Here is a 69,961-nt window from a genome sequence, read left to right as displayed (position 1 = left end):
AAATCCTGGTCCGTCAGAGCCCCTGAAGGTTTCCCCACGAGTGCAGTGCAGAAGCACGAGGGTGTCCACAATTGTGGAGCTAGAAGGGATTGCTGTCCTTGGATGCTATGAGTGAAAGACGACTGCAGACACATCATTGCCACCCCTTTTGAAGACAGGTAGCAGATCATAGACCCAGGGCTTTCTTGCTAAACAGACACAGACACACAAGTATACCCACACACAACACACACACTTACCACAGACAAGACGTGCCACAGAGACTGCCGTTCCTGACATTCTAAACAGTGACATGGCACTACCCAACAAACACAGGCCAGGCAGAAATCAGGAGCAGTCAGAAACACTCTCCCTAGGCAAATGCAGATAGCCTCAGATGCAGAAGACCATGGGGGACCGAGACTCATGAGCATGTCTGATGGTATGGCAGGGGCTGGGGACAGCGGTGGGGTGGCTGGGCATGAAGGAGTGCCCAGAGCCCTTGCAGATGCCTGTGTCAGCGTCCTTGTCTGCCCCAGACAAGCCCTGTTGCTCGTGGCACTCCCTTGCCCAGCATTTGACATGACTGGCTCCTTGACGTAAAGCAGATTTATGAACCACCCCCAGGTGTCCATCATTATCAGTAACCAAGATGAAGACTTGGTCAACGACATGATGGATTTGAAGGTCAGTGAGGGAGATTCCCATTCCAGTACTCTTGCGTGGAAAATCCCATGGATGGAGGAGCCTGGTAGGCTGGAGTCTATGTGGTCGCAAAGAGTTGGACACGACTGAGCGATTTCACTTTCACTTTTCACTTTCATGCGTTGGAGATGGAAATGGCAACCCCTCCAGTGTTCTTGCTGGAGAATTCCAGGGATGGTGGAGCCTGGTCAACTGCCATCTATGGCGTCACAGAGTTGGACACGACTGAATCGACTTAGCAGCAGCAGCAGCAGCAGAGCGAGACTCAGAGGACCAGTGGGTCAGGGAGCTGAATGGGGAAGGATGAGGGGGAATCATGTTATCCCTGTGCATGTGGTGTGAGCATTCGGAGAGGACTAGGAAAAGCTGTTGACGCCTGCCTGGCAGGCAAGCTGAGGACCCTAGAAGCTTGCACCTTTTCCCTCTTCCTGGTCCTGAAATGTGCAGGAGCTGAGCCATCCCCAGTCTCGCTGCAAGCTGATACTTTCCTTTTGGAACAACCCCTACTTGTGGAAGACAGTGATCATTAAGGAATACTACGTTGACATCGCTGGCACAACTTAGCTCCCAGTGCAGTGTGAGTGGGTGGGGGAGGGAGTGCATGCTCCTCCTGCATGATCCTACCCTGTCTCCCCTGTATTCCTCCAGGATCCAGGTTTCCTCCAGGGTGTGTCGTTCGCCTCTAGGCGACTGACTCTGGGATTGTGAAAGGGGAGCTCCCAGCCATGGGTTGCACAGCAGCAGCCTTAACTTCCTCAACTGGCTGTCAGATCACAACTGCCCAGGATCAAGCAGGATTGCTGGGGTGGAGTCTCTCTGGGCCTCTGCAGAATTGATGATTGCTATTAGAGTTCTTGGCTGCTCATGGGAGGGTTTGGGGCCTCGTCAGCCCAGTGCTGGCCTTGTTCGTGTTGCCAGCAGATCATCGACGAAGACTTGTTGATCGATCCCCTGTAGCACTACCCAGGTAGAAGGTTTTGAAACGAGAGGTAACTGAGAGAAACATGGGTTGTGAGGGGATCAGCAGCTGGGCCCTGAAGGCACAGCCGTGTAGAGGCCAGGACACTCCTCTCCCACATGGGGAATCTCAGGCTCATGCAGGCTGGATGTGGAGCCTGGATTCGTGTCATGCACATAGACTGGATGATTGAGGACCTCATCCTCAAGTCATGCTCAAGTCACTTCATCTCCAAGTCCTACACGAAGCAGCTGTGCTTACAGCATGAGAGTCCTATGTGATTCTGATAGAGGCAGGGTTAATCTAGCTCCTTGGTCAGAATCTTCCTTCCCTGGGTCCTGCCATCCACAGGCCTCCTGCTGCTCATTGAGTTTGAGATTCCCTTGGTCGTTTGCCCCCACCCGTTCTCCTGGGAAGCCCCACCAATTGCAACGGACTTCTCTCTGGTGTCACATTGCACTTGTGTGCTGAATTTGGAGTCTTCTCTGAATTTCCACATCCGCTGCTTGGCCTCTCACCACCAACACACAGTCACAACTGGAAATGGCCTAAGAGTGGCTGGTGATAATACTGAAGGGCTGGGGGAGGAAATGGACAGGGGTCCCACACAGGGTTTTCATATGCATGAAGCAGGGCATCCTAAGAGAGTGCTCTGGAACAACCCAGAAGAGTCAGGTAGGGAGGGATGTGGGAGGGGCTTGAAGATGGATGGGACACATTGATACCCATGACTCATTAATGTTGATATATGGCAGAAATCATCACAATATTGTATAACATTTATCCTCAGGTTAAAATGAAGAATAAATACATTTTGAAAGAAAACATAAAAGAACAAGGGACTCTACTTCAGTGATCTGTGGTGACCTACATGGGAAAGGAATCCAAAAATGAAGTGATATATGTACAGATGAAATTGATTCAGTTTGACTGACATACAGCAAACAAAATTGTAAAGTGACTATAGTTCAATAAAAAATGTTTAAAAATATGACAAATCAACTGTACTTCCAACAGTGAAGAAATGAATGGTTCCCCTGTTTGCAGTATATATGTCCTTGAGGACATTATGCTAGGCAAAATACTTCAGTTAGCAGAAGACAAAAATGTTATAATCACATGACAGTGTTAGAATACCTGAGCTATAGAAACAGAGTGGAATGTGGTTTATGAGCTAGTGGAAATGGACCGTGATGGTCCAGGTTACCAACTTTAGTCATAGGTTAAATAATCTCATCAAGGAAGACTGTAATAGAAGCAGGATGGACATGGAATGGCAGCCCTTATGACAAGAACACAAGTGAAGTTTGAAGTCCAACTCCATCAAGAGTCAGTCTCTCAGCAGAATGTAGTGAAAGTCTCTGGCCTTGGGCTGGATAGCGAGCAGCAGAATTTCAGGACAGGCTGTGTCTTGCAGAGGCTTAGAGTCCATGCATGAGCCACCCACTGAAATGACAGGTTTCAAAGCAATAGCCAATGTGTCCCATCCCCACGTTCATGGCCTAATGGTTGTGGCAATTTGCATGGGTCACTGTCTGTGGGACCCAGGGCCCCATTTGGCTAAACTGAGGAGACTGAAGGCCAGCTGCCTACTAGGCACCTGTCTCCCTCATTGAAGATGGCCGGGTATGGTATGGGGATCTCAGTAAGATGAGGGCACAGAGAACTGAGAGTTGCCTCCTCAGCTGGGACTGGGCACTGGTGGGAGGACCAAGAATGGGTGCTGTATGAATGCACCCAGACAGCATAGCCAGCCTGCACAGGGACACCATCCTCCTAACCAAGACCTTGGAAGGTGAAAGTCAAATTGGGGCCATTCCTTTCAGGATAGGGAATAATATTTGTTTCCATGGAGGTTTACAGGAACACCATTACCTGACCCTGACCTTACCACAAGAACAGAGGATCTACAGGAAGAAGTTTGCAACAGCTAATCACACACCCTTCCCTCACCTTTCCTGTAAGTGGGCTTTGCTGAAAGCTTTCTGGAAGTTAGCCTTTTTAAAGGTGTAAGCCACCCAATTCCTTGCATGTCCTGCAATAAAAATCCCTCTGTTTTAAACTCCGATGCTCTGATATTGCTTAGCTTAACTATGTTGGGCACGTGGGTATTTGGTAACAGTAGCACCTTATCTCTCAAGTCTTTGGAAGGTAGCAGACTATCTGAGAGAATGCCTCATTGCAAAACCACATTCTCTCATGAAACTATGAGAATGTGTATCCTTCTGTATAAAGCCAACTAGGAAAGGCTGATGGTTACCTCAATTACCAGGTGATTTTAGGACAAACTGAAAAATGTTGTCATCAGGTCTTATTTAAAGACTACTTATTATTTTGAAAATTCTGTAATGAACTGGTTTCCTAGGATACACATATACAGTATATTGTTTGTCTTTACAATTTTTAGTAGCTTCCATATCATGAGCATCACATTATGGTTTAATATTCATTCAAAAACAAAAAATGTTTTCCTTCCCTTATGTCTTTGTGGTGAGGATTTCTAGGTTGGTAAGAAATTTCGAATTTTTGTTTCATCTATATTACCCCTGGACAACCCATTTTTCTTAACCAGCTGCTTTCTGGGTTGGGGAGACCTGGTTACTGGGGTGAACCTGGGAAACAGATGCATATATCGCAGTAGCAAGTGGAAAGAAGAAAATCAATATAATGCAATAAATTGTGTTCTTTCAAAATTTGTATGTTGAAGCTCTCTTTGTTTTAGTCAAACTGTGAGTAAATTATAATTTCTTTCTGACCCTATTTGGAAATAGGACCTCTAGATAGGTAGTTGGGGTAATACGATTGGCACTTCATAAGAAAAGGAGATCAGTCAGAGACAACACAGAAACATTCTTATGTGAAGACAAAGCCAGAAAATGGCCACTAAAAATCCAAAACTGGTCTCAGATGAAAACAAATCAGCTGACCCTTTAGTTACTGACTTGATCCTCAGAAGTTTGGGAAACATATTTTGAAGCTCCCTGGTATGGGACACTTTGTTATGGCAGCTTTAGCAAACCAATATATGCATTTCCCTTGAAAAGAATCTGTCAATTCCAAAATAATCCACCTTTTCTTACATAGATTTACAGGGAATGGAAACGAGAAGAACTCTCTTACCCATCACCTGATAATCCTCATGAAGTCCTAGTGCTCCCTAAGAGTTTTCATTTTCTTTAGAGATTCAGCTGGGTTAGAACTTATTCCTACTTAATGGGTAAAGATGACATAGGAAATATTAGAATGAGCATAATTTACGGGAAATGGTAGAAGAAAATGAGCACAAAGGAAGGCAGCCTGACCTTGTGGAAAAGATACAGTCGTCTTGGTTTAGCCTTCCCATACATCGTTTTTAAATCCCTGGGGGAAAAAGGGTAGTGACCAAGGCATTTCTGCCTGTTGCTAAATCACAAAGTTGTGATTTTGTGGTAACTATGCCGACCTAAACCTTCCCTAACCAAGACACTAGGCTGCAGTAGCCATGGGGCAGCCTAGAGGGTAACAAAGCCTCCAAAACCACTGGAGCCACCTGGGCCTTTCTGCAAGACAGCTGGCCAGGCGTGTTTGTGTCACCATTTCCATGGCAGAATTCGTAGTCTATGGCCGCCACTCTGATCACCAGCCCTCTCGATTCCTGAGAACCCCAAGAGACCACCATTCTAGCATGCAAACTACGTATCTTAAAAATATAAGAATACAATCCAATCCAAACTGAAGGTCTCCAACCCATGGAGATGTACATGGTCCTCAACCACACCAAGGGCTGTTATGAGTGGCAAAACTACAGCTCCAGGTAAGCTCACAGTTAACACCTGCAGCCATGACAGATGCATATCCCCAGGATTGATAGGGCAGATTTTAAGTCCTCTACCAACTAGAGAAATAAAACCTCTTGACTTTCTGTCTTCTCCAAGGCTAAAAGACAGCGTCTGTCCTCCAGCACATCATACCCAAGACATGCATAACAGAGAACATTTGGAGGTAACAGTACCATGTAGAGGACACCTTGGAGAAGAGGTACAACCAAAGTGAAGTAACATAAAAAGCCTTTAGTGCCAGTTTCAGAGAGAAAATGCTCATCTCCCAGATGACACAGTCAATAGGATTCAAATCACTAATAACATTCAACTTAGCCAGAAGGCACTGCAGGTTCCCTGTATGGAACTTAAGCAAGACGTTTCCATTCAGGCCTGTCTTCAGGCTCAAGGTTCCATTCCTCAAATGTTTTCATTCAGTCAGCAGACAGTTCAAAATATGGACAATGTACATGCACTCTTGGAAGATGACGAAGACTGCAAGAACAAAGAACCTTTCCAGGGCAAGTGACAGAGAGTGCTACAGGTTGATTAGATGGAGGAAGATAGACAGGAGAATCAAATGGAGATTTCAGGGCTAGGATCTGGCTTTTTGAGCTGGTGGGAGCAGCTCCAGACCTGCCTGCCGAACTCAGGGACACTTGGAGCTGTCTTTTTCCATTTTGAAAACTCACAGTGGTCTCCTCCAGAGCCCCTGAGAACTCATATATATACCCGTTCCCAGGGGTCCACACCCTTATGCTTTATGAGCATAAAACTCCACATGGCAGGGGTCCGGTGTCTCCTCCAAACCTGCGTCACAGCCACATTATTCAGGCCTTCATTCTGTTCCTTCTCACCTTTCACCATTATCTAGTGTTGGTCCTTTAATGGACAGGAACCTGGTGGTCCAGAGTCGACGATAAGAAAGTAAGAGAGAGAAAGAGGCTGATATCCCCTGGTTTATGCGGGAAGCCAATAGAGTCCTATTCTTAGGACTTGCGCTGCTGCATGTAGGCACCAGGCGCCCTCTCGAGTGGGTGAAGGCACAGTGTGCGTTCTCGAGAGGGTCTTGGAAGCCCGGACAAGAAAGTGAGCTCAGTGGGCCTCCACGCTTCAAGGAATTAGCCAGAGAGAGAGAGAGAGAGAGAGAGAGAGAGGGAGGGAGAGGGAGGAGGGGGGAGAGAGAGAGAGAGAGACAGAAAGAATAGAAGAAGGAAAGAAAGAAGGAAAGAAAGAAAGACACAGGGACCCAAGCTCTTATGGAGCAAAGGTGTTTTAATCAACATGGTGTGGGCATATATACTGTCTTACAAGGTGGTTATTCTCAGCAAAGATAAAGATTAAAATTCCAGACTTATAAAACATAAGACGATCCCTATCAAAGTGAGAGTTGCAAACAATCACCTTTTACCATATGGCTCATAAAAAGGAAGAGGGTACTTATCACCGTAATGAGAAATGCCTGGATTCCTCAGCCCCGGGAAAGGCGTGCCTCTCCTCTTAATTCCTGAAGGGCCAGAGGGTTCCTGACAGATCCAAAACAGCACACAGGAAGCATCTTGTTAAATGCTTCCTGACAATTCCCCCTATTTTATTGTATTTGTAAAAAAAATAAGGTCTTGACCAAATGAATTTAGTTAGTATTAACCAACCTTATAGAAAGGCGACAATAAACAACAAATACAATTATCAAGACAATCACCAAAGTTACAGTTCTAGATCCGATGCTGTGGGTAATACTTTGAAACCATCCTTGTGGGTCTAGCCCAGATAATTTGTTCAGCTAAAGTTTCCAAATTAGTGGAAGAGGGCAGATGTTTAGAAAAAGTTTCAAAGATTCTCTTTTGCAGTAATTGTACATTCAGAGTCATTATCATGTAAATGAAATTTGATTTGTTCCCAGCTGTAGGTACTATGATTGAATTGAACAGGAGTAACACAAAATTGGCAATTAATACAAGTTACAGAACATAAAGTCTTATTAAATTGTAAATTTCTTATGGCTATCACAAAAGCAAGTGGGACACAGGCCTGTACGACTGATTATAGCACAAGAAATAGTTACTATGACCACGACTGGTCCCTGTGAAATGTCCGGTCCGAGTCCCAAGTTCTCTGGTGCTGGCAGCAAGTTTCCATATGTTTTATATGCCTATAGTCCAGGCGCAATTTGTTTATTGAGGATGGAGGAGGAGGGTGTCATTCCACTGTCAAGCCAGCCAAGAAGTCCTTTGTCATGGTAATGTTTCAACATAGTGTTAGTAACGTTTTACATAATCTTTCTTGTTCTTTCCCTAACTCTTTCCCTAAAGTTTTAGTAGTAAACACGGTTCACAGACAGAAAAAGGGCAGCAATGTCCGCAAGGCTTCTTTTGGAGGTTTGGAGGTAGGACGAAAGCCCAAGTTTGTCGGCTGACGTTTATGCATAATTTTGCTGGGCCCATACACAAAGGAAGGACTTAATAACCTAAAGAAATGTTAATTAGTTTTCCCTCCTCCCCAGGGTGTGTGGGTTCCAGGGAGGGGGCATATGGGTGGAATCATTGGTTGATTCGCTGGGTCTTTTCTCCGTCCACTTTATGACCTGAAATAAATGGGGGTTGGGTAAGTAAGTTAGTTAATCCGGCTTGAGGGGGGTCGCGCAGGCCAACGGAGCATAGTGATAAGGTTTTCAGGACTCTGAGGCATTTCCTGTTGAGAAATCAGATTCTTAACTTGATTAGTGAGGGTTTTTATTTGTCCCCAAGAGGGGATATCGTAGGGCTGATGTCTCCAAGGGTGGTGCTTTCTGGAGATCTTTAGAGCCGCCATGGCCCGTATTGGAGTTTCTTCCTCCCGGGTTCTTGTTGTTTCGTCTCCATTTTGAATGTCAGGGGCCCCCTTGGGTCGAATTTTCCGAGGGAAAAGTTTGTTGGATCCATCTGGGGAAATACAAGCATATCCCTATCCCTGTAAGATTAATTTCCCAGATTTCTATTGCTTATTGAACCCATCTTGGTCCCAAATGGGCAGAGGAAGAGAAGTGTCCTTCAATTCCTCGAAAGGTCTTTCTGCTCTTGTTAAAATATTTCCCTGTGGTAGGTTTAAAAAATTTTAAAACAAATAAACCTGTATTAACAATAATTATGAGTTTAGAAAATATCTTATGTTGGAATCTAGTATAAAGTCTGCTTTAGATAAGGAAGACAGTAGTGTACCTGTGTATTCCCCTTTCTTTAATTTTTTTATTTGTAACTTTAGTGTGTGATGTGTTTGTTTGACTATGTCTTGTGTCTGTGGATTATAAGGAATATCTGTAAAATGTTTAATAGAAAAAGATTGTAAAAATTGTTTAAAGTGTCTAGAAATATAGGCAGGGCCATTGTCTGTTTTAATAGAACTAGGAGTTTATGGTGGAGGTTTCTATATTTTTTAATACAAAAACTGAAAATATAGAATCAGACACTATATTAATGGGGTAAGGATATAGGCAAATAACTTGAATAAGAGAATATAATTTATTTTGTTGAGCAGAATGAAATTTAGTATAAATGACTTTATATTTTTTAAGAGACCAGAATGAAGCTTTGGCGTTTTTAGTCACATCTATATAAAAGAAATGCGAGAAACAATAAATACAGTGTTTTTGAAGAAATTCCATAACTTACCAGAAGGATAATGAAATGAAATTTCTCTAAAATATTTTAGAAAAGCTAATTGGAAATTGGTAGAAGTTTGTAATGTGTTCTCAAATTGAGATTTTATAAGTTTTATTAAAGTATAAAGGAGATAAAGACTCTGACATAGGCATCAGAAGGGGGCAGAAAGCGTGCCCCCCTGCTAGTCTTTCACCAGGTGTCATATAACTACCAGCAGTCTGCTTAATTAGAGAAATGAAATGTCTCAAAACTGAAGAGAATAGCACCAGGCCCCTCACCCACAACATGCACTTTGAGATAACCTTAGCACCAGGTGAGTTGTCCCAGGCCACAAAATGATTGACATGAATCTTGAAGAAAGGCAGGTTTTCAAGCAAATACAGTTTCATTAACATAGCTTAAGACAAACATTTCCATAAGAAAAATGTGTTGGTTAACTCAGGGTTTGAGAATAGTTAACTTCAAGTGAAACCAAGTGTCATTATAGCAACACAGTATTTTAAGAGAAACCTCCTTTTAAATTTGTATAGAGAAGAAAATATATATACATATATCGCTAGTTTGTTTTTTCTTTCTGCTTAAGAGAGATAAAAATGCCTGACACTTGCAGCCTATTTTTTCCATTTGGAGACCCCTGGCCTTTTTACCTGTTCAGTCAAACTAGATCAGCCAAGTAAAAGACTGAAGGTTTGTGGGGGCAGGGGCCCAAAAAGTCCAGTAGGTATTCTAGAGAGGACTGCTTGAGGGTAAAGGAGTTTAGGACAGGTATATCAAGGGCAGCACTGCTGGATGTTGAGGGTTTGAGGAAAAAGATGGTATTTGCCCCTGGTTTTTGTTGAAGGGGACCTGGGGGATCTCCTGCCTGGAGTTTCCCAGAATAGGCTTTTTTTTTTTTTCAATATCAAATTTAGATTTACACTCTTTGGCCCAATGCATTTCCCTATGGCAGCGAGGGCAGATTTTTGGAGGTTTTGGTTTTTTGTCTTTTTGTTTGTTTGTTTTTACATTCTTAGGGCAGTCTTTTTTAAAATGGTTCTTATCTCTGCGTGTAAAGCATCCTTCATTTCTCTTTCTTAAGGTATTTTCTTTTCTTGTTTTAGCTAGCATTTGCATCTTTTGAGTTTCTGATCTTAGATTGCGACAAGCCTTTAAATAATCAAAAACAGTCCCTGTATCACGAATTGGGGCTATAGCCCTTTGACATTCCCGATTTGCATTTTCATAAGCAAGTAATTTTTCTAGTTGTCTTTTAGCTTCTTCTCCAATTATTGTACAGGAAATAGCAGTTTCTAATCTAGCTAAGAAATCAGCATACATTTCATTAGGTCCCTGCAATATTTTAATGTATCTACCTGTAGGCTCCCCTTGAAGAGTAATTCAATCCCAAGCTTCAAGGGCCACTGTTTTTAATTGATCAGGCAACAAAGGAGGGCATCGTATTTGAGCTTCTATAGCGTCAAATTGTCCAGTGCCAGTTAGCATCTCAAAAGTAATTTGATTTTGGGGAGTGCCAGCTCTAGCATTTCTGTTAGCATGATCTCTGGCTATATCTTGAAACTACATTGTCCATTTAAGATACTCTCCTGGTTTAAGGAGAGCTTTTATTAAAATTTGCCAATCATACGGAATAAAGTTTCCAATAGAAGATGCCATAGCATTTAGAATCTCTTTAGAAAAAGGCAAATGTGGGCCATACAAAGTTATGGCCTTTTTCACTTGTTGCATGTGAAAAAGGTTACTACCTTCATATTGAGGTGTTATTTGCCCTTGAGCACCAGCATTTCTTTTTTTTTTTTTTTTTAATTTTTTTTTTTATTAGTTGGAGGCTAATTACTTCACAACATTTCAGTGGGTTTTGTCATACATTGATATGAATCAGCCATAGATTTACAAAAATTCCCCATCCCGATCCCCCCTCCCACCTCCCTCTCCACCCGGTTCCTCTGGGTCTTCCCAGTGCACCAGGCCCGAGCACTTGTCTCATGCATCCCACCTGGGCTGGTGATCTGTTTCACCATAGATAATATACATGCTGTTCTTTCGAAACATCCCACCCTCACCTTCTCCCACAGAGTTCAAAAGTCTGTTCTGTATTTCTGTGGCTCTTTTTCTGTTTTGCATATAGGGTTATCATTACCATCTTTCTAAATTCCATATATATGTGTTAGTATGCTATAATGTTCTTTATCTTTCTGGCTTACTTCACTCTGTATAATGGGCTCCAGTTTCATCCATCTCATTAGGACTGATTCAAATGAATTCTTTTTAATGGCTGAGTAATATTCCATGGTGTATATATACCACAGCTTCCTTATCCATTCATCTGCTGATGGGCATCTAGGTTGCTTCCATGTCCTGGCTATTATAAACAGTGCTGCGATGAACATTGGGGTGCACGTGTCTCTTTCAGATCTGGTTTCCTCAGTGTGTATGCCCAGAAGTGGTATTGCTGGGTCCAGCATTTCTTAAACCTGGAAAGGCAGAAAAACCATCGGCTTCAGAGACTTGTGATTTCGAAGCCAGCAATTCAGAAAGCCTCTGTCGCGAAGGGGGTAGATTATTGTTATTCAGAAAGGTGTTGTCAGTTTTAATGTTAAAAGGTGTCTTAAGGAAGTCGTTGTCAGAATCATTAGGTTTTATCGAGGGAGAGACTTTGGGATATGTACCCTCTGGCAGGGGAGGAGCGCTTGGAGCAACCGGGACAGGGTTGGTAGGAAAATCTTGAAATATCTTTTGTTGTTCTATTGGGCCTTTTGTAAGGTATCATCATCTAATTTATATTCATGTAATAAGTGTTCTGCCTGTTGCCAAATATCATGAGGGCTAGCATTACCTTGAAATGGCAGAATCACAGTTTCAATGAGAGCCCATAGGGGCCAGAAATCTATTGGAACTACCTTCATTAGGGAACCAAAGATTACATTCAACCACTGTCTGAAGGCAAGCCTCTCTATTCTCTGGTGTGAAACCAAAAATCCCTGAACTTTAAGAGCTGAAGTAAAGTAGAAAAGTGAGGGTGCTTTCCAGCCAATTGACCCGTGTCTTAATACTTACTGGCCTCAATAGACCCTGGGGGTCACTCCGTCTGAAGCCACGTGTACCAAGTCCCTGTTCAGGAGCCACTTGTTGCTCCTTTAATGGACTGGAACCTGGTGGTCCCGAGTCAACGATAAGAAAGTAAGAAAGAGAAAGAGGCTGATATCCCCTGGTTTATGTGAAAAGCCAATAGAGTCCTATTCTTAGGGCTCGCGCTGCTGCACGTAGGCACCAGGCGCCCTCTCAAGTGGGTGAAGGCACAGTGTGCCTTCTCGAGAGGGTCTTAGAAGCCCGGGCAAGAAAGTGAGCTCAGCAGGCCTCTGCACTCCAAGGAATTAGCCAGAGATAGAAAGAGAGAGAAAGAGAGAGAGAGAGAGAGAAAGAATAGAAAGAAGGAAAGAAAGAAAGACACAGGGACCCAAGCTCTGATGGAGCAAAGGTGTTTTAATCAACATGGTGTGGGCATATATACTGTCTTACAAGGTGGTTATTCTCAGCAAAGATAAAGATTAAAATTCCAGACTTATAAAACATAAGACGATCCCTATCAAAGAGAGAGTTGCAAACAATCACCTTTTACCATATGGCTCATAAAAAGGAAGAGGGTACTTATCACCGTAATGAGAAATGCCTGGATTCCTCAGCCCTGGGAAAGGCGTGCCTCTCCTCTTAATTCCTGAAGGAATTAATAAGGGCCAGAGGGTTCCTGACAGATCCAAAGCAGCACACAGGAAGCCTCTTGTTAAATGCTTCCTAACAATCTAGTATTTAATATCTTGCCTAAAATACCTCCTTGAGAATTAGGCTGCATTTAAGTGTCTGCAGAAATGAGGATCATTCCAAGTTTCCTCCTACAAGGTGGCCTTAAAGGCGCTTTAAGACCATTTACTCCTGGGCGACCTACCAGAAACCTTCCATGCCACCTCTCTTCCTCAGTGTTCACGTAGCCCTCCTCAGTTTTTAGTTTCCTGTCCGAAACCCCTGTCTTCAGGCTGTGAGAATGCAATGAATACCCTTGCCCTTGCTCCACTTGGAGCTGCTGTTTGCTAGTTTGAAGAATCACAGTGGTCTGCTCCAGAGCCCCTGAGCACCCCTATATATAGCCCTCCCCAGGGGGCCACACCATTATGCTTTTTGAGGTCAGTAAGTCACTTCCCCAACCAATGGTGGCCATTGGTGAGCCTTGACATCATAAAGCCCCAACTTGCCACCTAGTTGGGAGAATGGGGAGAAATTCCAATAATTTTAGTGGATCAAAGAAACATTTTTTTCCATTTATTTTTATTAGTTGGAGGCTATTTATTTTACAATATTGTAGTGGTTTTTGCCATACATTGATATGAATCAGCCATGGATTTACATGTGTTCCCCATCCTGAACCCCCTCCCACCTCCCTCCCCATCCCATCCCTCCGGGTCATCCCAGTGCAGCAGCCCTGATCACTTGTCTCATACATCCAACCTGGACTGGCGATCTGCTTCACACTTGATAATATACATGTTTCAATTCTATTCTCTCAGATCATCCCACCCTGGCCTTCTTCCACAGACTTTTTGTTTGTTTGTTTGTTTGTTTTTAATTTATTATTTAAATTGGCGGCTAATTACCTTACAATATTGTAGCGGTTTTTGCCATACATTGGCATGAATCAGCCATGGGTTTACGTGTGTTTCCCATCTTGTACCCCCCTTGCACCTCCCTCCCCATTCCATCCCTCAGGGTCATCCCAGTGCACCAACCCTGAGCACCCTATCTCATGCATCGAACCTGGACTGGCCATCTGTTTGACATATGATAATATACATATTTCACTTCTATTCTCTCAGATCATCCCACCCTCGCTTTCTCCCACAGAGTCCAAAAGATAGTTCTATACATCTGTGTCTCTTTTTTTGTCTCGAATATAGGGTTATCATTACCATCTTTCTAAATTCCAAATATATGTGTTAGTATACTGTATGGGTGTTTTTCTTTCTGGCTTACTTCACTCTGCATAATAAGCTTCAGTTTCATCCAGCTCATTAGAACTGATTCAAATGTATTCTTTTTAATGGCTGAGTAATATTCCATTACGTATATGTACCACAACTTTCTTATCCATTTGTCTGCCGATGGACATCTAGGTTGCTTCCATGTCCTGGCTATTATAAACAGTGCTGTTATGAACATTGGGGTACACACGTCTCTTTCAATTCTGATTTCCTTGGTGTGCATGCCCAGTAGTAGTGTTGCTGAGTCATATGGCAGTTCTATTTCCAGTTTCTCAAGGAATCTCCACACTTTTCTCCATAGTGACTGTACTAGTTTGCCTTCCCACCAACAGTGTAAGGGGGTTCCCTTTTCTCCACACCCTTGCCAGCATTGATTGTTTGTAGATTTTTAGATAGCAGCCATTCTGACCGGAGTGAGATGGTACCTCATTGTGGTTTTGATTTGCATTTATCTGATAATGAGTGATGTTGAGCATCCTTTCATGTGTTTGTTAGCCATCTGTCTGTCTTCTCTGAAGAACTGTCAGTTTAGTTCTTTGGCCCATTTATTGATTGTGTGATTTATTTTTCTTGAATTGAGCTGCAGGAGTTGCTTCTATATTTTTGAGATTAAATCTTTGTCAGTTGCTTCGTTTGCTATTATTTTCTACCATTCTGAAGGCTGTCTTTTCACCTTGCTTATACTTTCCTTCATTGTGCAAAAGCTTTTAAGTTTCATTAGGTCCCATTTTTTATTTTTGCTTTTATCTCCATTACTCTGGGACGTGGGTCATAGAGGAGCCTGCTGTGATTTATGTCGGAGAGTGTTTCGCCTATGATTTCCTCTAGGAGTTTTATAGTTTCTGGTCTTATGTTTAGATCTTTAATCCATTTTGAGTTTATTTTTGTGTACGGTGTTAGAAAGTGTTCTAGTTTCATTCTTTTACAAGTGCTTGACCAGTTTTCCCAGCACCACTTGTTAAAGAGATTGTCTTTTCTCCATTGTATATTCTTGCCTCCTTTGTCAATGATAAGGTGCCCATAGGGGCGTCGATTTATCTCCGGGCTTTCTGTTTTGTTCCATTGATCTATATTTCTGTCTTTCTGCTAGTACCATACTGTCTTGATGACTGTAGCTTTGTAGTATAGTCTGAAGGCAGGCAGATCGCTTCCTCCTCTTCCATTCTTCTTTCTCAAGATCGCTTGGGCTATTTGAGGTTTTTTGTATTTCCAGGCAAATTGTGAAATTATTTGTTCTAGTTCTGTGAAAAATACTGTTGGTAGCTTGATACAGATTGCATTGAATTTATAGATTTCTTTGGGTAGTGTACTCATTTTCACTATATTGATTCTTCCAATCCATGAACATGGTATAATTCTCCATCTATTTGTGTCCTCTTTGATTTCTTTCATCAGTGTTTGAAGTTTTCTATATATAGGTCTTTTGTTTCTTTCGGTAGATATATTCCTAAGTATTTTATTCTTTTTGTTGCAATGGTGAATGGAATTGTTTCCTTAATTTCTCTTTGTGTTTTCTCATGGTTAGTGTACAGGAATGCAAGGGATTTCCGTGTGTTAATTTTATATCCTGCAACTGTACTCTATCCATTGATTAGCTCTAGTAATGTTCTGGTAGAGTCTTCAGGGTGTTTTAGGTAGAGGATCATGTCATCTGCAAACAGTGAGAGTTTTACTTCTTCTTTTCCATTCTGGATCCCTTTTATTTCTTTTTCTGCTCTGATTGCTGTGGCCAAAACTTCCAAAACTTTGTTGATTAGTAGTGGTGAGAATGGTCACCCTTGCCTTGTTCCTGACCTTAGGGGAAATGCTTTCAATTTTTCACCATTGAGGATGATGTTTGCTGTGGGTTTGTCATATATAGCTGTCATTATGTTGAGGTATGTTCCTTCTATTCCTTCTTCCTGGAGAGTTCATAATAAATGGATGTTTAATTTTGTCAAAGGCTTTCTCTGCATCCATTGAGATAGTCATATGGTTTTTATCTTTCCATTTTTAAATGTGGTATATTACATTTATCTGCAGATATTAAACAATCCTTGCATCCCTGGGTTAAAGTCCACTTGGTAATGATGTATGATCTTTTTAATATGTTGTTGGATTCTGTTTGCTAGAATTTTGTTAAGGATTTTTGCATGTATGTTAGTCAATGATATTGACCTGTAGGTTTCTTTTTTGTGGCATCTTTGTCTGGTTTCGGTATTAGGGTGATGGTGGTCTCAGAGAATGAGTTTGGAAGTTTCCCTTCCTCTGCAATTTTCTGGAAGAGTTTGAGTAAGATAGGTGTTAGCTCTTCTCTAAATTTTTGGTAGAATTCACCTGTGAAGTCACCTGGTCCTTTGCTTTTGTTTGCTGGAAGATTTCTGATTACAGTTTCAATTTCCGTGCTTGTGAAGGGTCTGTTAAGATTTTCTATTTCTTCCTGGTTCAGTTTTGGAAAGTTACAGTTTTCTGAGAATTTGCCATTTCTTCCAAGTTGTCCATTTTATTGGCATATAGGTGCTGATCATAGTCTCTTAGGATCCTTTATATTTATGTGTTGTCTGTTGTGATTTCTCCATTTCCATTTCTAATTTTGTTGATTTGATTCTTCTTCCTTTGGTTCTTCATGAGTCTGGTTAATGGTTTGCCAATTTTATTCATCTTCTCAAAGAACCAGCTTTAAGCTTCATTTATTTTTACAACAAAGCTTCTAGGATCTTCTCTAGACAGGAAACACAGAAAGGGTGTACAAACTCAAACCCAAAACAACAAAGTAAATGGCAACAGGACAATACTTATCAATAATTACCTTAAATGTAAATGGGTTGGCTGCCCCAACCAAAAGACAAAGACTGGCTGAATGGATACAAAAATAAGATCCCTATATATGCTGTCTACAGGAGACCCACCTCAAAACAAGGGACACATGCAAACTGAAAGTGAAGGGCTGGAAAAAGATATTTCACACAAGTGGAGACCACAAAAAAGCAGGAGTAGCAATACTCATATCAGATAAAATAGACTCTAAAATAAAGGCTGTGAAAAGAGACAAAGAAGGACAGTACATAATGATCAAAGGATCAATCCAAAAAGAAGATATAACAATTATAAATATATATGTACCCAACATTGGAGAAGGCAGTGGCAACCAACTCCAGTACTCTTGCCTGGAAAATCCCATGGATGGAGGAATCTGGTAGGCTGCATTCCATGGGGTCACAAAGAGTCAGACATGACTGAGCAACTACACTTTACTTTTCACTTTCATGCATTGGAAAAGGAAATGGCAACCCACTCCAGTGTTCTTGTCTGGAGAATCCCAGGGACAGAGGAGCCTGGTGGGCTGCCATCTATGCATGCGCACAGAATCAGACATGACTGAAGCGACTTAGCAGCAGCACCCAACACAAGAGCACCACAATATGTAAGGCAAATGCTAACAAGTATGAAAGGGAAAATTAACAATAACACAATAATAGTGGGAGACTTTAATACCCCACTCACACCTATGGATAGATCAACTAAACAGAAAATTAACAAGGAAACACAAACTGTAAATGACACAATGGTCAAGCTAGACCTAAAAGAGGCATTTTAAAAATGATATAAGCCCATGAAGCCCACCTGCCATCTTCGTCTCTCTAACTTCACAATGCCGTGTCCCATGGCAGGGGGATTGTGCCCCCTCCAAACCTGACTTCAAAGCCACAGTGTTCAGGCTTTCATTCTGTTCTCTCTCACCTTTCACCATTATCTAGTATTTAATATCTTGCCTAAAATCCCTCCTTAATAATTAGGCTGTATTCAAGTGTCTGCGGAAATGAGGATCATTCCACATTCTTCCTACAAGGTGGTCTTAAAGCATCTTGAAGACCATTTAATTCTGGGCCACCTCCCAGAAAACTTCCATCCCATCTCCTTTTCCCAGTGTTCACATAGCTCTCCTCAGTTTTCCAGTTTCCAGTCTGAAACTCCTGTCTTCAGACTATGAGAATTCAGTGAATACATGTGCGTTTGCCCCACTTGGAGTTGTCTTTTGCCATTTTGAATTTTCACAGTGGTCTGCTCCAGCGACCCTGAGCACCCACCCCTATATATACCCCTGCCCAGGGGGCACACCCTTATGCTTTATGAGGTTATCAATTCACTTCTCCAGCCAATGGTGGATCCTGGGTGAGCCTTGACATCACAAAGCCCCTTCCTGACACCTCTAGGGTAGGATGGGGAGAAACTAAGATGGTTTGGTGGGGAAAAAGAGGCATTTAAAGTGCCCCTTATGACCCTGTGAACCTCACCTGCGTTTTTCATCCCTCTGACTCAACACCGATGTGTCATATGGCAGTGATAGTGTGTCTCCTCCGAAACTGGTTTCACAGCCACAGTATTCAGGCTTTCATTCTCTTCTCTCTCACCATTTTCTAGCTTTTAATATCTTGCCTAAAATCTCTCCGTGATAATTAAGCTGTGTTTAAGTGTCTGCTTTCCTCCTACAAGGTGGTCTTAAAGCACCTTGAAGACCATTTAATTCTGGGCCACCTCCCAGAAAACTTCCATCCCATCTCCTTTTCTCAGTGTTCACGTAGCTCTCCTCAGTTTTCCAGTTTCCAGTCGGAAACCCCTGTCTTCAGGCTATGAGTATTCAGTGAATACACGTGCCTTTGCTCCACTTGGAGCTGTCTTTTGCAATTTTGAAGACTGGCAGTGGTCTGCTCCAGGGACTGCCCCTCTTACAACGGGGGACACCTCCACATCCCAGGCAGTTTTGTGCTTCCTCCATTTGAGAATTGGTGAGGCTGCTGCCCCCTGCAATGGCCCCATGACTCTGAGGACCCTCTGTCTCTCCTCTGCATGGGGGGCGGGGGGGTTGGCCTCCATGGGCCACAGAGACGCCCCCTCCCACAGGCACAGTGTGCAGCTCTTTGGAGCCAAGCCTGCGTGTGCCGCTCGCCTGCCCCCTCCTCACCAGTCTCACACTTCCCACCCGTCTCCGTCTGCTGGGGCTCTTCCCAGCACCCCTCGTCTTGGGGAGTTTGTGGGCAATTCCTGGCCTCTGCTGGCCTGTGGTGGCATCCCTCAATCCTGCTTCACATAACCATCTCCTCCCTGGGTCTTCACATCCCCTCTGTCTGCACCTGTGTCCCGATATCGCCTTTGTAGGACACCAGTCACACTGGGTTTGGGTCACCCTAATGGCCCCATTTTAACTTGATCACTTCTGCAAAGACGCCCTCCCTGCAAACACGGTCACAATTCTGCAGTCACGCTCAGATGTTAGGGCTCCAACACATGAATTTGTGGGGACACGTTCAGCCTGTAAGAGTGCCCCCACCATCTGCTGCTTCTCCACCAGCTCTTGTGTCTCTGGGCTCATCACTAACTGTACCTCCTGGCCCTGTGAGCAGGGTGAGAAGGGGGCCTCTCCTGACTTCACCCCCCACCCCAGCACCGCCAGAGTGCATCTGTGCAGGGGTGGGGGGTAGCACTGGGGATGAAAGCCCTCTGGAGGGGCAGGAGCAGGGAGGGGTTGGCCTGTCCTCTGCACCTCCCTCTGCCCCACCCCCGCCCTTTGGGCCACTTCAGCCTCTGCTGTCCTCTCTGCCGCTCCCTGCTGAGCACCGCAGGTCAGCCCACGTGGTCACCCTGGACCCCATGGAGGGAGTGCTCTGCCTCTTGTGGCCCAGCCCAGCACCATAGACACCGCTTCTGCACCGGGCCCCCCAGCGGGGCACTGTCCAGTGTGGCCCCACTGCCCCTGCTGGCCTTGGTGCCCCCTCTTTGCCCAGGCCCCAGGGCAGAGGAGGAGCCTTGCCTCCTGAGGGAGTGTGACCCTGAGTCCCATGGAGCCCAGACGTGCCTACTGCCTTGCCTCAGCCAAGCCCAGCCCCTCACCACTGCTTCCTCCTCTATTCCCCAGGAGCTGGAGGCTGGATCCCTTGGGGACCCTGGTCCAGCTGTAGCCGGAGCTCTAGGGGGTGGGTCTCCAAAGCCAGACAGAGCCTGTGGCCAGCCCCCACCCCAGAGCCTAGGGGATTACTGCAAAGGGCCTCAGACCCCGGGGACAGCCTGCCAGGCTCTGCCATGCCCGGGTACCTGCGGGACCGCAGTGGGGGTCAAGGAGAGGTGGGAAAGCTGCGGGGGGCATTCTGGGGAGGCGAGGGTATGGGGGAGTGACTTGCACAGCTGTCTACCCACCCGGTGCCCTCCCCCCTGCAGTGACCAGCTGCACCATCATCGAAGGGGCCAAGTACAGCGCCTGTGGTCCTCCTTGCCCTGCCTCCTGTGATGACCTCGTGGTGAGTCTGGGCTCCTGACGGTCACGTTGCCAGATGGCAGGGTGTGGCCCCTCTGACCTAGGGCCGTCCACGGTTGAGGGGAAGGTTAGGGGTCAGTGCCCAGCCGGCCTGGCTCCTGGTTCTAGAGAGCAACGGGACTGAGTCTCATCCAGCAACCTTTGCCGTCCTTACTGCATATGCGTTTCTCGGTTGACACGTTTTATGATAGAAACAGCAGGAACACACAGGAAAAAGGCAGTCCTCTTGGTGGATCATCCGAAACCTTCCACGTTCGGCGCGTTGGTCTGCAGACTCTGACCCTGTTCGCACGAGTGCGCGCACGTGTGCCGGGACTCAGGGCAAGTCCAGGACCATGGAGAGGGCCCCAGGCCGGCCGACCCCGGGGGGTGGGGGGGCGGTTGAGGCGCGGTCCAGTGGCGCCTGCGCAGTGATGAGGAATCGGCCCTGAGTCAAAAGATGCTGGAGCAAACAGCTAGGGCAAAGGGACGGCGCTTTCAGAAACCGTGCTCTGGCCTCTCCAAGGAGGACTGGAGGCTCCACACGGAGGCGGGAGGACCAGGACACGGTGCCTAGTCCCTGCCTCTCCCAGGAAGCTCCGGCACCTTCCCAAACGCTCACCACTCCCTCCAGCTTTCCGGTCCCAGGCTCCCTCCGTTATAGGAGATCTGCCTCAGTCCCCACTCAACCCTTCACAGGGCCTAACGTCTGGCGGATACTCCATTCTGGGAAACACCTCGCAGGCTGTCCCTTCCCACTCCCCTGGAGGAGAAACTCCAGTGGAAACTCAGCACAAACTGTTTAGAAAAGACAGCTGTGAACTGGAGTGTCGCACTTCCCCCGCTCTACCCACCACAGCCTCCTTCTTCACTTCATCGTGGCTCCCAGGCGACCCCCTCCATCCTGCAGCAGTCCCGTTGGGCCTCCCATTTTTCACTGACCCGGGCCCTCCCTTCCTTGTCCCCCAGCACTGCGTGTGGCGCTGCCAGCCCGGCTGTCACTGCCCCCCAGGCCAGGCGCTGAGTGCTAATGGCATCATCTGCGTGCAGCCCGCTCACCGCAGCTGCCTGGACCTGCTGACCCGGGAGGGGCACCGTCCGGGCGCCCAGCTGGCCAGGCCCGACGGCTGCAACTCCTGGTGAGGGCCGGGGGTGGGGCGTGCAGGCAGGATGCCACGGGTGAGGGCAGGGCTAGTCCACTCCATGGCTCACACACCCAAGCTCTCCCAGTCTCAGCTGATGCACACTAGGCTCCCATAAGCCCTGAGAAGATGCGGCAGGTACCCAAACCCCTGGTCTGAATGTGGGGAAACTGAGGCAGCCAGCTTTGGGGGCCTGGGAGACTTCAGAGATCTGGACGTGTGCTTTGAGAAGGCAGGGGGTCATGATGTGGTGCTTCCTCCTGCTATCTGGCCTCCTTCAGCTGCAGACCACCTCTGGTCACGTCCCCATAGGACCGAGTCCGTAGGATAACTGAGAGTGCCTTGAGTGAGTCAGTGAGCAGGGTCTGGAGGTGCTGGCGAGTGGGGAAGGGGGCTGAGACCTCAGAGGGCAGTGGAGGTGAGGGAGAGGGGAAGGGGTGGCGGACGGGGAGGGGCATATGTGGAGGGCACGTGCAAGTGAGCTGCCCTCTCTCTGTGCCTGCTTGCCCTGCCCAGCACCTGCTCCGAGGGCTGGTCACCTGAACAGACCTGCCTTGCCCACCTATGTGCCCCGGTCAGAACGAGGTGAGGAGAAGCAGTCTAGGGGTGCAGGGAGGGATGGCAGCACCCCAGGGCTCACCATTCACCTCCACAGTGCCTGGCGCCTGGTGCCCGTGGTCAGAGTGGACGGCATGCTTTCAGCCCTGCCGGGGCCAGACAAGGACCAGCTCCAGGTCCTAGCAGGTGGTGGCCATGGCTGGAGGGCTGGTCACTCAACTCTCGGGTTGGATCCCCTCCCAAACCTACCCGCTCTGCTTCCCTCCTGCTGCAGACTGTGTAGGTAGCCAGAGTCTTTTCCCCTGTGGGCAGCCCTGCCCGCGCTCCTGTGAGGACCTGTCCCCCTGGGCTTGTGTGCCAGCCAGACTCGATGGGCTGCCAGCAGCCCAGCTGTGGGTGCCCCCAGGCCTGCTGTCCCAGGACAGCCTTTGTGTGCCCCCCGCCTAGTGCCATTGCCAGTACCAGCCCAGAGCCATGGGTGTGTCTCCCCCAACCCGCCCCCTAAGCACAGCAGCGCCCTCCTGCCTGGCTCCTTCCACTCTGCCCACAGAGGCCAGCCTGGTACTGTGGGACAGGGATGGGCAACTCCTGTGTCCCGGGGCTGGTGTCCATTGGGGCTTCTGTGTCCTCCGCCCGCCAGGACCCTGGTACCCGTGGGTGGAGACAGTGGGGTAGAGCCCTGAGCAGGGTTGGTGATTGGCTGAGCTGTCTGAAGTGCCTGCCTGCTCCTGTGCCCTCAGGGATCCCTGAGAAGGAGAGCCGCTCAGCGGGGTCTGGGCTCAGCTCCTGGTAGAGCCTGGAGCCCGGGGAGGTGGTGACGGGGCCGTGTGACAAGTGGTGAGCCAAGAGCACCAGGGAGGCGTGGGCTGCCAGCTGAGCAGGATGGTCCCCGGGGAAGCAGGCAGGGCCCTGTCTTCTGAAGCCCCGCCCTTGTCCCCAGCACCTGCGTGGTGGGCATCCTGCAATACCAGGCGGTGCCTGCCTGCCCCGGGCCAGGGGTGTGGGGTTCCTGGGGCCCCTGGGAGGACTGCAGCATCTCCTCTGGCAGAGGGGAGCGGCTGTCTGGGGCCTGCCTGCCAGAGCCGCACCGCCGCACCCAGGTCTGCAGAGGTGAGCCCTGGCCCAGGCTCTGTCCGGGCACTCCAACTTCACTCCCAATCCCCATCCTGGCCTTTGACCCTGACTCACAGGTTGCCTTTTGACCACTCCCACCCCATCTGCCACATGCCACCCCTCACACAGTCTGGTGGTGGGCAAACGGAGGAGGAAGCAGGCGGATTTGGGGGGCACGGGAGAGTGTAGGAGCGGGCGTGACCCAGGGCCCGGCCCAGGGAGGGTGTGGTCCGAAGGACTCCGGGGGCCACTGGAGGGGATGGGCATTGGGTTGAGTGCAGGCGGGCACAGCAGGCCGCGAGGGTGGTGTGGTGCGGGCGCTATTTCAGGGGTCCCTTTCAGAGGCAGGCTGCCCAGCCGGGTGTCTGTACCATGCATGAGTGCCAGCCCGGATGCCCCTCTCCTGCGCCCACTTCACAGGGCAGGTGGGCTCCTTCTCCACCGGCTGCGAGGAGGGCTGTCACTGCCCCGAGGGCACCTTCCTGCACCGCTCGGCCTGTGTCCAGGTTAGGACTCCCCCTGCCAGGAGCCTAGGACCCTCCCTCACCCGTCAGCTCTCACCTCTGCAGACCCCGTGGCCTCTGGATGGCCTCTAAGAGTCCTGACTTAGAGCTGGTGGCCCTGAGCCCCCGGGCAGGGGGAGGGAGTCAGGGGACAGTTCCCAGCAGAGCTAGACTCAAACGCAGGTGTCCCTATTCCTGGTTCGGGCCCTTTCCGCCTCCCTCACTCCCCTCTCGCGGGTCCCATCCTCTAATGGCCTCTGTTGACCCTGCTCAGTGCTCTGATTAGGAAAGAGCCTGACCAGCTCCGGTCAAGCCATAGCCTTACATTGCTCATGGTCAGCCCCTTGAGACAGGCACACAGTCCCACTTGCTACTGGAAGTGCAGTCTCAGGGCCCAGAGCTGCCTGGAGTGTCTTTCCCACCTGTTTCCTTCTCCCCACCCAGCTTCTGAGGATGTCCACAGGGGGCGGGCAGGAAGATGACTGGACCCCCACAGGTGGCTCCAGCCTGTATCTCTGCACATTCTCCCCCATGCCAGGAGTGCCCCTGTGTGTTCACTGCCTCACACTGCAGGAGTTGAAAGCTGCAGGTGCTGACCCAGGGGCTCACCTGTCTGTCCTGGGAGAGGACGGTCAGCCTATTGGGCCTGGTGATGAGTTGGGCTCAGGTCAGAGCCTCAATCCAGACTGCCACAACTGGTGGGGGGGTGGAAGATATGGGGTGGGGGAAATTTGAGGGCAATGATGAGAGTGTGGAGGATTTTGGGTGGGGGAATTTGAGGGCACCCCTGTATATATATATATATATCCCTCCCCAGGGGGCCACACACTTATACATTATAAAGTCAGCAAGTCACTTCCCAAGCCAATGGTGACCCTGGGTGAGACTTGATATCACAAAGGCCCATCCTGACACCTCTAGGGGAGGATGGGAAGAAACTAAGATGGTTTGGTGAGATAATAGAGGCATTTTAAGTGCCCCTTAGGAGCCCATGAAACTCACCTGCAATCTTCATCTCTCTAACTCAACACTGACCTGTCAGATTGCAGTGGTAATGTGTCTCCTAAAAGCCTGGTTTCACAGGCACAGTATTCAGGCTGTTCTCTCTCACCTTTCACCATTATCTAGTCTTTAACATCTTGCCTTAAATCCCTCCTTGATAATTAGGCTCTATTTAAGTGTCTGGGGAAACGAGGAACATTCCTCTTTCCTCCTAAAAGGTGGTTTTAAACCACCTTGACGACCATTTAATTCTGGGCCACCTACCAGAAAGCTTGCATCCCACTTCGTTTTCTCAGTGTTCACGTAGATCTCCACAGTTTTACAGTTTCCAGTCGGAAACCCCTGTCTTCAGGCTGGAAGAATGCACTGAATAAGCTCAGCCTTGCTCCACTTGGAGCTGTCTTTTGCAATTTTGAAGAGTGGCAGTGGTCTCCTCCAGAGCCCCTGAGCACCGCTATATATACCACTCCCCAGGAGGCCACACGCTTAGGCTTTATGAGGTCAGCAAGTCACTTCCCCTTTTTTGACATATAAAGAACACATTTTCAGTTTATAGATACTCATAAGCATTCTTCCTTTTCTCCACGAGGGGGCAGCATAAGCACAGTAAATATATATTCATAACCACATACACACATGATAGAATTCACCTGGATTTTATAAATCCATTCTTAAGCATTCATATATTTCTCCACATGAGGGGAGTACAAGCACAATAACTTTTTATTCATACCCACATAAACTGTTGAGAGTCCTTGGATTGCAAGGAGATCAAACCAGTCAATCGTAAAGGGAATCAGCCTGAATATTCCAAAGGAGTGATGTTGAAGCTGAAACTCCAATACTTTCTCCACCTGATGTGAAGAACTGTCTCATTGAAAAGTTCCTAATGCTGGAAAAGACTGAAGGTGGGAGGAGAAGGGGACGACAGAGGATGAGATGGTTGGATGGCATCTCCCACTCGATGGACCTGAGTTTGAGTAGACTCCAGGAGTTGGTGATGGACAGGGAGGCCTGGCATGTTATAGTCCATGGGGTCGCAAAGAGTCAGCCATGACTGAAGGACTGAACTGAACTGACTGACATATACATACATATAAGATCGTAATACAGCCTCTAAATTGTCGTACTACCGCAAGAGTGGTGTACTAAACACTTTTTCATAATATATTCATCAAAATAACCACAGATGAATACTTCTATGTATGCTTAAAAAGGATGCAAGTAACTGTACTGCTGCAACAGTAAGGCCATTTGAGGCAGCATGGATGGACCTACAACATGGATGATCATTCTAAGTGAAGTGAGTCAGACAAAGACAAACACAAAATATCACTTACATGTGGAATCAAAGATATGACACAAATGAACACATGTATGAAACAGAAACACACTCGTGGACACAGAGAACAGACTTGTGGCTTCCAAGGCAGAGAGAACTGGGGGAGGGATGAAGGAAGAGATGGGGGATAAGAGATATAAGCTGGAGTACATGGAATGGATGGACAGGTTCCTACTGTAGAGCAGAGAACTGTATTCAGTATCCTATGAAAAATCATAATGGAAAAGAATATATATGGGGCCTTCCTGGCAGTCCGGTGGTGAAGACTCCATACTTCCATTTGAGGGGATGCAGGTTCAATCCCTGGTCAGTGAAGTAAACCCACACGCGGCACAGTGTAACCAAAAAAAAGAAGAAAGGATTAAATAAATGAATCTGTATATATACACACACACACCCCTCCACAGAATGTATATTACACATATATGTGTATAACTGAATCACTTGCCTGTAAAGCAGAAATTAACACAACATTGTAAATCAACTAATCTTCAACTAAAAAAGAACATGACTGGGGAAAAAAGATTGGTATATTTCACTGTATGTAAAGCTTATATTTCAAAGTGTTAGGTAGTTAGAATAGGGAAAAGGAGTCCAAAATGGTGGTGGCTAAAAGACCTGGAAGGGAAAAACCCGCAAAAATAGAACAAAAGAAGGTCCGAGGACCTGAGTGAGAACCTCAGGTAAAACAACACTCCTGGCTGGCCCAATTTACATAAGACAGGCCCAGGGACAGAAAAACATATAAAAAGAGGAGCCAAAGCCCTCTTCACTCTCTCTCTCTCTCTCTCTCTCTCTCTGTCTCTTGCACAATGGGGCACTCTTCTCTTCCCGTCTTTGGATCGAAGTGCCCTCACACCTTGAAGATGGATTTTCCTGCTATCATCTAAATAAAATAGAGGTGTAACACTGAGCTGTAACACTGATTGTTTAAGAGCTATAACACTGGTCTGTCCAAGACCCAAGAGCTGTGACCCGCCGAGGGGGCTTTAATGTCCATCACTCCAAATTTTTGTTGTGACGAGACAAAGAACCGAGGAGCATACACTCACGTGACAAAAGAAAATAGCTGTAAACAAATACAGCTCACTACTTAATGGTAGGCTTGCTGAAATACTTACAGAGACACATACTGAGGTCTGCAATCTCCCACAAAATGCACCAAGGAGTGAGATCGATTCATGGATGGATATAGGGATGGAAAAATGGACAGATGCATGACAAAGGAAGTACTGAAAATGGTTACAGTAGAATCAAGGTGGGAAGTCTGTGTATTAGCTAGAAAAAATTTCCAACTTTGTTGAATGTTTGGAAATTTTTATAATAAAATCTTTGGGAAAGGGCAGAGCAAAGAACGATTTAGACCAAAATGCACATGAAGTCTAATTCCAACTTTACAAATATGAGCTGAAACACGATGGGGAGAAGTGGGCTAGAATATGCACTGTGGCGAAAGTAGTCATGGTTCTTCCTTACCTTTTCACACTCCGTGCACGGACCAAGTTCTTTTCCCAATATCCACAGACCACATTTTCCATAGTAAAAGCAGCATCACCTTCCCTGTGGCCCAGGGGAGACAGGGCTACTGTGCAGCATCATCATCCTGCTTGTGCTCCCCTCCTGGTGATCTTGGCTCTGAGCACTTGTTGGGGCTCCCAGAGTCCTCCAGTCACAGCTCTAGAGACGTGTCCCTGCTGGCTTCACAGGGCTGACCCAACCTATTGCTGACTCATCCATTTGGAGTCCCAGGTGCAGCCACATCCATCCTGGCTTCATCTTGGCCCTTCAAAGCGCAACCCACTTCCACTTCATTTTTTTCTCTTTATACATATATATATATATATATGTATGTATATATATATATATGTATGTATATATATATATATGTATGTATACATATATATATATATATATATATATATATATATTTGTATTTCAAGGTAAATAATTTATTGAAAAGTACATGTGGAAAGGCACACAGGTGAACTCAGAAAGAGCTGCCACCCCTCCCCGCAATCATTCAACCTACACTCTCTAGCTCCCTGGAGTTTTTCTCAGTTATATAAATTGTTTAGTGTAAGTGGTCTTTGTCCAGTAGCTAAAAAGGGAAATTTTGCACTTTGTAGAAAAGTTTCTGCATGGGTAAATAAACAATAAACAAGGAATTATAAAATGACAATTGGGAAATATTTGGAAGATAGCTGACAAAGGGTGATTTACTTAATTTATGCAGAGTAAAAAAGTTAAAATGAGAAAAGAAGATGAAAAACCCAATAGAAAACAAAAATGAAGTAAACAAAGGGAACAAAGAAATATAAATTACTCAGAAGAAAAATAAGAAAAATTATCAAAAACAGGAGGCAATGTTGAACCTAATTGGTAATAAGAGAAATGAGAGGGTAACAGGCAAGAAGGCCAGGGGTCTCCAAATGGAGGAAGTAGGCTGTCAGTGCCAGACATTTTTATCTCTCTTAAGCAGCAGGAGGAAACAAACTGGCGATATGTTTTTCCCTTCTCTATACAAATTTAAAAGGAGGTTTCTCTTAAAATGCTGTGTTGCCATGACACCTGGTTTCATCTGAAGCTAACTATTCTCAAACCTTGAGTTAACCAATACATTCTTTTTCTTATGTAAATGTTTGTCTTAAGCAATGTTAATGTACCCCAGACTCTGTCTTCAAGTTCCACCACATGGCTCAGAACCTACTTGACAAACCACTATGTTACACTCAGATATTGTTCCCCTAATCTATGTAAACGAAACTATTTGTATGGTAATCTGCCCTTCTACAAGATTCAAGTCAATCATTTTATGGCCTGGGATGAATCCTCTGATGCCAGGATTATCACAAAATGCAACTTATGGATGAGGGGCCTGGTGCCATTCTGAGTTTTAAGACATGCTTTTCTTTCATTAACAGACTGCTAGTGACTATATAACATCCAGCTGAAGACTAGCAGGGGGTACTCTTTCTGCCCCCTTCTGATGCCTATGTCAGAACCTTTCTCTATCTCCTTTATACTTTAATAAAACTTTATTACACAAAAGCTCTGAGCGATCCAGCCTCATCTCTGGCCCCGGATTGAATTCGTCTCCTCTGGAGGCCAAGAATCCTGGCGTCTTATCGTTCAGTGACAACCTTTCAGAAATGCAAACCAAAACCATAATGAAATATGATTTCTCACAATGCCAATTGCCAGAAGTTCAATGAAAGCATTGAATGATACCAAATTTTTCCTGCAAATTGAGGATGAGAGGTTGGACACTGCCCTTAACCCACTGTTCACACTGCCCTGCAACCCCTGTTCTCAGTTCTGTCAGTATAGATTAGTTTTGCCCCCTCTAGATCTTTCTATATTTGGAGCCTACAGTATGTACACATGTAGATGCTTTACAATGTTGTGTTACTCCCTGCTGTGCAGCAAAGGAAATCAGCTCTGTGTGTGTGTGTGTATATATATGCTTTTTTGAATTTCCTTATCATTTAGGTCACCACAGAGCATTGAGGACAGTTACCTGTGCTACACAGACAGTTTTCATTGGTTATCAAGGCATTATTCACCAAAACATTCAAACAGCCCATGTAGCCCAATATTAAAAAAAAAAAAAAAAGCTCAAATTAAAAAGAGACAACTCTAAATGACATTTCTCCAAGGAAAACATATAGGTGATGAAAAAACCCAAGAGGCTCAACATCATTAATTATTAGAGAAATGCAAATCAAAACTACAGTGAGGTATTATTTCACACCAGTCAGAATAGCCATCATCAAAAATTCTACAAACAATAATTCCTGGAGAGGGTGTGGAGAAAAGGGAACCCACTTGTACTGTCAGTGGACAGATAAAATGGAACAGCCACTATGGTGAATGGTAGGGCATCTCCTTAAAAAACCAAAAATATGATCACCACATGACCTACTCCTGGGCGTTTTCCTGGAGAAAACCTTAATTCCAAAAGATACATGCACCCTAATGTTCATTGCAGCATTATCTACACAGTCAAGACTTGCAAGATTTTTAAATCATAGGAAAAATGGAAAACAACAACAACAAAAACCTTGAGGCAAACAGTTTCTAAACAGGGAGTCAAATGACTAGGTATTTGTGAAAACATGGGATTAAAGATAAGTAAGCAAAGCAAGCAAGAATCACCTATCAGAAACAAGTTGCATGTTAGCATTCAAATAGCAGAAAGTATTTGATATGATGCATATACACAGTGTCTAGACTTTCCTGGTGGCTCAGATGATAAAGCGTTTGCCTACAATGCGGGAGACTCGGGTTCAATCCCTGGGTCAGGAAGATCTCCCGGAGGAGGAAATGGCAACCCACTCCAGTGTTCTTGCCTGGAACATCCCATGGACGGAAGAGCCTGGTAGGCTACAGTCCATGGGGTCTCAAAGATTCGGACGTGACTGACCAAATTCACATTCTTTCATATACACTGGATGTGATGTCACATGAACTGGATGTGATGTCATAATACAGTGGAACTGATGTCCTAACTACAGTAGTTTGGTGTCATAAAGAGTGGATGTGATGTCATATATAGTGCCTATGATGTCATACAAGAGTCGGTGTGATGTCGTACATACAGTGGGTGTGACATCGATACAGTTGGCGTGATGACACAGATACAGTGGATGTGATGTCATATCTAGTGGGTGTGATGTCATAAATACTGTGTTTTGATGTTGTAAAGATTGAATGTGATGTCATGTATAGTGCATGTGGTGTCATGCATACACCAGACTGATGTCATAGGTAGAGTGGGTGTGATGTCATCAACAGAATGGGTATGATGACAAAGATACAATGGATTGGTGTCAGATACAGTGGGTGTGATGTCACACATAGTGGCTGTGTTGTCATACTCACAGTGTGTGTGATGGCACATAGAGTGGATATCATGTCCTAAACATAGTTATTGTGAAGTCATAGATGCAGTGGCTGTGATGTGACATGTATAGTGAGTGTGATATCATATAATGGACTTGATGTCATATATTGAGGGTGTGATGTCATGAATACAGTGGATGCGATAGAATGGTTGTTGCTGAACCACGAAAAGATGCCGGGAGTCTTAGCCTCCAGAGATGAGGCTTGATCGCTCAGAGGCTTTGTGTAATAAAGTTTTATTTAAGTATAAAGGAGATAGAGAAAGCTTCTGATATAGGCATCAGAAGGGGGCAGAAAGAGTACCCCTTGCTACTGTTAGCAACGAAGTTATATACTCTCAAATTAGTTATTAAAGTGAATCAAAAGAATGTCTGGAGGTTTTAAAGGCCTCACTAGACCTACACCCATAATTTACATTTGAAGATAACAGGATTAGTCAGAAAGTTGCCTCCAGAGACTGTCCTCAAGCAGGATACACTATTGTTATATAATCCTAAGGAATGTAGAGGGAATGAGGGGAAAAAAAAAAAAGTCTGTCCTTTCTTCCTCCTTGAGAATTCAAGACCTCTCACTCCTTGGCTCTCCTTAGGGACCCCTGGACTTCTTATCAATCTGCCTAGGAATCGACTCTCTCATGATGTCACAAATGCAGTGGTGTGATATCATAGAGAATGAATATGATACCATATATAGTGCATATGTTGTCATATATATAGTGGGTGTGATATCAATACAGTGGGTGTGATGACACAGATACAGAGGATGTGATATCAGATATAGTAGGTGTGATGTCAGATATAGTTGTGTTCTCATACACAGAGTGTGTGTGGTGTCATATATAGAGGATATGATGTTATAAACATCATGGGAGTGATGTCACAGTTACAGTGGCTGTCACATGTATAGTCGATGTGATGTCGTAATCAGTGGAAGTGATATCATATACAAGGGTGTGATGTCATGAATAGAGTGGTGTGATGTCATTTATACAGTGGGTGTGATGACACAGATAGTCGATGTGATGTCAGATATAGTGGATGTGATGCCAGATATAGTGGCTGTGTTGTCATACACACATTGTGTGTGATGTCAGATATAATGAATATGATGTCCTAAAATAGTTGTTGTGATGACACACATATAATGGCTGTGATTCACATGTATAGTGGATGTGATGTCATGAATAGTGTGGATATGAAGTCATAAACACAGGAATGATTTCATAAAGAATGGATGGTATGACATATATACTGCATGTGATGTCATATATATGTGGCTGTGATGTCAAATGTACAGTGGGTGTGATATCATCGATTCATTGGGTGTGATGACAGAGATACAGTAGATGTGATGTTAAATAAAGAGGTTCTGTTCTCATACACATAGTGTGTGTGATGTCGTATATAGTGGATGAGATGCCATAAACATAGTGGGTGTGATGTCACATACAGTGGATGAAATCATAGATACAGTGGATGCAATATCACATATAGTGGATGTTTTGTCATCAATACAGTCTGTGTGATGTCATAGATATTATTTGTGGGATACCGCAGTTTTACTGGTCATGATGTGATATGTAGTGGATAAGATAGCATGTGTTTTGTGTGTGATGTCATATAGAGTGGGAGCGATGTCAAATGTTGTGGGTGTGATGTCACAAATAGAGTGGGTGTGATGTCACAGATATAGTGGTTGTGTTCATAGATATTGTGGTTTTGAAGTCAAAGACAGACAGGATGTGATGTCAGATATGGTGGGAGTGTTGTCACAAAAAGAGTGGGGGTTATGCCTTATACAGTGGATGTGATGGTATATATATAATATATGATGTCAAATAGTGGATGTGACATCATAAATACAGTAGGTGTGGTATCATAAATCCATTACGGTGATATCATACATACACTGGGCTTGATTTCATATGTAGTGGATAAGATATCATATGATGTATGTGTGATGTCATATAGAGTCAGTGTGATGTCACATGTAGTTGGTGTCTTGTGATAAATACAGGGTTGTGATGTCATAGATAGAGTGGAAGTGATATCAGATACAGTGGCTATGAGGTCACATACAGTGGGTGTGATGCCATTGATAGAGTGGCTGTGATGTCACAGATACGGTGGGTGTGATGTCAGATAGAGTGGGTATGATGTCATAAATGCAGTGGGTGTGATGACATAGAGTGTGTGACATCATAGTTATGGTGGGTGCAACATCACAAATATGCTGGGTGTGATGTCCTAATAACAGTGGGAATGACGCCAGAGTTATAGTGGTTGTGATCTCATAGACACGGTGGGTGTGATGTCACATATATAGACAATGTTATGTCATACACATTGGAAATGATGTCACATAGAGTGGATGTGATGTCATTGATGCAGTGGGTTTGATCATAGATATGGGGGGTGTGATGGCACAGATGTAGTGGATGGGAAAGATATAGTGAGTGTGATGTTATAAATGTGTGTGATGTCATACAGTGGACGAGATGTCATAAATACTGTGGTTGTGATGTCATCAGTACAGTGTCTGTGATCATAGATATGGTGTGTGTGAAGTAGCAGATAGAGTGGATGTGATGTCAAATATAGTGGTTGTGTTGTCATAAACATAGTGGGTGTGATGTCATATATAGAGCATATGATGTCATACAAGAGTGGGTGTGATGACACATAGAGTTGATGTGGTGTCAGATATAGTGTGTGTGATGTCAGGTATAATGGTTGTGATGTCATAAACATAGTGGGTGTGATGTTATAGATACAGTGGCTGTGATGTCACATGTATGGTGGATGTGATGTCATATACAATGCATGTGATGTCATTTACAGTGGCCTTTTGTCCTAAATACAGGAGGTGTGATGTCATAAATACAGCGGTGTGACACCATAAAAAGTGGATGTGATGCCACATATAGTGCATAAGATGTCACCCCTACAGTGGGTGTGATATTATCAATAAACTGGGTGTGATGACACAGATCCACTGGATATGATGTCACATATAGTGGACGTGGTACAAATCCAGTGAATGTGATGTCATAAATACAGTTGCTTGATGTCATTAACAGTTGATGTGATGTCATGTATAGTGAAAGTGATGTCATAGGTATTCTGAGTGTGATGTCATATATACAGTGGGTGTGATGTCATTGATACAGTGCATGTGATGTCACATGTATAGTGCGTGTGATGTCATATACAATGCAAGTGTTGCCACATAGTGGCTATTTTGTCATAAATATAGTGGGTTAGATGTGATTAAAACAGTGGGTGTGATATCACAAATACAGAGGGTGTTATATCGTAGTTCTACTGGGCATGGTTTCATACGCTGTGTATATCATATGTTGTGTGTGCGATGACATATAGAATGGTGTCAGATCCCGTGGGTGTGATGTCAGATCCAGTGGTTTTGTTGTCATAAACCAGTGACTGTGATGGTATATACAGTGGATATGATGTCATAAATATAATCTGTGTGATGTCATAGATACGGTGGCTATGATGTCACATGTATATTTGATATGATGTCATATACACAGTGTCTAGACTTTCGTGGTGGCTCAGATGATAAAGCGTTTGCCTACAATGCGGGAGACTCGGGTTCAATCCCTGGGTCAGGAAGATCTCCCGGAGGAGGAAATGGCAACCCACTCCAGTGTTCTTGTCTGAAACATCCCATGGACGGAAGAGCCTGGTAGGCTACAGTCCATGGGGTCTCAAAGATTCGGACGTGACTGACCAAATTCACTTTCTTTCATATACAGTGGACGTGATGTCACATGTACTGGATGTGATGTCATGAATACAGTGGATTTGATGTCCTAACTACAGTAGTTTGGTGTCATAAAGAGTGGATGTGATGTCATATATAGTGCCTATGATGTCATACAAGAGTGGGTGTGATGTCATACATACAGTGGGTGTGACATCGATACAGTTGGCGTGATGACACAGATACAGTGGATGGGATGTCATATCTAGTGGGTGTGATGTCATAAATACTGTGTTTTGATGTTGTAAAGATTGAATATGATGTCATGTATAGTGCATGTGGTGTCATGCATACACCAGACTGATGTCATAGGTAGAGTGGGTGTGATGTCATCAACAGAATGGGTATGATGACAAAGATACAATGGATTGGTGTCAGATACAGTGGGTGTGATGTCACACATAGGGGCTGTGTTGTCATACTCACAGTGTGTGTGATGGCACATAGAGTGGACCTCATATCCTAAACATAGTGGTTGTGAAGTCATAGATGCAGTGGCTGTGATGTGACATGTATAGTGGGTGTGATATCATATAATGGACTTGATGTCATATATTGAGGGTGTGATGTCATGAATACAGTGGATGCGATAGAATGGTTGTTGCTGAACCACGAAAAGATGCCGGGAGTCTTAGCCTCCAGAGATGAGGCTTGATCGCTCAGAGGCTTTGTGTAATAAAGTTTTATTTAAGTATAAAGGAGATAGGGAAAGCTTCTGATATAGGCATCAGAAGGGGGCAGAAAGAGTACCCCTTGCTACTGTTAGCAACGAAGTTATATACTCTCAAATTAGTTATTAAAGTGAATCAAAAGAATGTCTGGAGGTTTTAAAGGCCTCACTAGACCTACACCCATAATTTACATTTGAAGATAACAGGATTAGTCAGAAGGTTGCCTCCAGAGACTGTCCTCAAGCAGGATACACTATTGTTATATAATCCTAAGGAATGTAGAGGGAATGAGGGAAAAAAAAAAAAGTCTGTCCTTTCTTCCTCCTTGAGAATTCAAGACCTCTCACTCCTTGGCTCTCCTTAGGGACCCCTGGACTTCTTATCAATCTGCCTAGGAATCGACTCTCTCATGATGTCACAAATGCAGTGGTGTGATATCATAGAGAATGAATATGATACCATATATAGTGCATATGTTGTCATACATATAGTGGATGTGATATCAATACAGTGGGTGTGATGACACAGATACAGAGGATGTGATATCAGATATAGTAGGTCTGATGTCAGATATAGATGTGTTCACATCCACAGAGTGTGTGTGGTGTCATATATAGAGGATATGATCTTATAAACATCATGGGAATGATGTCACAGTTACAGTGGCTGTCACATGTATAGTCGATGTGATGTCATAATCAGTGGAAGTGATATCATATACAAGGGTGTGATGTCATGAATAGAGTGGTGTGATGTCATTTATACAGTGGGTGTGATGACACAGATAGTCGATGTGATGTCAGATATAGTGGATGTGATGCCAGATATAGTGGCTGTGTTGTCATACACACATTGTGTGTGATGTCAGATATAATGAATATGATGTGCTAAAATAGTTGTTGTGATGACACACATATAATGGCTGTGATTCACATGTATAGTGGATGTGATGTCATGAATAGTGTGGATATGAAGTCATAAACACAGGAATGATTTCATAAAGAATGGATGGTATGTCATATATACTGCATGTGATGTCATATATATGTGGCTGTGATGTCATATGTACAGTGGGTGTGATATCATCGATTCAGTGGGTGTGATGACAGAGATACAGTAGATGTGATGTTAAATAAAGAGGTTCTGTTCTCATACACATAGTGTGTGTGATGTCGTATATAGTGGATAAGATGCCATAAACATAGTGGGTGTGATGTCACATACAGTGGATGAAATCATAGATACAGTGGATGCAATATCACATATAGTGGATGTTTTGTCATCAATACAGTCTGTGTGATGTCATAGATATTATTTGTGGGATACCGCAGTTTTACTGGTCATGATGTGATATGTAGTGGATAAGATAGCATGTGTTTTGTGTGTGATGTCATATAGAGTGGGAGCGATGTCAAATGGTGTGGGTGTGATGTCACAAATAGAGTGGGTGTGATGTCACAGATATAGTGGTTGTGTTCATAGATATTGTGGTTTTGAAGTCAAAGACAGACAGGATGTGATGTCAGATATAGTGGGAGTGTTGTCACAAAAAGAGTGGGGGTTATGCCTTATACAGTGGATGTGATGGTGTATATAGAATATAAGATGTCAAATAGTGGATGTGACATCATAAATACAGTAGGTGTGGTATCATAAATCCATTACGGTGATATCATACATATACTGGGCTTGATTTCATATGTAGTGGATAAGATATCATATGATGTATGTGTGATGTCATATAGAGTCAGTGTGATGTCACATGTAGTTGGTGTCTTGTGATAAATACAGGGTTGTGATGTCATAGATAGAGTGGAAGTGATATCAGATACAGTGGCTATGAGGTCACATACAGTGGGTGTGATGCCATTGATAGAGTGGCTGTGATGTCACAGATACGGTGGGTGTGATGGCAGATAGAGTAGGTATGATGTCATAAATGCAGTGGGTGTGATGACATAGAGTGTGTGACATCATAATTATGGTGGGTGCAACATCACAAATATGCTGGGTGTGATGTCCTAATAACAGTGGGAATGACGCCAGAGTTATAGTGGTTGTGATCTCATAGACACGGTGGGTGTGATGTCACATATATAGACAATGTTATGTCATACACATTGGAAATGATGTCACATAGAGTGGATGTGATGTCATTGATGCAGTGGGTTTGATCATAGATATGGGGGGTGTGATGGCACAGATGTAGTGGATGGGAAAGATATAGTGAGTGTGATGTTATAAATGTGTGTGATGTCATACAGTGGACGAGATGTCATAAATACTGTGGTTGTGATGTCATCAGTACAGTGCCTGTAATCATAGATATGGTGTGTGTGAAGTAGCAGATAGAGTGGATGTGATGTCAAATATAGTGGTTGTGTTGTCATAAACATAGTGGGTGTGATGTCATATATAGAGCATATGATGTCATACAAGAGTGGGTGTGATGACACATAGAGTTGATGTGGTGTCAGATATAGTGTGTGTGATGTCAGATATAATGGTTGTGATGTCATAAACATAGTGGGTGTGATGTTATAGATACAGTGGCTGTGATGTCACATGTATAGTGGATGTGATGTCATATACAATGCATGTGATGTCATTTACAGTGGCCTTTTGTCCTAAATACAGGAGGTGTGATGTCATAAATACAGCGGTGTGACACCATCAAAAGTGGTTGTGATGCCACATATAGTGCATAAGATATCACCCCTACAGTGGGTGTGATATTATCAATAAACTGGGTGTGATGACACAGATCCACTGGATATGATGTCATATATAGTGGACGTGGTATAAATCCAGTGAATGTGATGTCATACAGTTGCTTGATGTCATTAACAGTTGATGTGATGTCATGTATAGTGAAAGTGATGTCATAGGTATTCTGAGTGTGATGTCATATATACAGTGGGTGTGATGTCATTGATACAGTGCATGTGATGTCACATGTATAGTGCGTGTGATGTCATATACAATGCAAGTGTTGCCATATAGTGGCTATTTTGTCATAAATATAGTGGGTTAGATGTGATTAAAACAGTGGGTGTGATATCACAAATACAGAGGGTGTTATATCGTAGTTCTACTGGGCATGGTTTCATACGCTGTGTATATCATATGTTGTGTGTGCGATGACATATAGAATGGTGTCAGATCCCGTGGGTGTGATGTCAGATCCAGTGGTTTTGTTGTCATTAACCAGTGACTGTGATGGTATATACAGTGGATATGATGTCATAAATATAATCTGTGTGATGTCATAGATACGGTGGCTATGATGTCACATGTATATTTGATATGATGTCATATACACAGTGTCTAGACTTTCGTGGTGGCTCAGATGATAAAGCGTTTGCCTACAATGCGGGAGACTCGGGTTCAATCCCTGGGTCAGGAAGATCTCCCAGAGGAGGAAATGGCAACCCACTCCAGTGTTCTTGCCTGGAACATCCCATGGACGGAAGAGCCTGGTAGGCTACAGTCCATGGGGTCTCAAAGATTCGGACGTGACTGACCAAATTCACTTTCTTTCATATACAGTGGACGTGATGTCACATGTACTGGATGTGATGTCATGAATACAGTGGATTTGATGTCCTAACTACAGTAGTTTGGTGTCATAAAGAGTGGATGTGATGTCATATATAGTGCCTATGATGTCATACAAGAGTGGGTGTGATGTCATACATACAGTGGGTGTGACATCAATACAGTTGGCGTGATGACACAAATACAGTGTATATGATGTCATATCTAGTGGGTGTGATGTCATAAATACTGTGTTTTGATGTTGTAAAGATTGAATATGATGTCATGTATAGTGCATGTGGTGTCATGCATACACCAGACTGATGTCATAGGTAGAGTGGGTGTGATGTCATCAACAGAATGGGTATGATGACAAAGATACAATGGATTGGTGTCAGATACAGTGAGTGTGATGTCACACATAGTGGCTGTGTTGTCATACTCACAGTGTGTGAGATGGCACATAGAGTGGACATCATATCCTAAACATAGTGGTTGTGAAGTCATAGATGCAGTGGCTGTGATGTGACATGTATAGTGGGTGTGATATCATATAATGGACTTCATGTCATATATTGAGGGTGTGATGTCATGAATACAGTGGATGCGATAGAATGGTTGTTGCTGAACCACGAAAAGATGCCGGGAGTCTTAGCCTCCAGAGATGAGGCTTGATCGCTCAGAGGCTTTGTGTAATAAAGTTTTATTTAAGTATAAAGGAGATAGAGAAAGCTTCTGATATAGGCATCAGAAGGGGGCAAAAAGAGTACCCCTTGCTACTGTTAGCAACGAAGTTATATACTCTCAAATTAGTTATTAAAGTGAATCAAAAGAATGTCTGGAGGTTTTAAAGGCCTCACTAGACCTACTCCCATAATTTACATTGGAAGATAACAGGATTAGTCAGAAGGTTGTCTCCAGAGACTGTCCTCAAGCAGGATACATTATTGTTATATAATCCTAAGGAATGTAGAGGGAATGAGGGGGAAAAAAAAAAAAGTCTGTCCTTTCTTCCTTCTTGAGAATTCAAGACCTCTCACTCCTTGGCTCTCCTTAGGGACCCCTGGACTTCTTATCAATCTGCCTAGGAATCGACTCTCTCATGATGTCACAAATGCAGTGGTGTGATATCATAGAGAATGAATATGATACCATATATAGTGCATATGTTGTCATACATATAGTGGATGTGATATCAATACAGTGGGTGTGATGACACAGATACAGAGGATGTGATATCAGATATAGTAGGTCTGATGTCAGATATAGATGTGTTCACATCCACAGAGTGTGTGTGGTGTCATATATAGAGGATATGATCTTATAAACATCATGGGAATGATGTCACAGTTACAGTGGCTGTCACATGTATAGTTGATGTGATGTCATAATCAGTGGAAGTGATATCATATACAAGGGTGTGATGTCATGAATAGAGTGGTGTGATGTCATTTATACAGTGGGTGTGATGACACAGATAGTCGATGTGATGTCAGATATAGTGGATGTGATGCCAGATATAGTGGCTGTGTTGTCATACACACATTGTGTGTGATGTCAGATATAATGAATATGATGTGCTAAAATAGTTGTTGTGATGACACACATATAATGGCTGTGATTCACATGTATAGTGGATGTGATGTCATGAATAGTGTGGATATGAAGTCATAAACACAGGAATGATTTCATAAAGAATGGATGGTATGTCATATATACTGCATGTGATGTCATATATATGTGGCTGTGATGTCATATGTACAGTGGGTATGATATCATCGATTCAGTGGGTGTCATGACAGAGATACAGTAGATGTGATGTTAGATAAAGAGGTTCTGTTCTCATACACATAGTGTGTGTGATGTCGTATATAGTGGATAAGATGCCATAAACATAGTGGGTGTGATGTCACATACAGTGGATGAAATCATAGATACAGTGGGTGCAATATCACATATAGTGGATGTTTTGTCATCAATACAGTCTGTGTGATGTCATAGATATTATTTGAGGGATAGCGCAGTTTTACTGGTCATGATGTGATATGTAGTGGGTAAGATAGCATGTGTTTTGTGTGTGATGTCATATAGAGTGGGAGCGATGTCAAATGGTGTGGGTGTGATGTCACAAATAGAGTGGGTGTGATGTCACAGATATAGTGGTCGTGTTCATAGATATTGTGGTTTGGAAGTCAAAGACAGACAGGATGTGATGTCAGATATAGTGGGAGTGTTGTCACAAAAAGAGTGGGGGTTATGCCTTATACAGTAGATGTGATGGTATATATAGAATATATGATGTCAAATAGTGGATGTGACATCATAAATACAGTAGGTGTGGTATCATAAATCCATTACGGTGATATCATACATACACTGGGCTTGATTTCATATGTAGTGGATAAGATATCATATGATGTATGTGTGATGTCATATAGAGTCAGTGTGATGTCACATGTAGTTGGTGTCTTGTGATAAATACAGGGTTGTGATGTCATAGATAGAGTGGAAGTGATATCAGATACAGTGGCTATGAGGTCACATACAGTGGGTGTGATGCCATTGATAGAGTGGCTGTGATGTCACAGATACGGTGGGTGTGATGGCAGATAGAGTGGGTATGATGTCATAAATGCAGTGGGTGTGATGACATAGAGTGTGTGACATCATAGTTATGGTGGGTGCAACATCACAAATATGCTGGGTGTGATGTCCTAATAACAGTGGGAATGACGCCAGAGTTATAGTGGTTGTGATCTCATAGACACGGTGGGTGTGATGTCACATATATAGACAATGTTATGTCATACACATTGGAAATGATGTCACATAGAGTGGATGTGATGTCATTGATGCAGTGGGTTTGATCATAGATATGGGGGGTGTGATGGCACAGATGTAGTGGATGGGAAAGATATAGTGAGTGTGATGTTATAAATGTGTGTGATGTCATACAGTGGACGAGATGTCATAAATACTGTGGTTGTGATGTCATCAGTACAGTGTCTGTGATCATAGATATGGTGTGTGTGAAGTAGCAGATAGAGTGGATGTGATGTCAAATATAGTGGTTGTGTTGTCATAAACATAGTGGGTGTGATGTCATATATAGAGCATATGATGTCATACAAGAGTGGGTGTGATGACACATAGAGTTGATGTGGTGTCAGATATAGTGTGTGTGATGTCAGGTATAATGGTTGTGATGTCATAAACATAGTGGGTGTGATGTTATAGATACAGTGGCTGTGATGTCACATGTATGGTGGATGTGATGTCATATACAATGCATGTGATGTCATTTACAGTGGCCTTTTGTCCTAAATACAGGAGGTGTGATGTCATAAATACAGCGGTGTGACACCATAAAAAGAGGATGTGATGCCACATATAGTGCATAAGATGTCACCCCTACAGTGGGTGTGATATTATCAATAAACTGGGTGTGATGACACAGATCCACTGGATATGATGTCATATATAGTGGACGTGGTATAAATCCAGTGAATGTGATGTCACAAATACAGTTGCTTGATGTCATTAACAGTTGATGTGATGTCATGTATAGTGAAAGTGATGTCATAGGTATTCTGAGTGTGATGTCATATATACAGTGGGTGTGATGTCATTGATACAGTGCATGTGATGTCACATGTATAGTGCATGTGATGTCATATACAAGGCAAGTGTTGCCATATAGTGGCTATTTTGTCATAAATATAGTGGGTTAGATGTGATTAAAACAGTGGGTGTGATATCACAAATACAGAGGGTGTTATATCGTAGTTCTACTGGGCATGGTTTCATACGCTGTGTATATCATATGTTGTGTGTGCGATGACATATAGAATGGTGTCAGATCCCGTGGGTGTGATGTCAGATCCAGTGGTTTTGTTGTCATTAACCAGTGACTGTGATGGTATATACAGTGGATATGATGTCATAAATATAATCTGTGTGATGTCATAGATACGGTGGCTATGATGTCACATGTATATTTGATATGATGTCATATACACAGTGTCTAGACTTTCGTGGTGGCTCAGATGATAAAGCGTTTGCCTACAATGCGGGAGACTCGGGTTCAATCCCTGGGTCAGGAAGATCTCCCGGAGGAGGAAATGGCAACCCACTCCAGTGTTCTTGCCTGGAACATCCCATGGACGGAAGAGCCTGGTAGGCTACAATCCATGGGGTCTCAAAGATTCGGACGTGACTGACCAAATTCACTTTCTTTCATATACGGTGGACGTGATGTCACATGTACTGGATGTGATGTCATGAATACAGTGGATTTGATGTCCTAACTACAGTAGTTTGGTGTCATAAAGAGTGGATGTGATGTCATATATAGTGCCTATGATGTCATACAAGAGTGGGTGTGATGTCATACATACAGTGGGTGTGACATCAATACAGTTGGCGTGATGACACAGATACAGTGTATATGATGTCATATCTAGTGGGTGTGATGTCATAAATACTGTGTTTTGATGTTGTAAAGATTGAATATGATGTCATGTATAGTGCATGTGGTGTCATGCATACACCAGACTGATGTCATAGGTAGAGTGGGTGTGATGTCATCAACAGAATCGGTATGTTGACAAAGATAGAATGGATTGGTGTCAGATACAGTGGGTGTGATGTCACACATAGTGGATGTGTTGTCATACTCACAGTGTGTGAGATGGCACATATAGTGGACGTCCTGTCCTAAACACAGTGGTTGTGAAGTCATAGATGCAGTGGCTGTGATGTGACATGTATAGTGGGTGTGATATCATACAGTGGATTTGATGTCATATATTGAGGGTGTGATGTCATGAATACAGTGGATGCGATAGAATGGTTGTTGCTGAACCACGAAAAGATGCCGGGAGTCTTAGCCTCCAGAGATGAGGCTTGATCGCTCAGAGGCTTTGTGTAATAAAGTTTTATTTAAGTATAAAGGAGATAGAGAAAGCTTCTGATATAGGCATCAGAAGGGGGCAAAAAGAGTACCCCTTGCTACTGTTAGCAACGAAGTTATATACTCTCAAATTAGTTATTAAAGTGAATCAAAAGAATGTCTGGAGGTTTTAAAGGCCTCACTAGACCTACTCCCATAATTTACATTGGAAGATAACAGGATTAGTCAGAAGGTTGTCTCCAGAGACTGTCCTCAAGCAGGATACATTATTGTTATATAATCCTAAGGAATGTAGAGGGAATGAGGGGGAAAAAAAAAAAAGTCTGTCCTTTCTTCCTTCTTGAGAATTCAAGACCTCTCACTCCTTGGCTCTCCTTAGGGACCCCTGGACTTCTTATCAATCTGCCTAGGAATCGACTCTCTCATGATGTCACAAATGCAGTGGTGTGATATCATAGAGAATGAATATGATACCATATATAGTGCATATGTTGTCATACATATAGTGGATGTGATATCAATACAGTGGGTGTGATGACACAGATACAGAGGATGTGATATCAGATATAGTAGGTGTGATGTCAGATATAGATGTGTTCACATCCACAGAGTGTGTGTGGTGTCATATATAGAGGATATGATCTTATAAACATCATGGGAATGATGTCACAGTTACAGTGGCTGTCACATGTATAGTTGATGTGATGTCATAATCAGTGGAAGTGATATCATATACAAGGGTGTGATGTCATGAATAGAGTGGTGTGATGTCATTTATACAGTGGGTGTGATGACACAGATAGTCGATGTGATGTCAGATATAGTGGATGTGATGCCAGATATAGTGGCTGTGTTGTCATACACACATTGTGTGTGATGTCAGATATAATGAATATGATGTGCTAAAATAGTTGTTGTGATGACACACATATAATGGCTGTGATTCACATGTATAGTGGATGTGATGTCATGAATAGTGTGGATATGAAGTCATAAACACAGGAATGATTTCATAAAGAATGGATGGTATGTCATATATACTGCATGTGATGTCATATATATGTGGCTGTGATGTCATATGTACAGTGGGTATGATATCATCGATTCAGTGGGTGTCATGACAGAGATACAGTAGATGTGATGTTAGATAAAGAGGTTCTGTTCTCATACACATAGTGTGTGTGATGTCGTATATAGTGGATAAGATGCCATAAACATAGTGGGTGTGATGTCACATACAGTGGATGAAATCATAGATACAGTGGGTGCAATATCACATATAGTGGATGTTTTGTCATCAATACAGTCTGTGTGATGTCATAGATATTATTTGAGGGATAGCGCAGTTTTACTGGTCATGATGTGATATGTAGTGGGTAAGATAGCATGTGTTTTGTGTGTGATGTCATATAGAGTGGGAGCGATGTCAAATGGTGTGGGTGTGATGTCACAAATAGAGTGGGTGTGATGTCACAGATATAGTGGTCGTGTTCATAGATATTGTGGTTTGGAAGTCAAAGACAGACAGGATGTGATGTCAGATATAGTGGGAGTGTTGTCACAAAAAGAGTGGGGGTTATGCCTTATACAGTAGATGTGATGGTATATATAGAATATATGATGTCAAATAGTGGATGTGACATCATAAATACAGTAGGTGTGGTATCATAAATCCATTACGGTGATATCATACATACACTGGGCTTGATTTCATATGTAGTGGATAAGATATCATATGATGTATGTGTGATGTCATATAGAGTCAGTGTGATGTCACATGTAGTTGGTGTCTTGTGATAAATACAGGGTTGTGATGTCATAGATAGAGTGGAAGTGATATCAGATACAGTGGCTATGAGGTCACATACAGTGGGTGTGATGCCATTGATAGAGTGGCTGTGATGTCACAGATACGGTGGGTGTGATGTCAGATAGAGTGGGTATGATGTCATAAATGCAGTGGGTGTGATGACATAGAGTGTGTGACATCATAGTTATGGTGGGTGCAACATCACAAATATGCTGGGTGTGATGTCCTAATAACAGTGGGAATGACGCCAGAGTTATAGTGGTTGTGATCTCATAGACACGGTGGGTGTGATGTCACATATATAGACAATGTTATGTCATACACATTGGAAATGATGTCACATAGAGTGGATGTGATGTCATTGATGCAGTGGGTTTGATCATAGATATGGGGGGTGTGATGGCACAGATGTAGTGGATGGGAAAGATATAGTGAGTGTGATGTTATAAATGTGTGTGATGTCATACAGTGGACGAGATGTCATAAATACTGTGGTTGTGATGTCATCAGTACAGTGTCTGTGATCATAGATATGGTGTGTGTGAAGTAGCAGATAGAGTGGATGTGATGTCAAATATAGTGGTTGTGTTGTCATAAACATAGTGGGTGTGATGTCATATATAGAGCATATGATGTCATACAAGAGTGGGTGTGATGACACATAGAGTTGATGTGGTGTCAGATATAGTGTGTGTGATGTCAGATATAATGGTTGTGATGTCATAAACATAGTGGGTGTGATGTTATAGATACAGTGGCTGTGATGTCACATGTATAGTGGATGTGATGTCATATACAATGCATGTGATGTCATTTATAGTGGCCTTTTGTCCTAAATACAGGAGGTATGATGTCATAAATACAGCACTGTGACAACATAAAAAGCAGATGTGATGCCATATGTAGTGCATAAGATGTCACCCATACACTGGGTGTGATATTATCAATAAACTGGGTGTGATGACACAGATCCACTGGATATGATGTCATATATAGTGGACGTGGGATAAATGCAGTGAATGTGATGTCATAAATACAGTTGCTTGATGTCATTAACAGTTGATGTGATGTCATGTATAGTGAAAGTGATGTCATAGGTATTCTGAGTGTGATGTCATATATACAGTGGGTGTGATGTCATTGATACAGTGCATGTGATGTCACATGTATAGTGCGTGTGATGTCATATACAACGCAAGTGTTGCCATATAGTGGCTATTTTGTCATAAATATAGTGGGTTAGATGTGATTAAAACAGTGGGTGTGATATCACAAATACAGAGGGTGTTATATCGTAGTTCTACTGGGCATGGTTTCATACGCTGTGTATATCATATGTTGAGTGTGCAATGGCATACAGAATGGTGTCAGATCCACTGGGTGTGATGTCAGATCCAGTGGTTTTGTTGTCATAAACACAGGGAGTGTGGTGGTATATACAGTGGATATGATGTCATAAATATAATGTGTGTGATGTCATAGATACAGTGCCTATGATGTCACATGTATATTTGATATGATGTCATATTCACAGTGTCTAGACTTTCGTGGTGGCTCAGATGATAAAGTGTTTGCCTACAATGCGGGAGACTCGGGTTCAATCCCTGGGTCAGGAAGATCTCCCGGAGGAGGAAATGGCAACCCACTCCAGTGTTCTTGCCTGGAACATCCCATGGACGGAAGAGCCTGGTAGGCTACAGTCCATGGGGTCTCAAAGATTCGGACGTGACTGACCAAATTCACTTTCTTTCATATACAGTGGATGTGATGTCACATGTACTGGATATAATGTCATGAATACAGTGGAATTGATGTCCTAACTACAGTAGTTTGGTGTCATAAAGAGTGGATGTGATGTCATATATAGTGCCTATGATGTCATACAAGAGTGGGTGTGATGTCGTACATACACTGGGTGTGACATCGATACAGTTGGTGTGATGACACAGATACAGTGTATGTGATGTCATATCTAGTGGGTGTGATGTCATATATCATGGTTGTGTTGTCATTAACACATTGGGTGTGATATCATATATAGTGGATATGATGTCATAAACATAGTGGGACTGATGTCATAGATACTGTGCCTGTGATATCACATGTATAGTTGGTGTCAAGTCATACACAGTGAATATGATGTCTTATGTAGTCGGTGTGATGTCATGAATACAGTGGATGTGATGTCATAAATACAGTGGTTTGATGTCATAGAGCGGATGTGATGTCATATGTAGTGCATATGATGTCATACATATAGTGATTGTGATGTCATACTTACAATTTTCATGATATCATCGATACAGTTGGTGTGATGACACAGTTACAGTGGATGTGGTGTCAGGTACAGTGGGTGTGATGTCATATATAGTGGTTGTGTTGTCATTAACACAGTGGGTGTGATATCAGATATAGTGGATATGATGTCATAAACATAGTGGGACTGATGTCATAGATACAATGCCTGTGATATCACATGTATAGTTGATGTGATGTCATATACAGTGGATGTGATGTCATATATAGCGGGTGTGTTGTCATGAATACAGTGGTGTGATGTCGTAAAGAGTGGATGTGATGTCCTATAAAGTGCATATGATGTCATCCATATAGTGGGTCTCATGTCATAGATAAAGTGGGTGTGAGAGCATCAATACTTTGGGTGTGATGACACAGATACAGTGGATGTAATGTCAGATATAGTGGATTTGCTGTCATACATAGTTGTTGTGTTCTCATAAACACAGTGGGTGTGTGTGATATCATAGATACAGTGGCTATGATGTCACATGTATAGTGGATGTGATGTCATATACAATGGATGTGATGTCTACAAAGAAGAGTTGGTGCACTCACATAAGCATCTGGGAGGCAGGATGTTAGATAACAAAGAGGACAATTAAAGAGGCACCCCTCCCTCATGGCTGAACCGACTGCCTGAGAGCCATGTCCACCAAGTTCACCAAGGCCTTAGCAGTAGTAACTACCCACAAACTGGAAGCAGTATATATTGTGATCAAAGTAACACAGGTCACAGGCTTAAGCATAGGTCTACATCTTGGTAACCAGGGTAATCCTCTCAGTTCTCTTCTACTCACTTTCTACCACTGAAAAAGGAAAGGCGCCACTGCTCTGCAGATTGGACCACCCAACCGGTCCATCTCCCTCCTCCACCTCTTGATGAAGACGCTCCCTCTGCATGGAGCCCCGGCGCCCAAAGCAGGCATGTCCGCCCAGGGACCCTTGGGGTTGAAGGTTCCTGCTGTCCTCCCTGTGTGTCCACAGGTCCTGGCCATGGCCAGCTCTGAAGACCTGCGTCCTGTGTCCAGAGACCACCAGAGCAGCTCGCCAAACAGCCCCTTTGGATCTTTGTGGACACCCAGCTCCCTTCCTCTCTCCCGCCTCCACCTGCACTACGGTGATGGTACACTGGGGTTCACGGGGCCTGTGTCAGCTGCAGGCCGGTGGGACCACCCAGCTCCTCCGGGCCATCGGGGGTTGGGCAGCAAGAACCCAGGGCGCCCAAGATAGGTGGCCAGGCCCAATTGTGGTCCTCGCGTGCCTTCTGGCGGCCGTCGTGGGAACTGCCGCTGAGGCTTCTCACGCCCAGGGTAGCCATTTTGAAGTGTGGATGGTCGAATTTCCCGATAAGCACCACAAGGCAAGCTCTTGGCTGCAGGAAATTGCCATGCGCACAAGCGCACAGGCGCTGGACGTAAAAGCACAACCTCACGGGGCACACACATACAGGTACATGCAGGACGGCCTCACGCTCGAGAATGTGTCTCCTGGATCAGTAGCGCCTCCACCCTGGCGAATGCACTGTTCACCGAGGTCTCTGGGGGAGCTGCGGACCCAGAATTAGCCTCTGGGCAGGAAGGGGCCATCTCCGGGCCCCTGTCTGCAGCCACCTTCTCACAGCCCTGCACCCTGCCTCCTGCCTGCTCCCAGAACACAGGACTAGTGTGGAGAGGAGGACAGGGAGAGGGGTGCCCGTGACTCTCAGCAGGCCACACTGCCCTGGACTCAAGGTGGAGGACAGGGCTGCCAGCCTTTCCCCACCTCTGAGGAAAGGGGGCTGTGGAACTCTTGCTGGCCCACCCTCCTTTCCTTGGACATCACACCACCACCCCCACCACCCCTGGGTGCCCAGACCTGGGCTGGCTGCCATTGGCCAGCAGGGGTAGACTGATCTCTGGAAGGTGGGCAAACACCCGAGCCCTGAAATCCTGCACCACAATCCTGACAGCGGTGTTTGACCTCATGACACGACCTTTCTGTGGCTGGCTGGTCCTTGGGATGGCACACATGATCTCTGAACCATCTGGGTGCCTGGAGCCTCCATAGAGCTGCCAGGGATCCTGGAGCCTGGTGTCCTTCCTGCTAAACCTATTCTTCCCAAACATCAAATCCACTTGTTCCTGGGGGCTCCCTGAGGTTCCTGGGGGCACCAACCAGCCACAGTCCCTGTCTCCCAGCTCCATCCAGCCCAGGGGGCCACACAGACTGTTCTCAGACCCTGCCAGGACCGCACCACAGCACTGACTCAGGGTACCAGTCCACTGTCACTCCCCTTACCCCTGGAACCCCTCCCCTCCACTGTCCAGAGCAGAGACGAGACTCAGTTCAAACTTTCAGGAAACTTTATTGAAAGGCAATCATATCCACTATATATGACATCAAACCCGCTATGTTAATGACAACACAACCACTATATCTGACATCACACCCACTATATCTGACATCACATCCACTTTATCTGTGTCATCACACCCACTGTATTGATATCACACCCACTGTATGTATGACATCATACCCACTATGTGTGTGACATCCTATGCCCTATATAAGACATCAAATCCACTCTTTATGACATCACACTACTCTATTTATGACATCACATCCACTGTATTCATGACATCACAGCCAGTATATATGACATCATAGTCAGTATACTTGTGACATCACAGTCACTGTATCTATGACATCACACCACTAGGTTTATGACATTGTATCCACTATATATGACATCACACACACTGTGTTCATGACATCACAACCACTATGTCTGACATCACACCTGCTAATTCTGGCATCACATCTACTGTACCTGTGTCATCACACCCACTGTATCAATATTATCTCACTAACTGTATGTATGACATCATACCCAGTATATGTATGACAATATGTGCACTGTATATGACATCACATCCACTTTTTATGACATCAACCACTGTTTCTTGACATCACATACACTGTATTAATGACTTTACACTCACTGTATAGGATATCACGTACACTATACATGTGATATCACAGCCAATGTATCTGTGTCATCACACCCACTCTATTGATGATATCACACACACTATTTATGACATCACACTTGGCATATGTATGACAACATTTGCACTACACAGGGCATCATATGCACTCTTTATGACATCAAACAGCGCTATTTATGACATCACATCCACTGTATTCATGACATCAGACCCACTATATCTGAGATCATATCTACTGTATCTGTGTCATCACACCCACAGTATTGATGATATCACACCCACTGTATGTATGACATCACACCAACTATATGTATGACATCATATGCACTATACATGCCAGCGCATCCACTCTGTATGACATCACACCACTGTATTTATGACATCACATCCAGTACACATGTGACTTCACAGCCACTGTATCTGTGTCATCACACCCACTTTATCGATGATATCACACACACTGTATATATGACGTCACACTCGCTATATTAATGGCAACACATCCAATATATTTATTTTAATTAACTTATTTATTTATTTATTTTTTCAGTGGGTTTTGTCATACATTGACATGAATCAGCCATAGATTTACACATATTCCCCATCCCGATCTCCCCTCCCACCTCCCTCTCCACCCGGTTCCTCTGGGTCTTCCCAGTGCACCAGGCCCGAGCACTTGTCTCATGCATCCCACCTGGGCTGGTGATCTGTTTCACCATAGATAATATACATGCTGTTCTTTTGAAACATCCCACCCTCACCTTCTCCCACAGAGTTCAAAAGTCTGTTCTGTACTTCTGTGTCTCTTTTTCTGTTTTGCATAAAGGGTTATCGTTACCATCTTTCTAAATTCCATATATATGTGTTAGTATGCTGTAATGTTCTTTATCTTTCTGGCTTACTTCACTCTGTATAATGGGCTCCAGTTTCATCCATCTCATTAGAACTGGTTCAAATGAATTCTTTTTAACGGCTGAGTAATATTCCATGGTGTATATGAACCACAGCTTCCTTATCCATTCATCTGCTGATGGGCATCTAGGTTGCTTCCATGTCCTGGCTATTATAAACAGTGCTGCGATGAACATTGGGGTGCACGTGTCTCTTTCAGATCTGGTTTCCTCAGTGTGTATGCCCAGAAGTGGGATTGCTGGGTCATATGGCAGTTCTATTTCCAGTTTTTTAAGAAATCTCCACACTGTTTTCCATAGTGGCTGTACTAGTTTGCATTCCCACCAACAGTGTAAGAGGGTTCCCTTTTCTCCACACCCTCTCCAGCATTTATTGCTTGTAGACTTTTGGAGAGCAGCCATTCTGACTGGCGTGTAATGGTACCTCATTGTGGTTTTGATTTGCATTTCTCTGATGATGAGTGATGTTGAGCATCTTTTCATGTGTTTGTTAGCCATCTGTATGTCTTCTTTGGAGAAATGTCTGTTTAGTTCTTTGGCCCATTTTTTGATTGGGTCATTCATTTTTCTGGAATTGAGCTTCAAGAGTTGCTTGTATATTTTTGAGATTAATCCTTTGTCTGTTTCTTCATTTGCTATTATTTTCTCCCAATCTGAGGCCTGTCTTTTCACCTTACTTAGAGTTTCCTTTGTAGTGCAAAAGCTTTTAAGTTTCATTAGGTCCCATTTGTTTAGTTTTGCTTTTATTTCCAATATTCTGGGAGGTGAGTCATAGAGGATCTTGCTGTGATTTATGTCGGAGAGTGTTTTGCCTATGTTCTCCTCTAGGAGTTTTATAGTTTCTGGTCTTACATTTAGATCTTTAATCCATTTTGAGTTTATTTTTGTGTATGGTGTTAAAAAGTGTTCTAGTTTCATTCTTTTACAAGTGGCTGACCTCCTTTCCCAGCACCACTTGTTAAAGAGGTTGTCTTTTTTCCATTGTATATCCTTGCCTCCTTTGTCAAAGATAAGGTGTCCATAGGTTCGTGGATTTATCTCTGAGCTTTCTATTCTGTTCCATTGATCTATATTTCTGTCTTTGTGCCAGTACCATACTGTCTTGATGACTGTGGCTTTGTAGTAGAGTCTGAAGTCAGGCAGGTTGATTCCTCCAGTTCCATTCTTCTTTCTCAAGATTACTTTGGCTATTCGAGGTTTTTTGTATTTCCATACAAATTGTGAAATTCTTTGGTCTAGTTCTGTGAAAAATACCGTTGGTAGCTTGATAGGGATTGCATTGAATCTATAGATTGCTTTGTCACCCACTATATCTGACACTACATCCAATGTCTCTGTGTCATCAAACCCAGTGTATCAATTATCCCACTCTCTGTATGACATCACACACACTGTATGTATGACATCGTATTCAGTATGTATGACATCACATGAACTCTTTATGGCATCACACCCCTATATGTATGACATCACACCCAGTATATTTATGACATTATATCCAATATATATGATATCACACATACTGCTTTCATGACAACACAACGACTATACCTGACATCTCACCCACTATATTTGACATCACAGCCACTGTATCTGTGTCATCACACCCACTGTATCAATGACATCACAACAAGTATGTAAGTCATCACACTTGGCATATGTATGACATCATACACACTCTACATGACATCACATTCACACTTTATGACATCAATCCTCAGTATTTATGACATCACAGCCACTGTATTCATGACATCAGATCTCCTATATATGACATCACATCCACAGTTTATGACATCTCATCCCCTATACCTGTGACATCACAGCCACTATATCTGTAACATCACACCCACTATGTTTGTGAATTCATATCCACTATATTTGACATCAAACACACTGTGTTAAGACAATACAACCACTATATCTGACATCACACCCTCCATATCTGTATCTGTGTGATCACACCCACTGTATCAATGATATAACACACACAGTGTGTATGACACCACACATACTATATGTATGGCACAATATGCACTATATATGACATCACATCCATGCTTTATGACATCACAACACTCTATTCATGACATCAAAGCTACTATATCTCACATCACACCCATTATATCTGACAGCACATCCACTGTATCTGTGTCATCACACCCAGATTATCGATCATATAACCCCCATTGTATGTATGATATCACAGCCACAATATGTATGACAACACATGAACTACATATGACACCACATCCACTCTTTATGATATCACACCACTCTATGACATCACACCCACTGTATTCATGTCATCACACACAGTATATCTGACATCGCATCCACTGTAGCTGTGTCATTACTTACAGTGTATTGATTATACCACACCTACTATATGTGTGACATCAAACCTACTATATGTATGACATCATATGAATTCTATATGACATCACACCCACTCTTTATGACATCACAAGACTGTATTTATGACATCACGTCCACTCTATTCATGACATCACACCCACTGTATTTGACATCACATCCACTGTATATGACATCACATACACTATACTTGTGACATCACAGCCACTGTATCTATGACAGGACACCTACTATGTTTATGACATCATATTCAGTATATATGACATCTCACATGGTGTATGAATGACAACACAACCACTGTATCTGACATCACACCCACTGTATCTGTGTAATCACACCCACTTGATTGATGATATCACACCCTATGTATGTATGAAATCACACCCACTGCATGTATGACACCATAGGCACTGTATATGACATCATATCCACTCTTGATGACATCATACCATTGTTTGTATTTCATGACACCCACTATGTTTATGACATCATATCCACTATATATGATGTCACACACAGTGTGTGTATGACAACACAAGCTCTATATCTGACTTGAAACCCTTTATATCTGCCGTCACATCCACTGTATATGTCATCACACCCGCTGTGTTGAAGACATCACACCAACTACGTAAGACATCACAGTTGGCATATGTATGCCATCATATGCACCATACATGACATCATATCCACACTTTATGACAACAATCCTTAGTATTTATGACATCACATGCACTGTATTCATGACATCACACACACTATATATGACATGTCATCTACTCTATATGATATCACATTCACTATATGGGTGACATCAAACAATGACTGTATCTATGACATCACACACTCTATGTTTATGACATATCCACTTTATATGGCATCACACATAGTGTTATGACAACACAACCATTGTGTAATATCATAGCCACTATGTCTGACATCACACCCACTGTATCTGTGTCATCACACCCAATGTGTCAATTTTATCAAACCCAGTGTATGTATGACATCACAGCCACTATATGTATGACATCATATGCACTACATATGACATCACATCCTCTATTTATGATATCACACCAGTCTATGATATCAAAACCACTATATCTCACATATTACCCACTATATCTGACATTGCCTCCACTGAATCTGTCTCATCACACCCACTGTATTGATGACATCACACCAAGTATGTAAGACATCAACTGTGTATGTATGACATCATATGCACTATAAAAGACATCACATCCACACTTTATGGCATCATTCCTCAGTATTTATGACATCACAGTCACTGTATCATGACATCACACCCACTGTATATGACATCATATCCACTGTATCTGTGTCATCACACCCACTCTATTAATAATATCACACCCTCTGTATATGTGACATCACACTGTGCATATATATTAAAGCATATGAACTTTACAAGCATCACATCCAGTTTTTATGGCATCAAACCACAATAATTATGACATGGCATCCACTCTATTCATGACATTATACTCACTCTATATAACATCGCATCCACTGTATCTTTGTCATCACACTCACTGTATTGATGATATCACAATGACTGTATGTATGACATCACACCCAGTATATGTATGAGATGTTGCTGGTCGTACAGACCTTTTGAACAACCTGGGGTACTCACAGCATTTGGCCTCGTTCCTGTACCTGAAATTATAGAGGAAGGGGATGATTGGTGAGGTGAGGTTATTGTACCAAGCCCTCATAACCCCTTCTCTGTGAGTGGGCCACAGGGGTCACTCACAGAGGTAGTTGTCATCCTGGAGCTCACTGACCTCTTGGTACACATGGCCCTTTTTTGTAGACTGTACCTCTTTACTCCAGTCTCCTTTCTTCTGAGTTCTACAATGGAGAACAGAAGCAAAGCAAGGCTGGTGGGGTCTGGAGAGTTAGTACTTGTTTTATCAGAAAGTGTGAGATCTTGTACTTGTCCATCTATACACTTTGTTAAAACATTTTTCACATTTATTTTTCAAACTTTTACTTTTGTATTTTTATGTTTTAGTTTTACCTTATTTATCTATTGGCCACACTGCATGGCTTGTGGGATCTTAGTTTCCTGACCAGGGATGGAACCCACACCTCCTGCAGTGGAAGCATGAAGTCTTAACCACTTACCCACCAGGAAGTCCCTTCTTTATACTTTGTTTGTTCTGTCTTTAACTACTGGTTTAGGAGACTGAGGCTCCACACTGACCACAGCTGCCAAGTTCAGTGTTAGCTTCCTGCACTTCCTGTTAGTAGGTTTAATTCCCCAACCTTCTTACTTAGAAAATAGTTCACTGAAACATCTACTCAGAAAATAAACGTTAAGGGCACATGACACGTGAGGGATTAAGCAGAGGTCTGGGCATAAACACTAGCACACTATGGTCCCTATTATCACAACTGGATTTATTGAACTACTTGTAGGTGTCAGCACTTTTGCATTTAATATAATGCTTTCAAACACTGTATGAGCTATGTATTCTTATCTTCATTTTACAGAGAAGCAGTCAGGACCGCAGAAAATGTATAAGATTTTCCCAAGGCCCCAGTGCTAACTTCACGTCTCAGATCAGTCCAGCTTAAAGCCACGCCTACCCAAAGTCCATGCCACACACCTAGGCCATACTTATTAGCTTTTCTACAGGGATTAGAGGAACTAATTAGAGGAACTCCCCAAATTTTCTCTTACCGACTTTTTGTCTGGGGTGCTGTCCAGGGGTCCTTGCTTCTCTGGGAGGGGGTACTGGTTTCTGAGCCTGCTTGGAGCTACTTGTCTTCAGCAATTTTGCTGCTCCCGGCAATTCTTTCAAACTAGAAACCTTATTTAATGGTCCTCTGGACATTGCCTTCTGTGTGAGTAAAAGACAACATGCATTTCTTTAGTTCTTTAGGACTGTATGAAGTGTTTTCACATGCATGACTTTAGTTAATACTTTGAAAATTCTTGGAAATAGCTGGTGGAGGGTGTGGCCTGAACACTGGAGTGTAAAACAAGGACCTAAGTGGGTAGTGAATCAAAACTAGAATTCATATCTTAAGGTTCTTTCCCTTCAACTTCCTGCATAAAAGTGAGAGCAAGGCAGGGAGAATAGCTGGAGGTAAGGGTTTATAGAGAAATCTGGTGGATTTTCTGTTAATTATTGGAGCTTTGATGGAACAGGAACTATGGATAATTACAGAGGGGACAAAACACATCTGGAAAATAGGGTGACAAAGCAGTGAGATTGAGAAGCGAAAAGACAATCAGCAGAAACTCATTTAGACAATAAAGAAAATGAGTTGAAAGTTTCAGGTTGCCATGTCCTCTTAGAGACAATGTTCGGAATTAAAGTAGCTGGCCTCATCAAATCTGCTTGAACAAGGCTTTATGAATAGTTGGTTCTCCTCAGTTTTCTGATCCATAAGTTGGTATATATTCTAATTCTTAATGTTATAGTGAACATGAAATGCAATAACATTCAACAAATCGTTGTGTGAGCTATTTAATACAGTGTGAATTTGAGCCTACGCCCTTCCCATCAATATATCCACTCAACTGCCTCTATATTTGAATATATACTAAATATAAATACATACTAAAATATAAACATATATATTATATATTAATAAATGTAGTTAACAATATAATTTAATAATTAGTGGTTATTAATTATAATAATTGATTATATTTATTAATTAATATTAAGTATACTTACTATTAAGTATATTATATTATAGTGTATAATTAATTTTTAATTATAGTCACATTATTTTAAAGTTAATATTAATTGTTAATTGTAATAATTAACCATTATAATTTAAATAATTAATTTATAATAATTTAATAATTAAATATAATTTAATAATTAATTAAATGAACATATAAATATATACTAAAACTGTACTAAATACTATCTTCAGCATTCTTTGACCTTCTTATTCCTAGATGAACGTTTAAATGTGGAGTCACTCATTCACAAAACATTTAGGGGGCCCTCAGGGACTTTGAGCTGGACCTGGACTTCTGAGAATTAATGGGTATGGGCTAGCTCTCAAAGCTCACAACACAGGGGCAGGCTAAACAGATGATTCCAAACAGGAGAGTTGTCTAATCAGAGCTCAGAGGAAGGACTTGTTACTTCCTCCTATAAGAATGAGCATTTGAATTCATGTCCAGATGATGAGTTTCTACTCAAAAGCAGGTAACCTATGTGAAGTCCTTCAGTTATTTTCTTATTTGTTGTTTTTAGTCATAAACCTGAGGCTTGTCAGGGCTGCAAGTTGCTTCCTCTTATTGGAGTGGGACGCTGTGAGGTAGGGATCATGTCACCTTCTTTATCTTGGACCATCCACTCTACAAACTGTCCAGCATGTCCTTAAGCTTCTTCATCTTGGACCGTCCACTTTACAAACTGCCCAACACGTCCTTAAGCTTCCCTTAGTCAGATGTCTTAGCATATCCCTCACTAGCACAGCACAAAAGAACTGAGGTTGAAAACATCTCTCAGATGAATGATATACAGATGTATAAATAAGATATATGAATAAAGTTTATAGAACTGTGGAAGTGTCAACCAGTTAGGAGAAGGTGCTTTGGATTAGATTGCATTACCAGTGATACATAATTAAACATTTTTTTACCTCAATTTCGTGATCTATAATGGTGATAGCTATATACCTATTTAGAGGTACTGTAGGATTGTTTTAATTTTTAAGTAAGTTTATTCACATAAAATACTTAAAGTCTGAAATATTGTGAAAATAACGTAACAATAGAACAGCCTACTATCGTTGCTGTTCTCACTAACTATAAAGATGGTGATGATATCAGACATTGTGCTCAAGATTCAGGACAGGAGGCAGCAGTCTCTGGGATCTCTGTGTTTTATCCTATTCTCACCTGGGACTGGATCCATGAGGAGGACTTTTGTCAACAGGATCTGGGAAATACTCACCTTCTGGTGTTTGCTGTGCTCCACTCTGAAGGGCATCCAAGAACGTTTACCTAAAAAATGATGAGAATCAGTGTTTTGGTTGGACATTCTATTTAAGGACACAGGATTCTGAGCCAGAGAGTGACAAGGACAAGGATTACCAAAGGAGGAATGGAAAGTGATTTCTGTATCATCAACTCCTATGCTTCCAATGGGAGCATTACATAATTATCTCAAAATTTAAAAAAAATATATGAAAATTCATCTGTGCTCCATCTTATGTCAATAAAGTATCTAACAAATTCACTAGCCTTTCATGACAAAAATACTCAACAAAGTAGAAACAGAAGGAAATGACTGCAATATAATAAAGATCATATATGAAAAGTCTATCTCTAACATCATAGTCATCAGTGAAAAGCTGAAAACTTCTAAGATCAAGAAAAAAAAGGCAAGGATGCCCACTCTCAACACTTCTATTCAACATAATATTAGAAGTCCTAGCCAGGACATTAGATTAGAAAAGAAAACCAAAGGCTTCCATTTGGAAAGAAAGAAGTAAAATTATGTCTGTTCACAGAGGGCATGATTTTATGTGCAGAAAATCTTTACAATTCCACACACACACACACACACACACACACACACACACAAAACCTGCACACAAAGTTGCACAATACAAAATCAACATGCAAATATCTTTCCATGCATGAACAATGACCATTCCAAAAAGGAAAATAAGAAAATAATTCTATCTATTTTTTATTTTTTAAAGCTATAGTCAGGAGCTGAGTTTAAATTTTTAAAAAATTATTTTTGTTTATTTATTGGTGCCAGGTCTTTGATGCAGCATGTGGGATCTAGTTCCCAGACCAGGGATTAAACCCAAGTTCTCTGCATGGGGACTGTGGCGTCTGAGCCACTGGACCACCAGAGAAACCCTGATAACCTTATTTATAATAGTATCAAAAAGAATGAAATAATCGGGAGTGACCTTCTGGAGATAAAAGACTTATACATTGAAAACTACAAAGTATTACTGAAAGGGATCTGACACAAGTAAATAGAAAGGTGTCTCATGGTTATGGATTTGGAGACAATATTATTAAGCTGTTCATACTACCCAAAGCAATTTAAAGCTTCAATGCAGCTCCTATTAATATCCAAATGGAATTTTTTTCAGATATAGAAAATCTATCCTACAGTTAATATGGAATCTCAGAGAACCCCAAATAGGCAAAACAAACTTAGAACAGCAAAGCTGGAGGCCTCTGATTTCAGAACATATTACAAAGGTACAGTAACCAAAAGAGTGTAGTTTCGGCATAAAGTGCATGCTTAGTCACTCAGTCGTGTTGACTCCTTGCAACCTTTTGGACTGTAGTCCACCAGGCTCCTCTGTCCAGGGGATTTCTCAGGCAAGAATACTGGAGGGGGTTGCCATTTCCTCCTCCAGGGGATCGTCTTAACTCATGGATTGAGCCCACATCTCCTGTGTCTCCTGCATTGAAGGCAGATTCTTCACCTGCTGAGCCACTGAGGAAGCCCACTGGCATAAAGACAGACATACCAATCAGTGGAACAGAATAGACAGCCAGAAGTAAACTCTTGGATACATGGTCTAATGATCTTCATCAAAGGTGTCAAGACATTAGGGAAAGTTTAATCCCTGTAATGAATGGTCCCGGGGAAACAAACTATCCATATGCAAAATAATGAAGATTTTACATCAAGAAGAAAAATCAATTCAGACTGGATTAAAGACCTAAATGTAAGACTTGATAAGACTCTTAGAAGAAAATAGAGGTGAAGCTTCATGACATTGAATCAGCAATGATTCCTTAGATCTGACACCAAGTGCACAAGTAGTAACAAAGTAAAAATAGACAAATGAGACTTCATTAACCTTAAAACTCTGTGCAGCAAAAGACACAGAGTGAAACAAGAGGAACAGAGTGAAACAAAGGAAAGGAGTGAACAGACCACCTACAGGACTGCAGAAAATATTTGTACAATATGTATCTGATAAGGGGTTGATAAGCATACACCAATATGAAGACTACTTATAAGCCAGGAAAAGAACCAGATTGACCACGATGGCACCCTGATATCAAACTTCCATGCTCCAGCATTGGAAGAAAACAAATTCTGTGGTTTAAGCCATGCAGTCTGTTTTGTTATGGCAGCCTGAGCTGACTAACCCAGTGGGAGAAGGAACTGAGCAGACATTTCTCCAAAGAAGATACACAAATGGCCAACAAACATATGAAAATATGCTCAATATTACTAATCAATAGGGAAATACAAATTTAAACCACACCATAAATTATCTCATACCTTCTGTGATGGCCAATATGAATAAAAAGACAATAGCAAGTTTGGTAAGGATATGGAGAAATTGGAACCCTTATACACTTTTGTTGGAAATGTAAAATGTTGCAACCTTTATAGAAAACAGTATGGGGTTTCCTCAGAAAATTGGAACTGCTGTTTGATCTAGCAATCCAACTCTAGAGTATATTTCCATAAAAATTGAAAGCGAGATCTTGAATATATAGTGTGCACATCTATGGTCATTGCAGCATTATTCCCAATTGGCAAGATGTGAAAGCAGTCTAAATGTTCATTGGTGGATAAACAGATAAAGATTATATATACCTGATATATATATTATATACACATGCACACAATGGAATGTTTTGAAGCCCTAAAAAAGAATTTTCTCATATGCTACATCAAGGATGGGCCTTGATGATATTATGCTAAGTGAAATGAACCCATCAAAAATGACAAATATTGCATGATTCCACTTTTATGAAGTATCTACAGTAATCAAATCCATGGAAACAGAAAATATAATTCTGGTTGCCAAGGTCTGTGAGGAGGAAGGATTGGAGAATTGTTGCTCAATGGGTATAGGGCTTCAATCATGCAAGATGAAAATTTTCTACAGATTTGTTCTAGAGCAACGTGTACGTAGTTGGCAAGAGTGTACTCTACACTCAGAAATTGTTAAGAAGGTCAATAAAGTTCTGTAGAGGTATGGTGAACCATGGGGCATGTATTCCCTATGAAGTATCTCTCTTCATGTCAAAGCCTATGGTTTTGATGTCTCTTACACTAGTTTTAATAACCTAAGGGAATAGATGGTGGCACAGTGAATGAGAATCTGCCTGCTGATGCAGAGGACACAATGAAATATACCAATCTTTTTTTCAGTCATGCTACTTTTTAATTGAAGTATAGTTGATTTACAATGTTGTGTTCAGTTCAGTTCAGTTCAGTCGCTCAGTCATGACTGTCTCTGCGACGCTGTGAACCACAGCATACCAGGCCTCCCTGTCCATCACCAACTCCCAGAGTTTACCCAAACTCATGTCCACTGAGTGGGTGATGCAATCCAACCATCTCATCCTCTATCGTCCGCTTCTCCTCCTGCCCTCAATCTTTCCCAGCATCAGTGTCTTTACAAAGGAGTCAGCTCTACACATCAGGTGGCCAAAGCATTGGAGTTTCAGTTTCAACATCAGTCCTTCTGATGAACACCTAGGACTGATCTCCCTTAGGATGGACTGGTTGGATCTCCTTGCAGTCCAAGGGACTCTCAAGAGTCTTCTCCAACACCACAGTTCAAAAGCACCAATTCTTCAGGGCTCACCTTTCTTTATAGTCCAAATCTCACATCCATACATGACTACCAGTAAAAACATAGCCTTGACTAGATGGACCTTTGTTGACAATGTAATGTCTCTGCTTTTTAATATGCTGTCAAGGTTGGTCATAACCTTTCTTCCAAGGAGTAGGCGTCTTTTAATTTCATGGCTGCAGTGACCACATGCAGTGATTTTGGAGCCCCCCAAAATAAAGTTAGCCACTGTTTCCCCATCTATTTCCCATGAAGTGATGGGACCAGATGCCATGATCTTAGTTTTCTGAATGTTGAGCTTTCAGCCAATTTTTCACTCTCCTCTTTCAGTTTCATCAAGAGGCTCTTTAGTTCTTCTTCATGTTCTGCCATGACGGTGGTATCATCTGCATATCTGAGTTCATTGATATTTCTCCCAGCAATCTTAATTCCAGATTGTGCTCATTCCAGCCTAGCGTTTCTCATGATGTACTCTGCATATAAGTTAAATAACCAGAGTGACAATATACAACGTTGACGTAGTCTTTTCCCTATTTGGAACCAGTCTGTTGTTCCATGTCCACTTCTACCTGTTGCTTCCTGACCTGCATACAGGTTTCTCAAGAGGCAGGTCTTGTGGTCTGGTACCCATCTCTTTCAGAATTTTCCACAGTTTATTGTCATCCACGTAGTCAAAGCCCTGGGCATAGTCAATAAAGCAGAAATAGATGTTTTTCTGGAACTCTCTTGCTTTTTCGAGGATCCAGTGGGTATTGGCAATTTGATCTCTGGTTTCTCTGCCTTTTCTAAAACCAGCTTGGACATCTAGAAGTTCACGCTTCATGTATTGCTGAAGCCTGACTTGGAGAATTTTGAGCATTACTTTATGAGCATGTGAGATGAGTGCAATTGTGTGGTAGTTTAAGCATTCTTTGGCATTGCCTTTCTTTGGGATTGGAATGAAAACTGGCCTTTTCCAGTCCTCTGGCCACTGCTGAGTTTTCTAAATTGCTGACATATTGAGTGCAACACTTTCACAGCATCATCTTTTAGGATTTGAAATAGTTCAACTGGAATTCCTTCACCCCCACTAACTTTGTTCGTAGTGATGGTTCCTAAGGCCCACTCGATTTTAGATTCCAGGATGCCTGGCTCTAGGTGAGTGATCACACCATTATTATTATCTGGGTCGTGAAGATCTTTTTTGTAGAGTTCTTCTGTGTATTCTTGCCGCCTCTTCTTAATATCTTCTGCTTCTGTAAATCCATCCTTTTTCTGTCTTTTATTGTGCTCATTTTTGCATGAAATGTTCCCTTGGTATCTCAAATTTTCTTGAAGAGGTCTTTCCCATTCTGTTTTCCTCTATTTCTTTGCATTGATCGCTGAGGAAGGGTTTCTTATCTCTCCCCGCTATTCTTTGGAATTCTGCATTCAAATGGGTATACCTTTCCTTTTCTCCTTTGACTTTAGCTTCTTTCCTTTTCTCAGCTATTTGTAAGTCCTCCCCAGAGAACCATTTTGCCTTTTTGCATTTGTTTTTCTTGGGTATGGTCTTGATCACTGCCTCCTGTGTAATGTCACAAACCTCATTACTTGTCAAGGCATTATTCTCCAAAATATACAAAGGGCTTATGTAGGCCAGTATCCAAAAAAGAAAAAAGACTCAATCAAAAATGGGTAGATCTAAACAGACATTTCTCCAAAGAAGACATACAAGTGGCTAAAAAACAGATGAAAAAATGCTCAGCATCACTAATTATTAGAGAAATGCACATCAAAGATGGGGGGGAAGGGATGACAGAGGATGAGGTGGTTGGATGGCATCACAGACTCAATGGACATGAGTTGCTAGATCACAGAAACGGTGTGTGTAGGGATGATGTTATTCTTTTACTCAAGATAATGAGGGAAAGTCTCCCTGAAAGATGGCAATTAAGCAGAGATCTGGAGGAAGTGAGGGAGCAGGCCATATTGGTACCTAAGGGAAGACTATTCCAAGCAGAAGGAACAATAAATGCCACAGTCCTGGCAGGGAAATCCACCTGACATGCTTCTGAATGTCAAGAAGTCCTGTGATACTCTGGTTTTGGCATGTTTCAGTGGGCTTAGGACTCATTGAAAGGGGTCTGGTGATGCTGTCTCTGTTTCTCCCACAATTTGTGGTCATCCAAATTATACGGTATCTTTTTCAACATGTAAAGAATACATTTGGATTTTATAAATTACATTCATAAGCATTCTCCTATATCTCCACAAGAGGGCAGAATACCAGACTACACCAACTGCAGTGCAACTGCCTAGAAGTTCAGGAGATACTATTTGTGCGATTGGCTGGCACTTGCAGGACAGTTATCACTGGCCATCCTTCCTCACTTCTGTCCTGGAAATAATGGGCACTGCGGAGATACCACGACCACTCTCCCCGAGTCTGTGGATGCCTCGTGCCTCCTCTTCTGGTTGCTCCAAGTCTCATGTTCTGTCACCTTCACCTCTGTGTCTGCAGCGGGCCAGACACATGCACAAACACAGGCGACACAACCACGCCTGTGTACACACACTCGTGCAAGATACAGGGACATAAACACAAACAGAGAACACAGGTGTTTCAGTAGCTGAAGATGTCCGTGTCCAGCAATGTGGGAACGATGTCAGGAGGGTCCATGTCCTGCCCTTTTGGGATCCCTGTCCACTTCCTCCTCCAGCCCTTCAGTATTATCACCAGCCACTCTTAAGCCATTTCCAGCTTTGACTGTGTCTTGGTGGTGAGAGGCCAAGCGGCGGATGTGGAAATTCAGAGAAGACTCCAAATTCAGCACAAAAGTGCAATGTGACAGCAGACAGAAGCCCATTGCAAATGGTGGGGCTTCCCAGGAGAAGGGGTGGGGGTGAATGACCAAGGGAATCTCAAACTCAATGAGCAGCAGGAGGCCTGTGGATGGCAAGACCCAGGGAAGGAAGATTCTGACCAAGGAGCTAGATTAACCTGCCTCTATCAGAATCACATAGGATTCTCATGCTGTAAGCACAGCTGCTTCGTGTAGGACTTGGAGATGAAGTGACTTGAGCATGACTTGAGGATGAGGTCCTCAATCATCCAGTCTATGTGCATGACACGAATCCAGGCTCCACATCCAGCCTGCATGAGCCTGAGATTCCTCATGTGGGAAAGGAGTGTCCTGGCCTCTGCACGGCTGTGCCTTCAGGGCCCAGCTGCTGATCCCCTCACAACCCATGTTCTCCCAGTTACCTCTCGTTTCAGAACCTTCTTCCTGGGTAGTGCTGCAGGGGATCGATCAACAAGTCTTCGTCGATGATCTGCTGGCAACACGAACAAGGCCAGCACTGGGCTGACCAGGCCCCAAACCCTCCCATGAGCAGCCAAGAACTCTAATAGCAATCAACAATTCTGCAGAGGCCCAGAGAGACTCCACCTCAGCAATCCTGTTTGATCCTGGGCAGTTGTGATCTGACAGCCAGTTGAGGAAGTTAAGGCTGCTGCTGTGCAGCCCATTGGCTGGGAGCTCCCCTTTCATAATCCAGAGTTAGTGGCCTAGAGGCGAACGACACACCCTGGAGGAAACCTGGATCCTGGAGGAATACAGGGGAGACAGGGTAGGATCATGCAGGAGGAGCATGCACTCCCTCCCCTACCCACTCACACTGCACTGGGAGCTAAGTTGTGACAGCAATGTCAAGGTGCTATTCCTTAATGATCACTGTCTTCCACAAGTAGGGGTTGTTCCAAAAGGAAAATATCAGCTTGCAGCGAGACCAGGGACGGCTCAGCTCCTGCACATTTCAGGACCAGGAAGAGGGAAAAGGTGCAAGCTTCTAGGGGCCTCAGCTTCTCTGCCAGGCAGGCATCAACAGCTTCTGCTACTCCTCTCCGAATGCTCACACCACATGCACAGGGATAACATGATTCCCCCTCATCCTTCCCCATTCAGCTCCCCGGCCCACCAGTCCTCTGAGTCTCCCTCACAGACCTTCAAATCCATCATGTCATTAACCAAGTCTTCATGTTGGTTACTAATAATGATGGACACCTGGGGGTGGTTCATAATCTGCTTTACGTCAAGGAGCCAGTCATGTCAAATGCTGGGCAAGGGAGTGCCACGAGCAACAGGGCTTGTCTGGGGCAGACAAGGACGCTGACAAAGGCATCTTCAAGGGCTCTGGGCACTCCTTCGTGCCCAGCCACCCCACTGCTGTCCCCAGCCCCTGCCATGCCATCAGACATGCTCATGAGTCTCGGTCCCCCGTGGTCTTCTGCATCTGAGGCTATCTGCATCCGCCTAGGGAGAGTGTTTCTGACTGCTCCTCATTTATGCCTGGTCTGTGTTTGTTGGGTAGCGCCATGTCACTGTTTAGAATGTCAGGAATGGCAGTCTCTGCAGCACATCTTGTCTGCGGTAACTGTGTGTGTTGTGTGTGGGTATACTTGTGTGTCTGTGTCTGTTTAGCAAGAAAGCCCTGGGTCTCTAATCTGCTACCTGTCTTCAAAAGGGGTGGCAATGATGTGTCTGCAGTCGTCTTTCACCCATAGCATCCAAGGACAGCAGTCCCTTCTAGCTCCACAACGGTGGACACCCTCGTGCTTCTGCACTGCACTCGTGGGGAAACCTTCAGGGGCTCTGACGGACCGGGATTTGTTGTAAGACTTCTGCTGTCTCTACTACTTTCCAGGATTATCCACAATGGTGATGAAGGCTCTCTGGGAATGTTCCTCTGGGCTACTATCACTGGTAACTCCTGACACAGTGTCCCCACCAGGAGACTCCTCTGCATCTGCTCTTCAGATGCAGGGGTAAAAGAGGCACAAAAAGTCATGCCTCTGACACCCACAGCTGTGGTGGCCCTGCCCAGGCTCTCCTCTCGAGGTGCCTTTGGAGACCGCCACTCCACCAGCCCCTATTCCCTCAGACCCCTCACCTTGCCTGTGCCCTCTTCCCCAACCTTCCTCCTGCCCCCCCTCCATGTCTTCGTCCTGAAAAGCTGAACCCATGGAGTGGAGGTCAGGATACGGCTTTGGCCCAGAAGCCAGGGATGCCCTGGATGATGGCACTTCTTCCAGCCAAGTGAGCCTTCTTCCTGTGTCGGTTCTGCCACCTGATAGCAGTGCAGGTCCTGTGGTCTTTCTCATGCTGAGAGCTCATCTCTGCCTGCAGGGCTGCCAGCACCTCTAGTCCCTCCAGCGCAGGCCATTCACTCGGGGCTCCTGGCCTTGAATGTTCCTGGCTCTACTCCTTTGGCTTCTCCTCACACACCTACGAGGACACCTACTCCTTCTCCTTGTCAGTCACCACCTCCATCTCCTACATAATGTCCACCACCAGCAGCTGGAACCAGCAGCAGCACCATCCCCGCCAATTCTGCCCCCTCCAGGTCCGCGACTTCCACACTGCCTCCAACCTGAAGAGAGCAACCTCCTCACCTGGAATGTCCCCTGGTGCCTGCAACGTCCCTGATGACCCCACGGTGCTGGCAGGCTACAGGGGCCCTGCCCCCTGAACCTGGGATCACAACTACAAAGTACCACAGTCCTCCACGGCTCCAGCCTTCTTCTGGCTGTGTCTCACTCTCCACATGGCCCTGGCCTTGACCCCGAGCTGGGGCAGCAGTTAAGGGGCTGGACATGACAGCACAGCAGTTGGCATGCACAGCCTGTCCACAGGCTGCCGTCACCCTCTGGAGATAGCTTGATTCTTCTGGGGGTGTTCTTAAACTGAAGAAAATGGTGGGGAATGGCCTGGAGCATGGTGCACAATCCAGTCCGAATCACCCAGGCACTCGGGCCCCCTAGGCTGCTGGAGCTGTGAGTCATGCCCAGGTTACTGGGCAAAAATCTCGATCAATCACAGAGAAGGTAGTGGGAAGCACCCTCCAGGGACACGCCCCTAGCCCAGAGGGAATTGCTCCAGGGGATCCTGGGCGCCAGCGCCCACACGTGGCTGCCTTTGCTCCAGTCAACCTGTCTGTCCAGATACTTTCCCTGCCTTGTATCTGGCACGTCCTGCGTGCCAACAGCCATTGACTTGGCCTCCGGAAATTCGAACCACGAGTTCCTTGCTTCCATATCGAAAAAGCACATTCCCGTGTCCCAGAGGACCTTTAACCACTGGGAGCTCTACCAATGTGTCCAATGAAAGGCAGGGGGGCAATGTGTCAGGTGCATCCAGGGGAGATCTGACTTTGTCAGTCCACACAGTCGGACGATGCTTTCTCAAACTTGAGAGGCAAACACAGGCAATCTCTCCTGAACCACAGCAGGGAACAGGCGTCCTTCCATCCCTTGCATGGCAGACATGAACACTGCACAGGACTAAGGAGACTTGGTCACACTTCGGAGAGAGGCAGAAACAGGGCATGCTCTTCCTGGCATGAAGGAACTCCCAGAACCCTGTTGGAATACCAGTCAGTGAGATACTAAGGACAGCACTGCATTAAGGGCCATGATTCTTTGGTACTAGAGGAATTGAAGTCTGCCCATTTACCATATAGAAGCCCTTTGCAAGTTGTTCCGTTCTCATCTAGCCTCCACATGAGAACACATCACAGCCTACCGTGTCTCCCCAGCCCTGTGGGGATGGGAGCAGTGAGAGAATCAACCTAATCCATGCTTTGCATAGTCCTGATACCCAAGGGTCCTGCGAAGAATACAAAGAGTGATGTTTCAAACTGGCAAACTCTGCAGGTAGCACCAGCTTATGCTGCAGTGCCTGTCTGTCTCCCAATGCTTACAAAAAAGGCAAGGTGTGCTCATGTGCCTGGTCATGCCAGGGAATGTTCCTACACTTGAGAAGGACAGAAAAATCTCTCTAGCTGGGCGTCCAAGGGCTGTAGGCCCTGCCTCTTCTGTGCCTGGGAATCTACCCCATTCTCTTTTTCATATTCTGTGCATTCTCCCTGGCCACCCCCAGTTGCTTTCTTCCAGCCTTTCCTTTCTGGCAGGGATCCAGGGTGCAGCAGCTTGTTTCCAATTACAGCTTGCTTGCTTGGTCCCTGGCTTCCATGCTTCTGCTGCCCCATGGTCTATGCACTTTAAACAAGTTCTTTCACCTTTTTGGTGTCCATTCTTCCATATCCCAGCCCAACCTGTTCTGATAGCTCACACACAGACACAGACACGGAAGCTTAAAGGAGACTTGCAAGTACACAGAAATATACGTCT

At 43.6% G+C, this 69,961-nt stretch overlaps 1 pseudogene; it reads left to right on the top strand.

Annotated features, from left to right (window-relative positions):
* The first annotated feature begins 18,242 nt into the window (after positions 1 to 18,242).
* Positions 18,243 to 68,301, top strand: LOC122690575 (annotated as a pseudogene).
* Positions 68,302 to 69,961: the final 1,660 nt, after the last annotated feature.

Source organism: Cervus elaphus, chromosome X (genome assembly GCF_910594005.1).
Source record: "Cervus elaphus chromosome X, mCerEla1.1, whole genome shotgun sequence".
In the NCBI taxonomy this organism is placed as follows: Eukaryota; Metazoa; Chordata; class Mammalia; order Artiodactyla; family Cervidae; genus Cervus; species Cervus elaphus.
Note: the sequence above shows the minus strand (reverse complement) of the source record. Positions and strands in the feature narration are given on the sequence as shown.